Source organism: Nuphar pumila, chromosome 16 (assembly GCF_984573655.1).
Source record: "Nuphar pumila chromosome 16, dmNupPumi1.hap1.1, whole genome shotgun sequence".
Classification (NCBI taxonomy): Eukaryota; Viridiplantae; Streptophyta; class Magnoliopsida; order Nymphaeales; family Nymphaeaceae; genus Nuphar; species Nuphar pumila.
The window spans coordinates 67,144,397-67,205,100 of NC_143264.1; the positions used below are offsets into that span (position 1 = coordinate 67,144,397).

Consider the following 60,704-nt stretch of genomic DNA (forward strand, 5'->3'; position numbering starts at 1 on the left):
CTTTCTCCTCTTCTTCTTCTTGCCCCTATCTTCGTCGGTCCTTCTTTCTTTTTTATCAGAAGGTGTTTGCGACAAGCGAAAAAACCATTTTTTCTTCTCAACTCGTCCGTTGAAGGCGAACCATGGAGGTAAACCTCTTCTCCCCCTTCCTATTTACGTTTTTGCATATAGATTAGATTTTTTTTTCATATTCTTGAATGCATAAAAATTTGTTTTAGCATCACATATAGGTTAGTTCGTCTTGATTGTTAGTTTTCATTATTCAATGTAGCAGATTTGCATTTTTTGCGTGATCTAGATACACCATCCAAACCTACAATCTTTAGCGAGTTTGGATCGTGATTCTTGATCACAAGTTGAATCAGGATGCAGATCAGCTCATTCTTAATAAAAAATATTTTTTGTATAGTCGATCCTGAGTAGCGCAGGGCGGTTGATCTGGTTTGATCAATCGCAAACTAACCTGCCATAGCGAACTGCATACATGATCTAACAGATCCGGCCCAGTGTCACTGTTCCAAACCTAAAAATAAAGATCTGCCATCCAAAATAAACTTATATTCTTGATTCTTGGGTCTGTAGCTGATAAGCACCCACTACGTGCTTGATCAGTTAGCTAGCAGCTGTTGGACGATTCATTTCAAGTTCCGTTCAAGGTGATATTCAAATCGTGAGCCTGAATTAATTTGATCAGCATCGTGTTCTCTTGTGCTACGTGATCTCTTACATCTAACATAACATTGCATGATAGCTGGACGCCCTTGTTTGTTGCATGTTCCTGTAGTTAGGAATTAGTTAAGTAATCTGTTAATTAATTTAGGTATGTGTTTAGCTAGATTTAATTAGTTTAGCTTTATTTCAAGTAGTTAGAGAAAATTATTATTAGTTTATTAATGACTTTGTGGGTTTGGTTTAGTTCATTGTTAATTAAATTTAATTAGATTGTTTATTCAAGTTCATGTTAACGTTTTCTTGAATGATAGTTGTTTCAAATTGATTAGTTATTTTCATAGTTGTTAATTAGTTAGTTGTTACGTAGTTTTAATTTGTTATTAATTGTTACATTGAATAATTGTTTATTAATAGTTAGTTTCACTACTTTGTCTTTTAGTGTAATGGTTTGTTTAATATAGTTAGTCATTTCATGTCAGTTTGTTTCTTGCTTTTGTGATCATACTAACCTTTGATTCTTGCATAGCTTTCTTTTTCATTTTTCATTTTTGTGTTTTGTGATTTTTGTTTTGCAGGGAAGCGTTCGTACGTGCAGTGAGCCCTCGCAAGCACCCCCGAAGAGCCCTCTGAGGTCCTCAAAAGGTCCCCTCAAAAGACCCTTTAAGCCCCTCAAAGCGCTCTCAGGGAGCCCTTAGAGAGAAAAAGTTCAAGAAAACAAGTATAACCTCAAGAAGACTAAAGACTCAAGCCCGAAAGACTTTTCTCTTCTTTTTAGATTAGGATTTATTTTATTTCATTAATTGAGTTTGTAATAAGGCCACTATTATTTTATTTGTTTCAGCCCTCCGCAAAGGGCAACACTCTCTTAATTATTTATTTAATTAATTCTTTTATTTTTTGCAATAAAGAGTAGTTAACTGTTTGCTTGAATACAAAGCATTTTTTCTTATTTTCTGAGTTCGACCTGGACTTCACCACTAGTGTAAACTATTTTTTTATTATTTGATATCCGGTTTACGCAGATGTTCTTATTGAAAATATTACTTTAAAATGCTTTATTGAAAAAGTTGCATCAATGGTCTCACTTGTGCATGGTATTCTTTGACAAAAAAAATGAGTAATTACTTTGCTTATATGTTTATTAATTCTAATATTCTGTATATGTTGTTAATTTAGAATATGATTGTTACATATATGATTATGGTATAATATTTATCTTTTTGTACACACACTACTTGGACAAAAACAATAAATTGACCTTTACCTAGGTACCTATTTATATATCCTTGTTTGTGATGTTTACGAGAGGTAAGTTATATTAGTTACTTCACAATAATGTCATAAAATGCAGGAATCATATGATCTCGTTCTATAAGAAAATAAGGAAGACAATTGAAAAGGAGATACAAAAAAACAAAGACAAAAAAGACAAAGGTTATGGAGTCGAAGGCTACACAGATGAATGATCCAGATTTGTGGGCAATTCTTAGGACTATACATTGATTAATATTATAATTTATTAATTATCAAACTTTAAAAATATAAATTATGAGTTTAAATTTGTTCTTTAAATATTTCATGTTTAACTGAACCAAAACTTATAGTTGATTAAATTTTTTATGTTTAATGAGTTTAAATTTGTCAAACTTTATGACTTATCAAATTTTAAGAACGTAAATTATGAGTTTAGTCATTATTGGACAAAAAATTCAGGTTTAATGTTTTGCAAATTTTTTATGTTTAAAGAGGGCTTATGCAAAGCAAAGGAAATTAACATAATTAGGTTAAAATCATATATATTTGTCATAATTTGGATTTTTTTTCAAAATTTTGCACAATTGTAATTTTTTTTGCGAAAGTCTTAAAAATGTTCGCAAAACTCACCCACAATGAATATGAAAAACTCAACAATAAAGTGCCACCGATGAATCACAAAAAAAAGTGACAAGAAATAGTCACCGAAAACTTTAAATGCTTATAATAGTTTAAATGTATAATGAGAATGAATGTATGTAGTTTTGAATATTGCAGGTAAATTGTATATAATTTTAAATTTGAATATAAATGTTTGCTGAATTCTAACAAGAAATGTTTGTTAAATTATAAATATCTGCTAAATTATGACATGAAATGTTTGCTGAATTGCAAAATATCTGTTAAATTATAACAGAAAATGGTGTTCTATAAAATTTAAAGAACTCCACAAATAATTATTGCGAACAATAACATAGAGTTGCGGTTTTTGGGAATTTTGCGACAAATAATAAAAAACATGCAATCTTCTTATAAAATATTTGATTTTACTCTGTTGTTTGTGAAGTTACGATTAAAGGAGGTTCACATAAGTTATATTTAGAAGCTTCACGAGGATCGTAAAAAAAAAGATGTTTGAATATACATTTAAGTGAGGATTACAAAAGGAAGCTTCGCACGATCTCCAATAACTTTAGTATAAAATATGCAATTTTACTAAGGTATTTGTAAAGTTATGATCATAAAAAATTTCACAAAACTTGTTTTTGCCCACTTTGTGAATACCGCAAAGAAATACGTGCAGGCATACATTTAAGTGTTAGTTAAAGAAATAAGAAAGGAGATTTGCATGTTTTTTTGCGACTTTGATATAAAAATATGTGATTTTACTAAGATATTTGCGATTTTATGACTATTAGAGAAGTCCACATAAATAACATAATTTTTTGTGCACTTATTGAGGATCACAAAAGAATATATGCAAATATAAGATTTAAGTGAGGTTTTGCCTTAGCCGATAGGCGGAAAGATATGTCATGCAAAGTTCATAAGGTTCGCTTGTGCGAAGGGTAAAAATATTCTAAAGAGTTTCTTATTTGCAGTTTTGGACAATAGGGAGATTTCCAAATTTTTAGGGCATTTAAAAAAACACATCACATTAGATACTATAAAAAACCTTAGTTTATGCAAAAATTAGCTTGAGGTGTGAACATCGGTTTTAATTGAAAGGGAGCACTTGTATTAAATTTTGCAAAAGCACGAAAATTTAGCATTGCAGTGATTCCCAAATTTTGGGAATGTCTGCAATTTATTCAGCAGTTCTACATATACATAGCATATTAGCAATAAAAATGCTAGTCATGACTACATATGTAACAATAAGTGAATTTTGTCTAGGGAGATTCGCTGGAACGCTTCTTGAAGGTTGTAAGCTATCACATTATTTACTAAGTTCGTTTTAGAGTGCGACTTTGCTTGTATATGCGAATGTCGCCACACATTTGTTGACCTCCTAGGATGAGTTACTTAAGGGATATCCGGCTAAACGAAAGTCGGATTCGGTCAGGTGTGGGGTAAGATCCGAAAGGTTCTCTCTCAATTGTTATTTAACGTTGAAACCGTCTCAATAATCAACAGATCTGATTTATTTAGGAGCAGCACAGGTGCTTCTGGCGCGAGGCTTCGAGTTAATCGTCGGGGACCGACATGAGGAGGGCTGCAGCCAACACCGCCAAGGTACCCTATTCTCTTTCCCTTCACCACTTCGGAGAATCCCTTCATTATTCGCGGTTCCCCCTTTATTCTCCAGCATACCAACTTCGATTTCTGCTGCATATTCCACAATTTGCTATCTCAATCGACTTGTTCGTGTACCAATCTTTTTGCTTTGCGCCATTTTATTGCGATTGTATTGGAAACTTTCTCACGATCAATAGACATGGAATGATGACTCGAATCCAGATTGGTTTATCTATCTCGTGGTTTCCAAATCGTTGATTTGGCAAACGATTTTATAACGCCATGAATTAATCTATAAATGATCAATATAGCGTTGAACTGTATCGGAGATGTTGATCGTGATAGCCGACAAAGCTGTAGAGCTTGAGAAGAGCTAAGAGTGGTTAACTCTACGAGATTAACTAAAGATGGTGGATCCATACATCATTAACATTAGAAACCGACGATTTAACATAGTCTAACAGGAATTAAGGGTGGTAGCCATCTTTTCAATTTAGTTACGCCGCATTGTAAACTGGATGATACTTGATTCTAGGCACTGCAAATCTGCTTGTAATTGCCAACGTAATGTCACATAGAAAGTGGATGAGTTGATCCCCATTGACAGGGAAAGCCCTTTATCTGTGATATTTCAGATCAATCCATGGTGGCAGGACTACCTTTAGGATCGATCATCAAGCCGACAAAGTTGGTGAAATGACCAAACTACTTTTAAAGTTGATGGAAGAAAGGAAAAACTTCATGAATAAATGGAGAAAGTAATTCTGAGGTGGGTGAAACATCAAATTGTCACCACCTTGATAAATCAATAGTGTCATTCTGACAAATAGGGCATCTACATACTGTTATGCAAGTGCTAGGAGTAGCACTCCAGCAATATTTTCCCATCCACTTTGGCCCATATCATTGTGAACAGATCATACTAAAGATTGTATTTGTTGTTGTTATGGTGCATGTGCTTTATATCTGATATATAAAAGTCTACAAACTGTTCTGTTTTTGTCCTTTGCTCTGTTTCTTGGAAGAAATGTTATTCAGGACACATTAATGAAAACTAACAATGAAATTTGAACATATGAGCGTGTGATGTGTTGAACTTCAAATGTATCTAATAGTTTTTTTTTTCAATGAAATCTAATAGGTTAATTTTGGAAATGTAAAAGGAAATTGGAGACTAAGTTCAAGCATTCTAAAAATTTAGTGAGACATGAGAAAACATTTATAGATTGGAAACTGTCCAAAAAAGGTTCTTTTAATGATAAATTGATAATATGCAGCATAAAATTTTCTTTAGATGATTTTCGAGATATTTATTTTGATGTTCTCTTATTACTAAATATGCAGACACTTGAGAAGTTAGAGAAAAGTGTGCAAGTTGGCAACTATTATGAAGCGCAACAAATGTACAAGTCTATATATATGAGGTGCATTACACTCTTCTTCAATATAAACTTGGTATAGTGTCTTGGAATTATCTTGTGCATAACTTGGCGTTTCACTTTGTTTTGCAATGGTTGCATGAAAATAGACGTCTGAGGATCTTAGCGTCCTATATGACTCTTCGTAAAGGGGAAAATGATATTAGTATAGCATCCTAAATGTTTATATTGGAAATGAAATTGAAGCTTTGCACTAAGAAGAGTGGAGGGCATCTTGATGTATTTGCTGTATTTTACATGTAAAAGATTGACATTCAAATATCTATTTTCAAAGAGTTCACTTGTCCAACTTGAACTGGTGCTAAAAATTGAATATGACCGATAAGAAAATAGAGATGGCTAATTGTTAGTCATTGAATCAAATGGTCAAATGCCAGTAATCATTCAAGAGAAAAAGGAACTGTAAATGCATGTCTTCTCGTATTTTGCTTTAAGAATTAGTCTGCAATGACATATTTTTGGCTCATACCTGGGACTAGTGTTCTCATGGCTCGACTTCTTATATCTGTGGATTTAATATCTGTGTCCAGGGGGTGGATAATGACACAAGGTATTCATTACCTGAACCTTGGAATGAACTGTAGATCCCAAACTTGAGATATCTTATTAGTCTATATATGTCAATGGCGGGCACCTTATCCAAGTTTGGGCATTTGTAGCAGAAATGCATAGCAGACCACTTTCAGTTAGACCTATTTTTGTTTCTTTTATTATTAAATCCAGTGAACCATGAACTCAATGACCAACTGTGGACCTTCTCGCATACTTATATCTAGCCTAACCTGCATCGTAGAAGTCCAAAGATACTCGGTGTATAATAGACCACAAGTCAACTCCCTGTGGTATCCTCTAAGATCTTTCCTTTTTCTCCATCAAGATATTTACATCAAGGTAATGCATCATTGACTCGATTTATGGTATAGGTTATATAGTTGGGTAAAAACCAGATATAGAGGGTCTTTTGCTGTTATATGGCATTTACTAGTATTGGAAGCCTGTTCTCCAAAAAACTGCCATCTTTTTCTTTCCTGGTGACTGAAATCAGATCTGCATAGGTTTAACGGCTTAACCATTAAAATCCAGCTACTTTCTAACAAAGTTATGATATGTTTCTTGATAACTGTAAATTATTTTTTTCTTATTTGGGGAGAATGAGTAAAATGCTTTTTGTCCCCTCAAAAAAATCTCTTTGATTCTGGGCTACCCAGTATCATCAACATAGATTGCTGAGATAATGATATCTCTGTTACTGACATGTAAATGCTTAACTTCTATGACAAAAATAATTTCAATTATTATCTTGGAAGACTTATTGCACCATGCACTTGAAGCTTGTTTAAGTCCATCAGTGCCTCCATTGCTTGCACCGTGCAGTTGAAACTTGTTCGAGTCCATCTGGACCTCCATTGATTTTGCAAATTGTTTTTTTGTCACCCTCATACCTGTAAAGAAATGGCTTTGAATACCTTAGGTTCAATAATGAACCAATACACATGCACATGAAGTGCGAATATACCTACTAAAGGGAACAACATAAGCACATAATGTGCTAACACGTAAACCCACAAAAGGGGCAAAATGCCTATAAGGCATAAGTTAATATCATTGAAGAAAATAAGGGTGTAACACCCATTACATGGAGCAAAAGCTCCTCCAACTAATAAGAAATACAAAGGGGAAATCCCCTATTTATAAACACAAAAAGGGACCACCTTGGGGGCTCCCAAAGGAGACGTTGGAGAGCCCCCAACGGTCACATTTGTGACTGTTGGGGGCTCCCAACGTCTCTATTGGGAGGCCCCCAATATGATACGAAAACAAAAAACAAAAAAATAAAAAATAAAAAATAAAAAATAAAAGAAATATTACAATGCATATTCCAATTGGAATATGTGTAAAATGACAAATTACAAGAATACCCTTGAGGGTATTTTAGGAAGAGAATATATATATATATAAATAGAGATACGTATACATATATATGTATACGTATCTTTATATATATATAAATATATATATGTACATTTAAGGATTATATTTCAACATACATATATGTGTATGAGTACACATATTTTAACACCCCCCCTCAATCTTTGCGGGGAAACGAAAAGATTGAAACAAGTCACAAGACACCAGGAGGCTCCGGTAAGGATGCAATTGAAACTTGAAAATGCCTTCCCCCAATTGCCTTCTAATGGTGAACACATTTTCCGATCCATCCAGGGTACTTCTCTTTATCCTATCTCCAAGATCCTGTAGAATAACAACAAAGAACAAGTAAAAAATATCTTTGCACTTTACTCAAATGGAACATTCCTAACAAGGTGCAAAATTATAACTTATGCATAGAAATTTGAAGCACATGATAGGATAATTACTTTAGCATGAAAAGAAAATTTAGAAAAACCAAAGTTTCAAAAACATATATCATGTTAAAAGAGTGAGCGGAAACGAATTGCAAGAATGCATAATGCATTCATAAGGTCCAACACAACCCCATAATGGGGACTAACAAAATGGTCCACTAAGGGACACCACAATAAGCCTACGAAGAGGCATAAGCTACATGCTTTATTGAATGAGGCCTAAAAGGCCATAATGAACATATGTATATACTATCATAAAATGAATTAACACTTAAAGAAATCATTAATGAACATGCTCCAAACATACTTTAGTAAAAATGAACACAAGAGTTCAAAGGGTTTTAAAAGAACACGGATACAAATGTCCAAAGGCATGACGAATATGAACTTCAATAAGAGGGGCTTTATAAAGGTATATTTAACACGCATAGATCAACAATAGAGTTTTTTCACATCTTTAGGGAGAAGACCTATGTCATAAATAAGAAGCATGGTTTGACTAAGTACATTAAAACATCCACCCAAGATTCAAGAATGAATATCATTTGAGACAAAAAGACTCATTTTGCATATCAAATACAAAAGTGGCCGAAAATTGTAAGCACTTAATATATAGATTAAATGCTAAAATATCAATTTGATTTAAAAACATATCATAGATATGATTCATTTGTATCTAAAAACACAAGTTATGAATGAAATTTTGCAATTTTCAATAGTAGTTCATTCACTACAAGCAACTACCTCATTAATCGTCCAAAAACCTACAAATCAAGTGTATAAGCTACTAGAACAAGAACATAACCATAATGCCATTAAAGGCCAAAAGACACACACAAAGGTGTGTAAACATACCTCTTGTCTACATGTAATAATACTTGAAATGAGTGTATCAACGACAAGAACAAGAGAATACACGCCAACATGGACCAAAAACATCTTTTGTCTACATAAAAAGACACTAAAAAACAAGTATGTTCAGCTACTAGAACAAGAGTATCTAGCCAACCATGGGCTAAAACACAATACATCTCTTGTCTACATAAAATGACACTTGAAATGAGTGAAAGAAGCCAACCATGGGCATACATTGCAACAACTAGAACAAGGACACAAATGCCAACATGCACTAAAATCACACACCATGGTGTGAATCAACGTGCCTTGTCTACATATAATAACACTCAAGACAAGTGTGTTCAACTACTAGACCAAGAGAATAATGCCATTCAAAGGGCTACCAACACACAAAGGTGTAATAAAATTATTGTCTACATATGATGACACTTATATAAGAGTTATAAAAAGAGAAGACTATTGAGGCAATAAAACTTGTAATGACAAACATATAAATAAAACCTTGAATCAATAGAACAATATTCTTCAAAAAGAATACCCATAACAACAATGTTTTGGAATAAATGTGTGAATATACACACACCAAGAACACTTGTGCACAAAAGCACAAAACACAAATGTGCAAATGCACTCATAAGATTCATAAACAATAAAAGGTTGGGCAATAATCCCAAAAACCTTGATTTTAATATACCTTAAAACATTTAAGGTTTCAAACATCATATATCAATCACATTTATATATAAATAAGAGCATCCATAAGATCAATGGCCAAAATCAAACGAGTGACACACTCATAATTAGAGATCATATACCAAATCATTCTAGAGTCTCAAGGTGTCCATAACTCACCTCAACCACCATCTATAATATAGCAAGTGGACAATCTAAAATGACATAACATAAGGTGTCCATAACTCACCTTAACAACCATTTCTAATATAACAATAAGGCCATAAAAAAAAAGAATTTGATGCATCATATAACATGTGATGGATAAAAGATAAAATGCCATAAAAAGGCAATGAACTCTTAGGGAAAACATTTTCCAAATATGTGATTTTACAAAGAGGGCCGATTCAAAGGTCCAACATAATCAATCACAACATGAAATATTTATACGAAATATATAACAATAATATTGTATATATACGAAATTATGTTCAATCATGATCATTATAAAAAGACTTATTAAACACAACATGAAATATTTAAGCTATGTCATGTGTGAGAAAGGATTTAGAATAATCCAAGAAGCAAATCAAGCCTTTATAATTTGCAATTATATGTATACCAAGATGCAAAATGGCAATAATCTTAAATGTGCAAATTTAGGACAACATGTACTAAGATATTGCGGAAGCATTTATAATGATAAAAGAAACAATCTTACAAGTCCATTAAGGGATAAAAACAAACACAAGCCCTAAAGAAGGCAATAAAAAATCTCTTTATTGAAAAGAGAGTACCATGTGAAAATGTATATGAATAGACAATACGCATACAAACATAAATATTTTATAAAAGAAGTGTACGAAGACACTCTCACAATCACTTGAACAAAATACGCAAAAAGCATGCAATAATGCATGTATTTCATAAAAGGAACAAATGCTTGAGTCTCTCAAGCTTTAATTATGCAATTATATGCTTGATAAATGCAATTTAAGACAAATAAGACCATATAATGGCCAATGTAGGCATCCTTAGAGATACAATCAAGAGGTTTTGAAACCTTATGTGAAAAACATGTTTAAAAAGTTGCATCATTAGAAGAAAAATAAAAAATTAATGAAAATCTTTTATACCAAAGGATGCAATAGATACACTATGCACTCTATATAGTGTGAGAAGATTTTTAAAAGATCTTTCCTAATGAACACAATGGTTCATACAACATATTTATCATAAACAAATTTTCAAAATTCTTTAAATAAACCAAAACCATTGAGAGACTTTTAGGAGTTCATAAATATTTATCATTAACAAAAGCTACTTAGGGTTCATAAAAAAGTAAACAACAAAGATTTAGATGTGAGAAATTCTCATACAAGAATTATATCAAAATAATTTTTTTTTATTTTTCACAAAAATGCACTAAAAACCATACACAAGAGTTTTTAAGCAAAGATCATTAATTTAGCAAGAAATCATATATAAAAAGTTAACTTATAGGTTAATCACGAAATTCTTATGGAAGAATCATAAATCTCACATAATTGAAAACAATTTTGAAAAACATAAATTACTATTATATGTGATGAGGAATCGATAAATATATAAACAAAATTATATATTTGGACAATAAACACGTTTACCAAATTTAAAAAGAGATATTTTAAAATATACGAACACGCGAAAAGGAAATGATTCAACTATCAAAAACACTAAATGTGCAAGAAAAAATAGTTTCATAATGCATAATATGTTAAGAAAAGAGATACATACCGAAAACTTCTAAAAAAAGAGAGGAACAATGAATACTTCACCATTTCTTGAGCACCACGCTTTCCGTTGCACCAAGAGACAATCCCATCGTGACCTTGCTTTGATACCATGTAAAGAAATGGCTTTGAATACCTTAGGTTCAATAATGAACCAATACACATGCACATGAAGTGCGAATATACCCACTAAAGGGAACAATATAAGCACATAATGTGTTAACACGTAAACCCACAAAAGGGGCAAAATGCCTATAAGGCATAAGTTAATATCATTGAAGAAAATAAGGGTGTAACACCCATTACATGGAGCAAAAGCTCCTCCAACTAATAAGAAATACAAAGGGGAAATCCCCTATTTATAAGCACAAAAAGGGACCACCTTGGGGGCTCCCAAAGGAGACGTTGGAGAGCCCCCAACAGTCACATTTGTGACCGTTGGGGGCTCCCAACATCTCTATTGGGAGCCCCCCAATATGGTACGAAAACAAAAAATAAAAAAACAGAAAATAAAAAATAAAAGAAATATTACAATGCATATTCCAATTGGAATATGCGTAAAATGACAAATTACAAGAATACCCTTGAGGGTATTTTAGGAAGAGAAAATATATATATATATATATATAAATAGAGATACGTATACATATATATGTATACGTATCTTTATATATATATATATAAATATATATATGTACATTTAAGGATTATATTTCAACATACATATATGTGTATGAGTACACATATTTTAACAATACCATCAAGGGGTTTGTTCCACATGAATTTAGTGAAGAGTAGCATAAGCAAATGCAAGGAGGAGTAATATATGACTCACATATCTCTGCTATTGGGATCAAAGTTCACTTTAGTTGATGTGAGATATTATTTCTATGATTTTGACACAAATTTGGCTTTATATGTTTCAGAAATTTTATTGGTTTTGAATTTGATCATGCAAACACATTTTGTATATACTTTTTGGCAAAAAATCCATTTATTTTACTTTTTTTCTAATTTCTAATGGACCGGCATACATATCTTTCATGGTTGCATTGTCAGTGATATTATGCACTCTTCTTGAGTCAACCTCTTCATTAATTATTTAGCTATTGAATCTGCCAATTTTATGTGCACAGATACATTGCAGCTCAAAAATATGGGGAAGCCTTAGATATCCTCCAATCTGGTGCCTCAATCCAATTGAAACACGGACAGGTTATATTTCTATTCATTGTTCTACTTAGCACTGGTATGAGTATTTTTCCATGGCTAACTAAAGAATATGCTGATTCGTGTCTACTGTTATAATGCCTGAAACAATATTGTAGTGTCTGTCTACAATTTGAACAATAATTGTGTTGAAACTTGATGGTAGAATAATCACTGAGGAACGACTGAGATGCCTCATTTTGGAACTATGTTTGAGATGATTTAGGGATTCTAGGGTATTTTCAGTCAGTTCATTGCTTCTCTCTCTCTCTCTGATGCCTTTCTATCTTACACTATACACAAATGTAGTGTGAAACTCAGAACTGGATATCTTGCTGCTAATTCATGCTATACATAGATGTAATGTGAGGCTTGGAATGGGATATGCCACACAGATGTTGCATTTCATATGTTGTATCTGGTAGTAGCTGATCTGTTGAAAATAGAGATGCAATGATGTAGAAGAGCAAAGAGCTTGGTTCTCATCAGACATGTTAGTTCCATTTTTTTTAAAGGAATATTCATTAGATTATTCACAGAAAAAAAAGTGAGTGCTGTGAAAAAAAGAAACAACTGATTATACAAATATATCAAGATAAACCAAACCTATAATGCATAGTCAAATGACCAAATCGTGGCCACAAAAAGGGATTTGCAAATTTTGAAGATTGGACGCACATCCATGCCCACTCAACCACTCACATAAATTCAAGAACACTCATTCATCTTATTTGATGGAATCCGGTGCTAGTAAGTTGCTAATACTAGCAATGGGCCTTTAACAAGTATACCACCAAGTCTTGGCCAGTAAACATTTAAGTAAATAAATAAATGAATGAATGGATGAACATATAAATAGATAAATGTAAATATAAAATATATAGGATAAATATTTGCTACTATCTACCTTAGTTGTCATAGGCGCTAGGCGGAGCCTAGGTGGTGAGCCCCCTAAAAAACCTAGGTGAGGCCTAGGCGGTACACCAAATAAAAAAAACATACAATTTTGTAAACAAACTACTAAAATTAATAATAAACATGTATACAACATAAAATCAATCAACAATAAGCAACAAAATATGTCGTTGAACAATATACAACAACAACAACAACTATGCTTTCATCCCAAAACAATTGGGGTCAGCGATATGAACCAAAAAAGAAATTCATTTTGGGTCTTCCACATGAATCCTTTTCCTCCAATCATTTCTATCCAATGCCATGTCCTCGGTGAGGTTCAAAGCAATCATATCCTTTCCTATCATCTCCATCCAAGTCTTCCTAGGCCTACCCCGACCTCTTTTAACTAATATATTTTCCCATTTCTCCAACCTTCTAACTGGAGCATCATTAGGCCTTCGCCGAATATGTCCAAACCATCGTAAACGATTCTCTCGCATCTTTTTTTCAATGGGTGCAACACCTACCTTCTAACGTATCTCCTCGTTCCGAATCTTATCTTTCATTGTATTTCCACACATCCATCTAAGCATCCGCATCTCAGCTACACTCATTTTTTGAATATGATGTCTCTTGGCAGCCCAACATTCCGTACCATATAGTAAAGCGGGTCTAATAGTCGTCCTATAAAACTTTCCCTTCAACCGCAATGGCATTCTACGATCGCACAACACTCCAGTTGCACTTTTCCATTTCATCCACCCAACCTTTATCCTATGATTTACATCTCCATCAATTTCTCCATACTTATAAAACAATTATATTAAATAACCTGCTCAATACATTGTCTAACACAAAACATTTAACATATAACATTTAACAATGCAATACATTTAACTAAACATAGAAAACCACTCTTAAAGCAATGCTTGGACTAAATTATTTGATTAACACAACACAAAGTTATATGTTGCTTCAAAAAGAGAAAAAAAAACATACAGAGCCATACTAAAGTCAGAGAACAGCTTGAGACACCAAACTTCTGCCGAGCACACCGAGTTTAACAGGTGAATACACACTCAATCAAATCTAACTGAATGAAATTGGAAAAAGCAGCAAATCACAATATGAGAATTGTAAATGCTCTCACTTATGGATTCATGCTAAATCAATCCCTAGGGTACTGTAGGAACACAGATCTTTTGTGAAAACAAAGACACATCTAAAAAATGGTAAACTTGGAATGAAAATCATTTCAAATTTCAAAGTTAAATTTACAGCAAACCACACCAATTTTCCAGATGCTACAAACTATAAGTCATAGCTGCAAGCTCACTTAAATCGCCTGAAAAAAGTAAATTAATAAAAAACCAAGCATCTAACCTTATTGAATAAAAAACCCAAGTGCAATAAGTGGAACATTACAGAAAAATTACATAAAACTTCACTAGAATTGCATACTTGCAAAAGAATTTAAAAGAACAAAATATGCGAATGCCAAATTTACGTTCTACGAAATGTGATGACAGAGAGAGACCGAGCGAGAGAGAGTGAGTGAGAGAGGCGAGTAATAGAGAGAGACCGAGCAAGAGAGATGCGAGTGACAGAGAGAGACCGAGCGAGAGAGAGCGGCGAGTGATATATATATATATATATATATATATATATATATATATAGAGAGAGAGAGAGAGAGAGAGAGAGAGAGAGAGAGAGAGAGAGAGAGACTGCGAGTGACATAGAAAGAGATCGAGCAAGAGAGAAAGGCGAGTGACAGAGAGAGAAAGACTGAGCGCGAGAGAGAGGCGAGTGACATATAGAGAGACCGAGCACGAGAGAGAGAGAGGCGAGTGACAGAGAGAGAGACCGAGCGAGAGAGAGAGGCGAGTGACAAAGAGAGACCGAGCACGAGAGAGAGGCGAGTGACAGAGAGAGACCGAGCACGAGAGAGAGGCGAGTGACAGAGAGAGACCGAGCGAAAGAGAGAATGTACCTTTTTTTTTTGAAACTTCTTCTTCGTCATGCCCTAAGAGAGTCGAATGCGAAAAGAAAAAGAAAATTGACCCTCCTTTTATAGTCGTTGACACTTGGTCAACGACTATAAACCGCCTAGGCGTCCTAAGCATCCTAGGCGGCACCTAGGCAGAAAATTAGGGCTCCACCACCCAAACTGCATTGCCTAAGCGGTGGGGCTACGCCCAGGCCGCCTTTGACAATAAAGCTGTCTATAGTATGTACAATCTAGTTGGAAAATCATAGGTGCAAGTTGTATCCACTCAATCTTATCTGACCCCATAGATGTGTTCATCATGTTCTGTTTGCCACCTTGAATCATACTTTTTAATGCAAAAATATGTTTTTTTTTATTCTTGAAATGTTGGCACGTTGTAGGTTATTGATTTTTGAATCCCTTGAAAAACCTTCTAACATGTTGCAAATGCATTGATCCAAAACCTATTTTCTACTAAACAAACTATGTAGATCACATCTTCAAGGTTAGATCCACAAAAGAATTGCAAAAATGTTGAAAAAAACGGTATTTTCGCCTCATTTATGGTTTAAGTAAATTTTCTTCAGCCTTTTTTCGCCAAACATGGTGTAGCTGAATGGGAAAGCTCTATGCCATCTATATAGTAGGTTTCTAGTTCAAAACCCAATTAACCACATGCTTTTATTGATGTTTGGTTATATATAATTTAATTTTTAACTTGCACACACACACACACACCATGTTCCAGTATCCTAATTTTGAAAACTGCCATGCCGTACCAAGCTGTTGATAAAAATTTTGGAATTGGGAAAGGTTTACCTACCCGGATTACACAAGATCCTTTTAGAAGCGTGGGGACGCCATTTGCAAGCTCCGACCATCCTTCGCCTAACTGGAAGGTAAAGACGAGGCAGTTTTTTCGATCTTCGTAGCTCAAATCACACCACTACAGATTCAAGTATGCAAACAAATAAAAAATGTGTATAAGCACCCAATCAAAAGATTATATGAAATTGAAGCAAACAGATTGAGGATCTAGAAAATACCTTTTTCAGACTCGAGGGTGCGTTTAGCTTTTAGGGTCTTTTTGGTTGGTCAACACCTCCACGTAGGTATAAGTGTTCTTTAATAGTGTTAGGACAGAGTGCCGACAAAGCTTGAGTAGACTTGTTCTGCAGGTCCAGCACTTTGGTATCTTATTTTCACGTGCCTGGGTCCTAGGGGCCTACCCTTATTTATAGGACTCAGAACGGGATTCGTGTCATGGGACTTCAATCCCCATGGATATGATCTTATCCTCAGATGGAGATAAAACTTATCCAAGAGAGTCTTCTTGGATGAAGGCTCATCCAAGAGGCGACCTCCCGCCCTAGAAAACGCGTAGGGCAGTTGAAAAGAGATAGGGATAAGCCAAATGGCTTCCACACATTGGGTGCAATGGACGACGAAGCATCTATACTATCTCATAGCAGACGACACTTTGTTTTGCCATCCCCAACACTGGATGACGTTCTGCTCTGCCGTCCATAACGGATGACAGTCCGATGAGACGTCCTCTAAATGGAGGGCAAAATCTCCTTTGACGTTCAAGCTTTGAGGGGTATCTGATTCCTGCTAGATACCTGCAAATACTTGTTTTGAAAGGTGTCAATAGGGCATCATAAAATTTTGGTGTTTACAAATTCCTCTCTTTGTCATTAATCGAATGGGATTCAATTTATGACAAAGTCGACACTTAAGGCTTGGAACACTAGGTTGTCAAGACTAAGCTTAGTCTTGTCGAACGAGGTCGAGTCAGCGTTTCTGAAGGAAAACTGGATTGCCGAGATCGTGACTGGTCTCGCCGACCGAGGTCGATGCTAGTGCTAGGACAATTGAATTGCCAAGACCATTTGGTGATCTTGTCGAATGAGGTCGGTGCCAGTGCAAAGGCAATTGGATTGCCAAGACCATTTGGTGGTCTTGCCGAGTGAAGTTGGTGTCAGTGCAAGGACAACGGGATTGCCAAGACCATTTGGTGGTCTTGTCGAGCGAGGTTGGTGCCAGTGCAAGGACAACTGGATTGCCAAGACCATTTGGTGGTCTTGCCGAGCGAGGTCGGTGCCAGTGCAGGAACAACTGGATTAGCAAGATCAATTGGTGGTCTTGCCAAGCGAGGTCGGTGCCAGTGCATGGACAACTGGATTGCCAAAACCATTTGGTGGTCTTACCAAGTGAGGTTGGTGCTAATGCAGGGACAATTGGATTGCCAAGACCATTTGGTGGTCTTGCCGAGCGAGGTCGGTGCTAGTGCAGGGACAACTGGATTGCCAAGACCATTTGGTGATCTTGCCGAGTGAGGTCAGTGCTAGTGCAAGGACAATTGGATTGCTAAGACCATTTGGTGATCTTGTTGAGCGAGGTTGGTGTCAGTGCAGGGTCAACTTGATTGCCAAGACCATTTGGTGGTTTTGCTGAGCGAGGTCGATGCTAGTGCAGGGACAACTTGATTGCCAAGACCATTTGGTGGTCTCGCCGAACAAGGTCGGTGCTAGTGTATAAAAGGGGAAGAGTTGGACTGTTGAGACCATTATGGGTCACACCAACTTTGTGAATGATTTTCTGTTTGATAATTTGTGGTGGCAAACATCAGGAGTCCTACACCTCTTATTGGTTCATAAATAGGGTAGAGTTGTCCCAGTAAGGCTTTAGGGTAGAGATACCTTTCCTAAGATGATCAATTTAAACGTAAGACTTCCTGCCCCAATGAGGGGACTCAAGCATACTTCGATCAAGTAGCACCGAAGATAAGGCAGATCTTTTTGTGTACTTCTTAGACTCAGGATACCTATGACTCGACTCTTTGATATATGCAATGAACTTTTATGATATGCAGTGACCCTATGACTCATGATCAAGTTGTGGAGAAAAGAGAGAAAAGAAAAGAGAGAGAGAGAGAGGGAAAGACGACTGCTCATTTAATTAGGTCTAATCACCTATTGTTTAAATAGAGATTAGCCAAATGAATATATTTACATATGGGCCCCTCATTATCTAGTAAATACCAAAAACAACTTTGAGTAAAATTAAACCATTAAGAGGACGACTTATCTTAACACTCCCCCTCAAGCTGGAGCATAGATATCAACTTCAATATGTTTTGTCCTATCATGAAATATCAGATTATTAGCTATATATATAGCTGCCTTGTTATCACACATCACCACCATAGGAGATAGGACCTTCACTTGAAGATCAATCAACACTGTTCGAACCCACATTAATTCAGCTGCGGTTTGAGCCATAGCTCTATATTCTGATTCAGCACTTGACCTAGCAACCACAGTTTGCTTCTTGCTTCTCTAGGAGACTAAGTTACCTCCCACAAATACACAGAATCCTGTGGTAGATTTCCTATCCTCTACAGACCCAGCATAATCAGCATCAGAATAAGCGATTACCTCCAGAGTGCCTCCTTTCTTGAATATCCCTTTTCCAGGAGAGGATTTTAAGTACCTAAGTATCATCATTATAGCATTCTAATGTACCTCAGTCGATTTGTCCATGAATTGACTAACCTTGCTTACAGTCAGAGCGATATCAGGTCTCGTGACTGTCACATAAAGTAACTTTCCTACCAATGAGCGATAACTCTTGCTATCAACAGGTTTTGACCCCTCATCCAACAAATGAACTTTGCTCTCCATGGAAATATTTGCTGGTTTAGCTCCCAACATTCCTGTTTCTTTTAGTAAATCAAGAACATACTTCCGTTGTGACAGAACCACACCCTCACTGCCCCTGGCTACTTCTATGCCTAGAAAATATCTAAGGGACCCAAGGTCTTTAGTAACAAAATGTTTTTGAAGATGAGCCTTTGTAGCTGCAATATCATTCATGTTATCTCCTGTAAGAATGATGTCATCCACATATACCACCATAACAACTATACCTGAGTTAGTTTTCTTAATGAATAATGTGTGATCTGACACTGATCTATTAAAATCAAGCTTTGACATCACCTCATACAACTTTTGAAACCATGCCCGAGGACTCTGCTTTAGACCATATATCACCTTTCTTAATCTACACACCTTCTAACACTCCCCTTTAACCTCGAACGCAGGAGGTTGCTGCATGTAGACTGTCTCAGACAAATCTCCATACAAGAATGCATTTTTCACATCTAGCTGACACAAACTCCATCCACGGTGAGCAGCTACTGACAGAACAAGATGAATGGTGTGTTAGATTTTCATCTGTACCTGCATTGAGAGAGAGAAAACAGAGAAAGAGAGGGAGAAAGAGAGAGGCGAGAAGGGAAATCCAAAAGTCGACTGCGGCTGTCACGATTTCTTCATACAGAAATCGTGACCTAATGACTGTATTAATACACTTAAGTGTACACAGTGGGTCGTGTCGTGTCTGGTGTAATATCCGAACCCGGATACAAATAAAACTAATACATGAGTGAATTCGGGTCTGGTACAGGATCCAGATCCGAAACTCTATTCACCTTTTTCACCCCCCTCAAGTTGATCATGGTTATGGACCATGCACAACTTGCCTTTAAGCATCCAAAAACGATCCTTTGTTAACCCTTTCGTAAATAGGTCCGCAACTTGTTTTTCAGTATTGACGAACTCAGGCTCAATCTCTTTTTCTTCAACTTTCTGTCTCACAAAGTGTTGGTCAATCTCAATGTGCTTAGCACGACTGTGATATACTAGATTGAATGACATGTTTATAGCACTTTGGTTGTCATATAGCAAGATAGTGTGGGAGATCTTTTCTCCTACTTCAGTCAGTAGATGTTTGATCCATGTGACTTCGGCAGTAGCAACAGTCATAGATCTATACTCAACCTCGGTACTTGATCTAGCGATAGCCTTTTGTTTTCTACTGCTCCAAGAGACTAAATTTCTTCCAATGAAGGCACAATATCCTGATGTAGATCTTCGTTCATCAGAATCTCCTGCCCAGTCTACAACACAATATACAGTGAGTCTATCCTCATCTTTGCCATATGACTGTGGTGAGTATGTCAATCCATCCCCAATAGTCCCTTTCAGATATCTAAGGATCCTCTTGACAACTTCCATATGTCCTGTACGTGGCGCATGCATAAATTGAGACACTTGATTGACTGAATAAACAATATCAGGTCTAGTGAATGTGACATACTGTAACATTCCTACTATGCTTCGATACCTGGTGGGGTCATCACATAGAGGTTTGCAGTCTTTCATGCCTGCCTTGCTGAGAACGTCTACGGTGTACTTGTGCTGAGTGAGTGTCAAGCCATGAGCCTGATTATCAATTTCTACACCAAGAAAATAGTGTAGAGCTCCAAGATCTTTCATTTTGAACCTCTGACCTCGTAAGTCTTTTACTTCTTGGATGTGGGCCACAGAGTTTCCTGTGATAACAATATCATCGACATAAATTAATAACAGAGTGGTCACAGTTTGACTTCTTGACTTCTGAAAATAAACAATGAGTGGTCCTGCATAGAACGTGAAAATCCATGTTTCTGAATCTCTAGTGAGAAGCTATCAAACCAAGAGCGAGATGCTTGCTTCAGACCATAGATAGCTCTCTTTAACCTGCACACGAGTTTTACAGTTTTGTTCTTGATATCCAGGGGGTTGCTCCATGTACACTTCCTCCTTCAAGTCTCCATGAAAGAAAACATTTTTTACATCAAGCTGACTCAACTTCCATCCATGTTCAACAACCATAGAAATAATAGTCCGAATTGTTCCCATTCTTACAACTGGACTAAAAGTCAAATCATAGTCTTGCCCTGCTTCTTGAGTGAATCCTTTTGCCACGAGCCTTGCCTTGTATCGTTCAATGGTTCCATCTGACTTGTACTTTATCTTGTAGACCCATTTACATCCGACAATATTTTTGTCAGGCGGTCTGGGAACAACTTCCCAAGTTCCACATTCATGCAAAGCTTGCATTTCATCATTCATGGCTTCTACCCACTTGGTAGAAGTGGCTTCCTGGTAGTACATAGTGGGTTCATCTTCCTTATTGAGAGCAGTTAAAAAAAGTTGAAGATCCAAGGAGAAGTTGTTATAGCTAACCCACCTGTCAATGGGATGTCGTATGTGGTTCAATTTTCTGACCTCAAGGGTGTGAGAAGGAGTCGGATTGTTGACTGAGACATGATCTAAATGGCTTGATGTTGTCAGTCTCTGTCTAGAATAGACAATGCCTTTGTAACTGCCCGGTACCTTTTCTGAATTCTATGGCCCCGACGTCTCAGTGTTTTCAGACATCTCTTCTTCTTGCTGCACGCAATCTGATGAACATGCTTCACTGGAGCCAACAAAAAGTTCTGAACTCAACAAATGATAGTAAACTTCAGTTGGTATATTCGTTGCATCAACTTTGTTATCAAAATTTTGTTCATCAAAGACAACATTTCTTGAGATTTTGATACGTTTGTTGGTGGGATCATAACACTTATATCCTTTGTAGTCATCTGCGTATCCCACAAACCTACACTTTTGGGCCTTGTCTTGAAACTTGTTTCTCAGGAACCGATCAATATGCACATAGCAAACACATCCAAAAACACGCAGATCATGATAACTAGGATGAGCTCCAAAGAGACAGTGATAAGGAGACTTATTTTTCAGAACGACCGTCGACAATATATTTATCACATGCACGGCAGAATGAAAAGCTTCTGTCTATAGATTGATGGGAAGATTGCTGTCATGAAGCATACTCATGGCATTTTCAACGATATGTCTATGTTTTCGTTCAACAATCCCATTTTATTGAGGAGTGTGAGGGCAAAACACTCTTCTTCCTATTTCGTTATTTCGAAGAAAAGAAATAAAATTACGGGATGAAAATTCCTCACCTCCATCACATTGAAAAAATTGAATGGACTCAGAAAATTGGTTTTTGACCAAGGAAAGGAAATTTTGAAACAAAGAGAAGACTTCTGACTTATTTTTTATGAAATATATCCAAGTGTATCGAGAATAACTATCAACAAAGATTATATAATATCTGCTTCCAGACCCAGAGACAATTGGGGCGGGTCCCCACACATCAGAACAAATAATCTCAAAAGGTTTTGAAGCTCTCTTATTAATGGAATGGAAAGGCAATACATGACTCTTGCATGAAAGACAATTGGAACATTTATGACTCCTCTCATCCCCATTAAGACTTTCTTTTGGAATGAGATTATTAAAAACAAGTTTCTCAATAAAATGACTCCCACAATGTGCTAACCTACTATGCCATAAGAATGACTTTTTACATTCAGAGATACTAAAAACACTGACAGAAGAGGATGAACACGACTCTGATGAAGGCTTCGAAATTAGGTGAGAAGGGCAAACCTCATGACATGGAGCTTTTTCAAAGACATACATGTTGCCTTGTCTCTTTCCTTCAACGAATGTTTCCCTCTTGCGTAGGTCCTTGACCTGCACAGAGAAGGGAGTGAATTCAACTGAAACATTATTATCATCAATAAGTTTGGAGACAGAGACAATGTTTTTCTTAATGTCAGGAGCATGAAGAACGTCAGAAAGACTAAGAATGGAATGTGACATGGGAATGACAGTCTTTCCAACATGAGAAACAGGATGGTGGGATCCGTCTCCAGTGACAATCTTACTTTTTCCGAAATAAGGAATAGGGTTAGAAATTTTACCTGCATCGTCGATTACATGAGTTGCTGCCCCTGAATCGACAAACCAGGTGCCTTCATCACTCTGCTTCAATTTTAACTCTGACAAGGCAGATATCAACAATTATTTAATCTCTCCACTGTTTCTGGTATTTGAGAACTTTCTTTTGGTTTCTGTATGTGGACCATTTCCTTTATTTTCTGGATTATGCCAGCAATTCGCCTTGATATGCCCCTTCTTGTTATAAAGGAAGCAAGTAGGAATGGGTCTTGGTCTCTGCGCATGAGTTAACATGTTTGGAGTGGGAAGTAGACCACTCCCTCCGTGTCCACTTCGCCCTTGTCCTCCTCGTCTCCGTCCTCTACCATAAGTCACTCCTGTAGCAAAAACTTTTTGAGAATTTAAATGATTATGAGTTTCTTCAAAGAATCCTCTCAGAGTCATTTCATACTGGATCAATTTGGCTCGTAGCTCATCAAAGGTAAGAAGAACATGGAGTCACAATAGTCAAGTGACTATCATATTGTAGTCAGATCCCAATCCACTCAGGGTTTGTTGCACCATGTCATTGTCACTAACGACACACCTTATAACTGCAAGCTGATCTGTGATGACCTTTATCTTGGTCAAATATTCCATGATGGTCATGGAATCTTTTCTTAACAACTGAAATTCTCTTTTTAGAAAAACTACTCTTGCTTGAGAAACCTACGAATACGTTTGAACCAGTCGTTTCCAGAGTTGTAGAGCTGTACAATTGTCAGGAATGGCAAAAAGAATCTCTTGAGACAGGGTTGATGTGATGTATGCAACAACTGATTGGTCTTTTCTTTCCCAATTAAGAAATTCAGCATTTTTGACATACACGATTGAACTCGCCCCTTGATCATCTTTTTCTTCTCTCGGAATAAATTCTGGTGGAACTGGAGTGGTTCCATCCAGGTGACCTAAGAGGCCTTGACTCCTTATGAAAGGAATAATTTGCCTCTTCCAGATCAAGAAATTTGGGGTATTCAACTTCTCAGAAACAAGCTGGTTGAGAAAACTTGAAAAAAAGATTTGATTGAGAGTGATAGGGATCCATAGAGAATAAGAATCAACAGAAATGTTCAACCCTCGTCCAACCCTTTTTTTTTTTTACGTATGTCAGAGGATCACAAACTGTTAAATTGAGAGAATGAAGGATCTGGAACTTTTCTACGCACCAAAAAGGAGGTTTACGCGATAAAAAAAAATCACACGTTAAGTATTCCTCCCCCCCCCCTTTTTTTTTGACTGGTACAGTAAAGAATAATCAAGGATTAGAATGCACAACAAAACACAAGGAATCAAGGGAAACACTATAGCATTCGAATATGCAGAGATAAACTTTGGAGAAGGTAGAATAAAAGGGGAATCAAATAATTAATAAAGATAAATGTGATGTTTCACGTGAATCAATTCACGAGTTCACGTGAAATGCTGTCAATCCACGATCTGGGAAAAATTTGATGCTTCACGTGAACCAGTTCACGTGAAATACTGTCAATCCACGATCTGGGTTCACGTGAATAGGGTTCATATGAATCACAGATTCACAAAGGTAAAACTCATGTGAGGTGTGAGTACACAGGAAGTTTCAGAGAGAGGGACAGAAAAGAAGAAGAAAGGGACGAAGGAGAACAAAGAGAGAGAGAGAAACGAAAACCTCAAATTCTTGATCGTTGTCACGTGCCAGATGTTTTTTTTTTGCCTCTAGATGGATCTATGCTCTGATACCATGTTAGATTTTCATCTGTACCTGCATTGAGAGAGAGAAAACAAAGAAAGAGAGGGAGAAAGAGAGAGGCGAGAAGGGGAATCCAAAAGGCGACTGCAGCTGTCACGATTTCTTCATACAAAAATTGTGACCTAATGACTGTATTAATACACTTAAGTGTACACAGTGGGTCGGGTCGGGTTTGGTGTAATATCCGAACCCGGATACAAATAAAACTAATACATGAGTGAATTCGGGTCTGGTACAAGATCCAGACCCGAAACTTTATTCCAGAGTTACCTGTCGAGGAAGCGGGAGCGGGAAGCGATACGGGAAGCGGGAGCGGGAAGCAAGACACTTTCAAAAATTTAGGAAGCGGGGAAGCGTGGGACCACTTAGAAGAAAATTCCGAACCGTCTCGGAAGTGACCTAGGAAGCGAATCGGAAGCGAGGGGGAAGCGAAAAAATGGAAAAAATGGGGGAAGCGTGGGGGAAGCGCGTTTCCCATAAATGGGTTAAATGGGAAACGCGCTTCCCAAAAAAGGGGGAGGCTTCTCCTCACGCTTCGGAAGCGCGGCGTTTCGCGCTTCCGAAGCGCGCTTCCTCTTTTGCTTAGGCACTTCCGATAACTCTGCTCTATTCACCTTTTTCATGGTGCCCATTCGTGCAACAAGAGAAAAGGTCTCAAAGAAATCAACTCCATATGTCTGAGTATATCCTTTTGCTATTAATCTGGCCTTATACCTCTCAATTGAACCATCTGAATTATACTTAATGGTATATACCCATTTGCATCCAACAATGTCCACATCTTCTGGAGAATCAACGAGGTCCCATGTCTGTTGAAACAATAAAGCATCCATTTCATCTTGCATAGCCTGCTTTCATCAGCTATCGAGGACTGCCTTTTGATAACTCATCAGAATAGTTTCAGCTGATAAGGCTGAAATAAAAGCTTTCATTTGATTGCCGAGTCTGGCATCTAACACAAACTTAGAAATAGGATGTAAGGTACATTGCCGTGTCCCCTTTCACAGAGCAATTGGCCTATCATCATTAACATGAATGTCGTTGCTATCAGGAGTACTTACCTCAGGGGAAGAAGAAGATGGAGGCACTGGAGGAGATGGAGATCTACGCACATACACCAATGGAGGATTGTGAAACCGTGAGGTAGGTGGAGTTGTATGCGAAATTGAGGGCACCGATTCCAAAGGAACATGAGGAACAAGAAGTGGAAAATAGTCATTTTGATCAGCTTGCAGCCGAGTACCGGTACTAGAATAGTATGGAATGGACTCCAAGAAAGATACATCCGCACTGACATACTCCCGACGAGAGGTTGGATCATAACATCGATACCCTTTTTGGTTTTTTGGATAGCCTATACATATACACTTAGTGGCTTAAGGAGCTAACTTATCACGATCAGGTCCAAATCTGTGCACAAAGCAAACACACCTGAATACCTTGGGCAAAAGAGGAAAGAGAGGTGCACTTGGATATAGAATTTGTAAAGGAATTTGGTCTTCCACAGACGATGAAGGCATGCAGTTGATCGAATAACACGCCGTGGTAACTACATCACCCCAATATGAGGCAGAAACATTGGATTGAATCATAAGAGTGTGTGCTACGTCTAGGAGATGCCTATGTTTTCGTTCAGCCACCCCATTTTGTTGAGAAGTATAGGCATAGGAGGCTTGAGGTTGAATTTTATGATCCCGGTAAAATTGCAATAGAGCTATGGTTTTAAACTCAAGAGCATTGTCAGTGCGAATAATCTTGACAACTGAATCAAACTGAGTTTTTATTTCAATGACCAAAGATTTTAGAATATTAGGAACTTCAAATCTTTCTTTTATTAAGAACACCCAAGAAAACTTAGAAAAATCATCGACAATGACAAGATAATAACGACATTGGGTCTTGGTAGGAATCTTACTAGGACCCCATACATCCGCATAAAGAAGTTCAAAGACCTTATGACTGGACTGACTCTGACTAGAAGGAAACGAACTCCGATGATGCTTGCCCAACTGACGTGCTTCACACTGGAATGATATTGTAGACGGTATTTGAGAAATGACACGATGAAACTTCGACAATGAAGGATGTCCGTGACGACGATGCCACTGAATAGGACTCGAGGAAGAATCGACTGCAACATAACTGTTTACCACAGGGTGATGTAGGTAGTAGACTCCATTTTCTTCATAGCCTCCACCAATCTTCTTTCCCGTCAGCAAATCCTGAAAATGACAACATACAAGATCAAATATCACCCTACAATTTAGCTCTTTTGTAAGACAATTCACTGAGAGTAAACTTTGAGGAAATGAAAGGGCATGAACAACATTTTCCAACTGCAATGAAGAGGATATAGAGACATTTCCCTGACCGATAATCGGGGAGGAACTCCCATCTGCTAATGAGACTCCCTGATGTGCAGGAATATCCTTTAGATCTGAAAAAAATTGAGAGTTTCCATATAGATGTCTAGATGCACCAGTGTCAATAATCCACTTACTATCATTGGAGAAAGATGGTCTCTGGTAGAGTAGGCCACACCAACTACAGGAGAAGAACTTGAAGGACGATGAGAGACTAGCTCTTCATATTCTGCACAATTGAGAGTGATAGATTCACTGGGAGAATTGGTTTCATGCTCCACTTTCAGTTTTGTAGCATTAGCTTTTAGAGCATTTTGCTTCAACGGAGAGAATGCAGGCCGTCCATGTTTATCCTAGCACCGATCTTCTAAATGTCTTGATTTTCTACAATAGGTACATTGGAGTTTACCTCTACCTCCCATACCTCTTTCACGACCTCTACCTCTAACATTCATAGGATTTCCTCGTCCATAACTAGATGGTACAACTAAAGCAGATGACTGAGATGCAGGTTGAGATTGTGGAAGAGAGATGGCAAGTCTACTCAATCGATTGTATGCATCAGCAAGAGTAGGAACATCAGACCCGGTCAACATTTGGACTTTTGCAACTGAAAACTCTGACGATAGGCCTGTGAGGAATCAAGCAACCATAGTCTGTTCTTGATGATTCTTTTGTTTTGAGCAACACAAAGGCCTATGAGCATTCAGTCTCTCAAAGGCAGCCTTATCAGAGGCATAATACTGGGCCAAAGATTGATCACCTTGTTGCAAATTATATATTTCTTGTTCAACTTGGAGAATACGACTCACATTAGTCTCTTGAGAGTACGTATCTCGAAGAGTGTCCCACATCTGTTTAGCCGTATTGTAATAAATTAAGTCATTTGCAATATGAGGTTCAATGCTATTCATGATCCATGACATAACAATGTCATTATCTTCTTCCCAAGTATTATATTTTCCTGTTTTATCAGTTGGTTCAAATTCTAACAGAACATGCTTTTTACGATGCCCAGACACAGACATCATAAAAGTTTGGGACCACCTTGCATAGTTTGTTTCATTTAATTTCACGGAAGAACCATATGAGAAAGGATTAGCGAAGGGTTTATATTTCCCAATAGCCTCATTCTTATAATCAGATTTTTGAACTTCACCCATAATGAATAGCACGAACTAAGGATCCACAACCAATATAGCTGCTGAAATAGATGTCCAAATGCACATAAAATTTTTTTGTCACAGTTAGAAAATGATTTGCTCCACAATATACAGATTTGCTATAGTGATTGCCTTCACCACAATACCCGATCTGTGATCAGATATGAACCGACTAGGTTATAAAGAAATTATGCAGATCCACGATACAAAAAAAACACAGACAACGATATGAGCTTTTGAATCTTCACAACAACTCAAACATATGATCTGAACATACGATCAGATAAAGTTTTTTTGCAAATCCACGACTATATAAGAATACCCTTTTCTGTTTTCGACAACAAAAAAAACTGACCCACGACACATCAAGTCATCACCCATGTCACGACATTACTACTGCACCCAAACGTGTATCTACCAGGTTTGGTCGACCAAAACTCATAAACAGATCTCATACAAACTGCTCCACTGGGTACTAAACTCACGACAACTCCAGATCTGTGATCAGTTTTGAACTAACATGGGTATAAAAGAAACCCACGTCAATAGGCTACATTTAGCCAAAAAAAAAATGCCGGCATCCACTGTACAACTTTTGCACAACAACGATACCTGTCACTACCCGATCTGGACAAAATAAAAAAGGATCCACTGTAACTTTTAGATCTGATGACAGATCTTAGTCATGACTCTTGTCAGACCTCAGATCTGTAGCTCTCGTTCTTAAAAAATAGATCAGGCACACCTTTTGATCCCCTTCACGCAATCTACTATCCTTCACTCGAGCTTTTTTTTTTTGGCGCAGAACGCGAGATCACGCTCCCAGGGTCGACTGCTTTGATACCATGTGGATAAAAGAGAGAAGAAAAGAGAGAGTGAGAGGGAAAGACGTCTGCTCATTTAATTAGGTCTAATCACCTATTTTTTAAATAGAGATTAGCCAAATGAATATATTTACATATGGGTCCCTCATTATTTAGTAAATACCAAAAACAACCTTGAGTAAAACTAAACCATTAAGAGGACGACTTATCTTAACAAGACTCATATGTCAAAGCAAAATGTCAAAGCCATCACGTAGGTCTCGTAGTTTTTCTATGGCAGTCGGTCTCGTCACTGGGCTTTAGAGGCCCTGAAAAACATAAAAAGCAAATGGTCAAAATCATGGATCCTGCGTACAAATTCCTCTAACAATTCAAATGGACAAGAAAAGCATAAATCAAATTCATGTAACATTTTTAGAGGAACATAACTACAACAATTTTATAATTCAAATAACCATTCATGCTAGTGAGAACAATTATCATGCAACAATCAATCTATCACATGTAAGAGAACATGTAAGGATGCATGAACTAATGCAGAACAATTAATATGCATGATATCAGTGCATATTCATGCGTAACTTATTAAGTTATTATTAGAGTTTCTTTTATATGCATGTCCCTATTAAATGCACACAATTTTAGTTTCACTTTTCATTAAAACCCGCAGATACTCAAAATGGGTACAAAAAATTCTCGAAGTTTAAGTTAGGTTCTCAATCGTAGCTTAAGACACAATTTGTATTTTATTACTGATTTACACAGTTAGCCTTTGACCGATGTCATTAATCAACACCATTCATCGAAACATTAGAAATCAACATCTAATATCGGGACACTAGGAAAATCAACATCCACTGATGTCACTTTCTTGGTATACCAATAATAACAGTTGTGTCTAAACACCACTCCCAGGCAAAGTTGCAAAAACACCTTAAAATTCTAGCTGACAGGTGAATCACTATATCGGGTTAAAGGCCACAATCGCATGCAGAGTTTTAGTATCCTCACGATTTTTCAAAACCGCCATCCAGGATTCTCATACTGTGAAAGAGACATCTAGGAAGAAACATTAATTACACTGTTTTGGTCTCTTTTATCTTTTTATCAAAAAAAAATTCTTTACACTATTCGTTTTGCAAATCAACATGCGAAACACAACATGTCACCTTGGCCCGTTACAATATTTAACAGTATAATTAATTTAGAAAACCAATAAATTTTATGGATTTTGCAATGCATTAAACAAAGCTTAGAGCAACACCTGCTCGCGGCCCACATGGCCTACACTGGTCACATTAAACCACTTATGCACCTTACACAAAAACCACAATAAGCGTGCAACTTATGCAATCATTTCACATGCTCACAAATGCACATTCATGCACACATAATAAGAATGTACATGTATAACAATTTCATATGCATATGAACACACGCTTGGAACATACATCTTGTTCTCATATTTTGTTTCATGCATATCTGATGCAGGCCAAGTTGGAGGAGTGAAAAACAGCAGCCCACCGTGAATCAGTGTGGCTCCAACTCTTTATTAATCTCAATAAGGTTCAATAATCAATGGAGAAGCAATCAACAATAAAGACTGAAAGGAAAAAGAAAACAGAATGCAAAAATAATAAATGAGGAAACAAGAATGCTGAAAAGAAAAGTGACGACTGAGCCTTTTTCAATTTCTCTGCCCACGCAACCCTAGGCGTGAGCCTTTTAAAGGCTATTTAGTGGACCCGGCTCGCGGGTCCAGACTTGGATCCGACCCGCGATCCGGGTCATCTTCCATCTGCTGCTGGTTCTGGGACATGTGAACTCCACCACGCCTGGAGTAGGTGCGCAGGGGTACCTCCCTGCATCGTGGCTCCGTCCCTGCAAGTGGATCATACACGCGAGGTAGCTCATCTGTCCTTTGTGGTAGATCGGGTGGCACGATGGGTCCAATCGGGTCCTGCCCTGCATCATTCTCTCCTAGTTGGGAAGAAGTCGGCTCTGACGACTTGTTGTTGCCACAGTAAGCATATAGATCAGCCACATTGAAAATAGGGGAAATATGCCAATCATCGGGCAACTCAAGGAGGTAGGCATTCGAACCCAATCGCTAAAGGATCCTAAAAGGGCCATACTTCTTAGGACTTAATTTGCTATAGGTGCCTACAGGAAAACGCTCTGGACGCAGATACACCCAGACGAGTTGACCGACCTGGAAGTGGACATCACGACGACCCTGATCTACGAAAGCTTTGTAGGCCTCGTAGCTTTCAGCAAGTTTGACACAGACTTGTCTGTGAATGTCACGCATATATTCGACGGCATCAAAGGCATTCGGAGCTGGAGCTGAGAGATCTGACACAGGGGCTAGGTCAACGACATGGGTGGGTGACCGACCATACACTACTTGGAACGGAGATTTACCAGTAGAACAGTTAATGGAGTTGTTATATGCGAACTCGGCTTGGGGCAATACGAGATCCCAAGTGTTGACATTTTCCCCCACTAGGCTCCGTAATAAATTTCCTAAGGTGCGATTCACAACTTCGGTTTGGCCATCGGTCTGGGGGTGATACGCACTACTGAATTGAAGCTTAGTCTTTAACAGGGTCGTAACGATTTCCAAAAGTGACTCATAAAACGCGTGTCACGATCAGAAGTGATTGAGTGGGGTAGACCATGGAAACGGGCAACGTCCTTGAAATAATAGGAGGCGACTAAAGAGGCATCGATGGTTCGCTTACACGAGACAAAGATAGCCATTTTGGAGAACCGGTCAACAACTACTAAAATTGAATCAACACGCCGTGGTGTTCGTAGAAGGCCCACGATAAAATCCATGGATACGTGCTCCCACGGCCGTTCAGGAATGGGTAACGGAGTATACAAACCACTATTCTGACGATGACCCTTGGACACTTGACACACATGACACCCTTGGATGAACTTGACAACATCTTTGCGCATTTTGGGCCAAAAGTATTGTTCATCTAAGAGAGCGAACGTCTTATCATGTCCGAAATGCCCGGCTAACCCTCCTTCATGTAATTCAGAAATCAACTGGAGCCTAAGGGAGAAATCGGGCACACATAATTTGTTCCCACGGAAGAGGTAACCATTATGAATACAAAAACGGGGGTCGAGGGTGTGATTTGAAGAGATGCACCCTTCCTAGACTTGGTGAAAATCAGGGTCCGTGAGATATAATTCCTTGCATTGTTCGAAGCCAATGACATGCACTGACATAGTCATCAGAAGACTGTTCTTCCTACTAAGAGCGTCAGCCACCTTGTTCAGGGTACCAGATTGATGGCGAAGCGAAAAGGTGTACTCTTGCAAGAAGCTGACCCACTTGGCATGACGAGCACTCAACTTCTTTTGACTATTTAGATACTTCAAAGCCTCATGGTCCGTGTACAAAACAAATTCCTTATAAATGAGGTAATGTCGCCAATAACGAAGGGCTTGTACTACGGCATAAAACTCAACATCGTAAGTGGAGTATTGGCACCTAGCCTGAGTCAGCTTCTCACTAAAGAAGGCAACGGGTCTGCGATTCTGATTCACGACATCGCCAATCCCCACTTTGGAGGCATCACACTCAACCTCAAAGACTGCACTAAAATCAGGGAGAGCTAAGACAGGAGCACTGGTCATTTTTTCTTTGATGATCGTAAAGGCTTTTCCAGCTGCGGCCGTCCAATGAAAACTAGTACCTTTTAGGCACTCCGTGATGGGGGCCATGAGGGTACTAAAATTTCTTACAAAACGTCGGTAAAAAGTGGCTAACCCGTGGAAGCTACGAATCTCTCCTATAGTCTTTGGGGTAGGCCAATCGACAATCGCGTGGACTTTTGCGGGGTCGGCCTTGACGCCATCAGATGACACAATAAAGCCTAAGAACACGACACTGGACGTCATAAACTCACACTTCTTTGCATTGGCATACAATTTTTTCCTCCTCAAAATACCTAAAACTTGACGCAGGTGATTCAAATGATCGGACAATGACGAACTATAAATCAAAATATCATCAAAGTAGACAACAACAAACTTCCCAATACACGGACGCAAGACTTGGGTCATCATGTTCATGAAGGTACTTGGGGCATTAGATAACCCAAACGGCATGACTAACCACTCGTACAATCCATCGCGTGTCTTGAATGCCGTTTTCCACTCGTCCCCTTCTCGTATACGAATCTGGTGATACCCGCTTTTTAGATCTATCTTAGAGAAAATGGAGGCACCAGATAACATATCAAACATATCATTCAAACGAGAAATGGGAAAACGGTATTTGACTGTGATGCGATTGATCGCGCGGCTATCAACACACATGCGCATGGACCCATCTTTCTTAGGAGTGAGTAAGACGGACACTGCACAAGGGCTAACACTCTCGCGAATGAAACCCTTTTGCAGTAATTCCCGAACCTGTCTTAAAAACTCGGTGTGCTCGGAGGGGTTCATGCAATATGTAGGAAGGTTGGGTAGGCTCGACCCTGGCACAAAGTCAGTGGCATGCTGAACTACCCTTGTCGAAGGTAATCCATCAGGTAGGTCATCCGGCATAATGTCGTGGAACTCCTCTAGAAGAGGGGCAACGTCCGCGGGAATGGACACTGACGAACTCATCACGGGCTTTGCCACCAGGGCATAACAATAGCCATCTTCCTGACAATGATTCAAGAAAAGCCGGTACGAGAGGCCTGCTAGGCGGGGAACTCGCTCAGGTTTGTCCACGGTGGGAAAGCCGGTCTCCTTGATAGGTAGAAGGACTATCTTATGGCCATTAATGGTAAAAGAGTATGTGTTCTTGCGGCCATCGTGAGTTGTCTGGCGATCAAACTGCCAGGGACGACCCAAAAGAATGTGACACGCGTGCATAGGGGCTACATCACACCACACCTAATCGTGGTAGTGTTCTCCCATGGAAAACCGGAGTAGGCATCGCTGAGTGATGGGAACCTCGTTTCCTTTCTTGAACCAGGCCATCTTATAGGGTTGGGACAACTTCTCGGTGTTGAGTTTTAAGGTAGAAACCACACTCTCAGACACCATGTTCTCGCATGCTTCGGTGTCAATGATGACATCACAAGCGTGACCCTCACAGTTGCACCGGGTCCTAAAAATGTTATTCCTTAACCATTTCGATGGGGCTGATTCGCGGGGTGTGGTCAACACATGACGGATGGACAACAAACTTTCGACGTTACCGTCGAACTCTATAACTCCCCTCTCATCTTCGTCTTCAACTAATGACTTGTCGTCACTATCACTCTCACTTGCGGATGCAGACTCTACAATTCCTTCAACAAGATGGGTGTTCCTGCTCACGGTGGGACACTTGGACGCGACATGCCCTAACTCTTGACATCTAAAACAACGAAGGGTCGACTCACTAGGTTTGGCTTTGGACCGGGTGTGGAAAGCTGGGCCTGACTGGTCAGGTTTGCTAAGGTCTGCTCTAGGCTTTGAATCACTAGGGGAGCTTGCTCCTCTGGTTGAGAAACCCGACTTAGGTCGACTGGTGGGTTCACTACGGGACGTCCTATATTCTTGCCTCCGCTTCAGCTTGTCCTCGATGTTCATGGCGAAACTGCTGGCCTGATCTAATGTCTCAACTGTAACACAACTAAAATCATCAGAGATAGCAGGACGAAGACCCGAAATGTACCTCGTGACCTGCTGACGAGCTGTTTCCTCAATCTGCACACGCAGGGAAAGACGATGGAACTCCGCGGTGTACTCTGCTACAGTTCGGGAGCCTTGGCGCAGGGTCAGGTATTCCTTGTAGGCTCGCTCGGCGTGATCCGAAGGCACAAATTTTGACTGCATCAAGCTTTGCATTTTCTCCCACGACTGTACGCGCTCTAATCCCTGCCGCTCCCTCGATTGTTGTAGCTCCACCCACTATGTCTGTGCTAGGCCTCTCAATTGCGTAGACGCTAGCGAGACACGACGATGTTCAGCGACAGTGTGATAGTCGAAGAAGAACTGCACTGCATAAGACCAGTCGAAAAATTGCTCCGCGTCGAATCGCCCCGCGAACTTCGGAAGATCCAGTTTCACGCCATAAGTGGAGGAGTGGTCTGGTGCTCTCTGTTGTCGCGGCTCCACCATTCCTGCAGGATGCTCGTTCAAGAAAATGTCATCGTCCCATACTACTTCATTGTCCGTAGTGCGGTATTGCTCGCCGGGATGCTGGTGCTGTCGAACTCGCCCGATGGGGGGTCGACGGTCAGGGCGCGCCGGTTCCTGCTGACATTGCCTCGGTCTGGTTTGCCCGTGGGCAGGCACCATCTGCGGCCGGTATTGTGGTACTGGAATGACGGGAAATCCAATGTAGGGTGGAGGGTTCGGGTTCCTGGCGGGTAGAATTGGTATAATATGGTTGTGGGTTAGGAGTATGGTGTTGGGTTCTGGGCCAGGGTTGGGTAAACAGGTGGGTTTGGGTTTGGGTAGGGGTATGGGTATGGGGCCTGGTGGGTATATGGATGGGTTGACTCGCCCGATGGGATATGGATCGGGCCCATTCCTACACTACTCGTCGGACCCAGATAGGGATGGGCTGGATCGGAGTTCGAGTTGTGGGGATAATAGGCTTGGTTTGAACTCGATCCTCGATCCATAAGATTATGGGTCTGGTTTTGACCCGGCTCAAATCCAAACTGGAGCTCCGTCCGGGTCCGATATGGGTTATGATCGGCATGGGGTCTATTTTGAGGGTCAGAATTAATGGGTTGGTTCTGGTTCGGGGCTGCCCGCGAACCGGAACCAACTAGGTAGGCTGGGTGAGGGGTGTCTAGACCCAAACCCGCTCCCTGAGACCCAATGGTTGGTCCCAGCGAAACAGGCCTGGGTCCTGTTGTATCAAAAACTGGATTGATTCCTCTTGGGTCTGGCCCAATCAACAGGGGCTCGCCAACTCCAGCTCGTAGGGATGCGACTACAGAGCCTCCCCGAGTGGGGTCGGGGGGAAAAGGTAAGTCCCTCCCGAGCCGGGCTGACAAGACCGGGCCAGCAGCAGGGTCCATCGTGACGCTGGGCCCCTGCCGACTCAACTCAACCTGCGACGCAGCTCGCGCGAAACCCTGCCACGATCCAGGGCCTGCAGGTGGACCCAGCGCCACGCTGGGGCCCTACAGGTTCGGGTTGGCCTGCTGCGCAGTCACTGTTACGCCTGGCCACGAACCCTGGCCTGCAGGTGGACCCAGCGTGCTGTTGGGGTCCTGCAGGCTCGGGCCCACCTGCGATACTGACGAGTTACTCGTTGCCGGGGCTGAGGTGCTCTTACCAGGGAATCGCTGTTCGCCGAGATCCCCTGGTGCTGTTGAAAGGTGTCCGGGTTATGCATGGACGCTGGAACTGCTGGGAAGGCAGCGGTAGGTCCTTGTTGTAGAGGTATCGGCTGAGATGATTCGGCAACCTGGGGACTCAAATTTGCAGACGCACCATCAGTGAGGCCTGTATCTGGTACTGCGCACGGCCCTTTGCGCGACTCGAATGCCGTCATGCGATTATCCATCTCATCCAGCCTTTTCGATAGGCCGGCGACATCCCGACTCATGCACAACATATTCTCCTGTATTTTCGTCAACACCTCCATGACACAAAACATTGGATCTTCGCTGCTCGCCTCCTCACGCGCTTCGCCTTGTACCGGATCGGTTCCTGCCTCAAGAGCCATATCGCTGATGAAGGTGGAACGCCGACTCTGATACCACTTTGATGCAGGCCAAGTTGGAGGAGGAGTGAAAAACAGCAGCCCACCGTGAATCGGTGTGACTCCAACTCTTTATTAATCTCAATAAGGTTCAATAATCAATGGGGAAGAAATCAACAGTAAAGACGGAAAGGAAAAAGAAAACAGAATGCAAAAATAATAAATGAGGAAACAAGAATGCTGAAAAGAAAAGTGACGGCTGAGCCTTTTTCAATTTCTCTGCCCACGCAACCCTAGGCGTGAGCCTTTTAAAGGCTATTTAGTGGACCTGGGTCGCGGATCCAGACTTGGATCCGACCCGCGATCCAGGTCATCTTCCATTTGCTGCTGGTTCTGGGACGTGCGAACTCCACCACGCCTGGAGTAGGTGCGCAGGGGTACCTCCCTGCGTCGTGGCTCCGTCCCTGCAAATGGATCATACACGCGAGGTAGCTCATCTGTCCTTTGTGGTAGATTGGGTGGCACGATGGGTCCAATCGGGTCCTGCCTTGCATCAATATCATTCAAGTATGCTCATGACTATGTTGATGCAACAACAAATAAACCTCAAAATTCATGTGTTCATAATATGCACGTTTATGCTAATAAGGTATTCAATTTCATGAGCATATGTGAAGCACAACAAATTTTGCCGCCTCGAGCAAGCTCTTTATGCTGCCCTCATGCACAGGACAACATTAGCATGGTAGTCGCATAAAAAAACATGCCTAACAGTTACATGAAAGCATGCATTACATTCACATGAAAACATGCATAACAGTCCAATCATAAAAATACATAATCTGACATGGGCGAAAACACACAAATTTGAATATTCAACATGCATAAATCTGCACATTCAGCATGCTTAAATCTGAACATCCAATCTGAATATTCAACATGTTTAATTATGAGCCTTTAACATGTAAAAATCTGAACATTTAACTGGTATAAATCTTAATATTTAACTAGTATAAATCTGAATATTTGACTTGTAAAAATCTGAACATGTAACATGTGAAATTCTGAATATTTAACATGTAAAAATCTGAACATGGAACATGTGTAAGTCTGAATATCTAACATGTAAAAATCATGACATGTAATATATACAAGTCTGAACTTTTAACATGTATGAATCTAAGCATATATATATATATATATATATATATATATATATATATATATATATATATATATATATATATATATATATATATATATATATATATATATATATATATATATATAGTTTTTTTTTTTGACAACTGCTCGGCCGATTGCAGTCGGTTGGGCTTACCAGTTTGTGAATCTGCCTAAGCCGACTGTAGGTCGGCTGGGCTTAACATCTTTAGGAGTCGTCAGGGCTTAACAAAAGCCCTTTTTTTTGTACATGAGTCCACCCCCAGCTGGCAGCAGCCGACTGGGGTGTAATACATAGGTTCTGCCCAGCTGACTGCAATCAGCTAGGTTTGACAGAGTACACACTGCTCAATCAACCACAGTCCGCTGGGCGTGACAGCATGCAAAACATGCTCAGCCGACCGCAGTCGGCTGGGCACAAATGTGTTTGAGATATGCTCAGCCGATCTGTGTCCCACCTATATGTATTTTTTTGACCGAAATCTGTGCATGCACTGGCCAAGAACCAGCCATTCACATCCGTAGATCTGGACCAGATCTGCACGTCCGTGTGGCTTGTCAGATCTGTCTAGATCTATCCACCATTGCAGGGGAGAGATCTGTCCGTACACATGATAGGGTAGATCTGTCCACCATTGCAATGGGCAGATCTGTTTGTACACATGATGGGACAGATCTGTCCTTGTGAATAGTAGGACAAAATCTAACGATATGCACCCAAAAACCTAAACAGCATGCTTAGGCTACAAGAATAAAGTTTATAGACTGTTTTAACATCTCATATATATATATATACATAACCAATATTACGTTATGTATGTATATATATACCTAATAAAATCAGATTTCTCATTCTTTTCTTCTTTTTCCATTCCACCCAAAAAAAATACTACGGGAACTTATTTACGCTATTTTATCCTATTCGAATCGAGAGGCCTATACATTTTTTTTAAGCTTGAATATGACCGAAAAACCTCGGATAACCGAAGAGGAAGAAGGCTTCTCCTCCTCCAATATTTTTTTCCTCCTCTTCTCTTCTCTTCTCTTCCTCCTCCATGTTTTCTCTCTCTCTCTCTCTCTTTTTCTCTCTTTCTTTCTTTTTTTTGTAGTTTTTATATTAGAGGGCCTCTAGAGGGTGACGCCTCCCTCTAGGGTTTCTCATATGAGGGCTGAAATTCTATCTCCAACCTACTTTCCTAATTTTTTCTAGAATTTTTTCTTTTGTTGACTTTTCCAACTCATTCCTCTTTAAAAAACTTACCTCTTTTTCTTTTTTTTTCCTTATAGTAACTACAAGACTCTTCTAGAGAACCCTAATTATTTTTTAACTACCTTATCTGAAATTTTTGAAATTTAATAATTTTAATATTAAAATAATTAATAATTAATTATTTATTATTTAATAAATACCCAAAAATTTCCAGAGGGTGCCTTATCCCTCTGGCAGTCTTTTTAACTTTAAATTTCCTTAATTTAAACATGTATTTTAAATTTAAAGCTTTAATTTTGTTGGAACTAAATCTTGGATTTGAATTCAGATCCAAGATCCGAATCCATATCCAAAATCCATATGGATCTTGAACTGAATCAAATCTTAATTAATATGGGTCTTAGACTGAGTCCAGAGATCCATATTAACTTGGATCATACGGATCGGATTCGGTTTGATCCAACCTAGACCCGGTCCCATCGAGATAGGCCTTTTTAAAAAAAATATGATTTTTTGGATCAGCCGTAGCCAAATTCAGAAAAATAAAATATCGTTAAACTCAGAATTTTGAGGCGCATCTAGCGATGTATAACTCGATTTTTGCCTTCGAAGTTTGCCTGAATTTAACCTGAATTTTGTTTGATTTTAAAGGTCAAAAATAAAAGTTTTAATCACCTATTAATTGACTTGTTTAGGTCTTATCGCTGACTAAGCCTAGACTCGAATATCATAATCTAGCATCAGACATTTTATTGATGTTTCTACAACAATTGGCCAAATTTTCAGAAATTTCAAAGTGAGTACACAATGAGATAAAGCAGTGTCCTAAACAAGCCCTAACTTGCTGGAGGTCGTATTTTTCTAATTTCTATATGGCATGGAAATCTCCAACAAGGGTTTCTAAGATGTAATAAGCCTAAACCTGATGTTTATGCCTGAGCTTAATGCAAGACAACCTATACGTGAGCTAAATCAAGTAACAAAAAAAAACTAAATAGAAGATCTAGCAAAAAAAGAAGCAAAGCAAAACAATATTGATCTACACCACACCGGTACGGATGGAAGAGTCGTTTGGACGAAAAAGGCTACTGAACGACCAATCTATTAGCTGGCAGAATCTAACAGATGACATAACTTGCCAAAACTGCAGGCAGAGTAGACAACATTGTCTGCAGACACAAAAGCAGTTTTTGCCGATGCTGCAGATAACGCTAACTACAGACGACACTGTCTGCTAATGCTGCAGACAAAAAGAAAAGCTCCGCAGACAGAAAGAAAAGCCCTTAGGTAGTGTTTTTTGTGAATGGCGTTATCTGTGGACAACTAATCTGACAAAGAAAGCTCTACAGACAAAAAGAAAATCCCTGCGAACAACGTTGTTTGTGGACGACATTGTCTGCAGACGGTGATCAACCTACTGAACGACATAATATCGGACGACAGAATCAGGGAATGGCAATACAGGTTTCGTTGTTCGATAAAGAGAAAACATGAAAACTGAGTTTTTTGCAACTCAAAATTCTTTCGATAATGCAAGTCTAGCTACGAGAAATTGAAAAATAAAATGACATCCCATCATGATCGCTAAAAACTGTTGATAAAATTTTTGGAATTGGGAAAGGTTTACTTACCCAAATTACGCAAAATCCTTTTAGAAGTGTGGGGACACTGTTTGCAAGCTTCAATCGTCCTTCGCCTGATGGGAAGTTTAAGATAGGGTAGACTTTTTGATCTCCGTAGCTTGAATCACACCATCGCGAATTCATGTATGCAAACAAATACAAAACGTGTATAAGCACCCAATCAAAAGATTATATGAAATTGAAACAAACAGATCGGGGATATGGAAAATACTTTTTTCGGACTTGAGGGTTCGCTTAGCTTTTAGGCTTATTTTGGTCGGTCAACACCTCCACGTAGGTATTAGTGTTCTTTAATAGCGTCAAGACAGAGTACTGGCAGGGCTTGAGTAGGCTTGTTCTGCAGGGCCAACACTTTGGTATCTTATTTCCAGATGTCTGGGTCCTAGGGGCCAACCCCTATTTATAGGACTCAGAATGGGATTCAAGTCACAAGACTTCTTCTAATCTGGATCTAGTCCCAATGGATTTGATCTTATCCTCAAATGGGGATAAAACTTATCCAAGAGAGTCTCCTCGGATGAAGGCTCATCCTAGAGGAGACCTCCTGCCCTGGAAAACACGCCAAATGACTTTTACACATTTGGCGCAACGGACGAAGTAACTATACCGTCCCATAGCAGACGACACTTCGTTTTGCCATCCCCAATATCGGACGACGATCCGTTCTGCCGTCTCGTAGCGGATGGCAGTCCGGTGAGCCATCCTTTAGATGGACGAAAAAATCTCCTTTGTCGTCCGAGCTTTGAGGAGTATCTGATTCCTGCTGGGTACCTGCCAACACTTGTTTTGAAAGATGCCAGTAATCGGGCATCATAAAATTTTGGTGTCTACACAAGCGAATTTGCATTGTGTCCTACCTCCATCCATATCCATGTGACATAGGTTTCACTTGATCTAGATGCGCATCTTCTTTAGAGTATTACTTACATTGGCATGGTTGGACTTGGAGGTAAATTGCTGGGATAGTAGCCAGTCAATGAGTCAGGTAATTTACACCAACTGGAGGATAGGCAAGGGGAAGGATTGAAGATGCAGTTGGAAGCGATGGTGTATCCTTACCTGTTGGCATATTTGGTTTGAAAGGAGCAATAGAGTGTTTCAGGGGCTTGGATTCCTTCCAAGAATAAGATACAACAATATTATAATTTGCGTTTCTGATTTACTTTATTTGTATCCCTTGCTCATTTTCTCTTTTAATGATAGTTCTAGTTTCCTTGAAAAACGAAAAAAGATCTGGTTGAGTCCTGTTTTTGATTTAGCTATGTCCTGAGTCAGTTTGATGATAAAAACTAGCTACCTGAACTCAAGTTGGTGGGTTTTTGAACATTGGCTCTTGTAGGCAAGTAGTAAAGTGCTGGAGTACTTAGGCAAGGAGTAAAGTGCTGGAGTACTTAATGATCTAAAACTTAAACATGGATGTGGCATTTCATTTGCGGAATCTTGGTAGCATGGCTTTAGGCATGTTTATTTGTTCTTATTCCTCTTTGCAGAACATAATTTCTGGTTGTTCATGCTGCTTGAGTGTAGTGTTGTTTTATTGAAGTACTATGGATTCTAAAATTTCAGCCTTAACTTATAACATTTACTTAGCTATACACTTTTTACATATTTCTAGGTCACTTGTGGGGCTGAACTTGCTGGTTTCTTTGTTGAGACACTTGTCAAAGGGAAATATCCATTTTGTGATGAAAAACTTGGTGAGTCTCCTACTTCTTATGTTCGGATTTGTATATTGTGTTCCAATGTGCATCATAGAGTTCTGCTATTTTTGTAGTGACTGATTGTTTGTTGGTTACTTCATTGACCTTTCCCAGAGTCTGATGAACTAGTCATCTCTCTTGCCATCCTGTTTTTCAGTATACTTTTATGGTGTGCATGCATTTTTTTAGATATTGATAATCAGTATGGATGAATATTTTTCTACATAATTGAATACGAATGTCAACACCATGGAGTACATAGGAAATGCTTGTGCTGTAGGGTATATATATTGTCTGTCCTTGCGTTCTATTTTTGAAATTTTTCGTAAATTCATGTCTCGTCCAAATTTGTGTCTGTGGCATAGGCTAGAATTAGGAGTTCCTAACAGCTAATTTGGTCCTAATGACCAAAATGCCCCTAGTGGGCAGAATATAAAAATAAAAAATAAAAATACAAAACAATATTACAAAAATACCCTACATAAATAAAACTAAGTATCTATATATGTATATACAATATATATGTGCACACACACACACACACACACACACACACACACACACACACACACATATATATATCTTAACGGTGCACATTCTAGAATAATTTCTGGATGATAACTTAGTTAATTCTATTAGCATAATCAGTCTATGCATTTAATATTCTCCATCGTTATAGGTTGTTATGTTAGGGATGGTTTGATGAGTGTTACGTGACTCATGCTTAATCCAATGCCAATCCAAGCAACAAGTTCATTTGGTCAAACATGATTGCACCCTATTTTGTTCTTGGGTTGTGGATTCTGGACAGCGGATGGTTCTTTTTGTTGGAATTTTGTGCAGTCATTGCTATCCACAAGAATCACCAAGTGGCTTTAGTATACCTATTGTGATCCTTGGTCCACTTTTTCCCATGGCTTCCCGCTCAAAATTCTAAAGAGATTTTCTTGGCACTCCATCTCAATTATTTCTGCTATGAGTTTTTATCTGTGCTAAAGAGGAGAGAACAAAAAGAAATGAATAACTGATTTGGTCTCCCAATATAAACCAATTTGCTTGATATATCTTCAGTAATTTTCTCTACATCGGACATTATTAGTGTCTTGTCGCCAAGCACTAACCATGAACATGTTCTAGCTGTGGATGATGTCCATAACTCAAATTCTGTTGTTGAAGACTAAGTCAACAAATGGTTCAACAAGGGCCTCATACGAAGAGCTTGTAGTGAAAGTGCCCTTGGCTTCCCTCTTGAAAACTTGCCCATTTCTATCCTCATGTTTTTAAGTGCTTCCATAAGTTTCATTGATTCGTCAAATTTTGAATGCAGAATATGACAAATATTTTATCCCCTAAATGCTTGGTATGGAAGAATTAAAGTCCTTTCTGTTGCAGCCATTTATTTGACCAAAATGGTATGTTGTGCCAATTGACAGTCTTAGACAAGGTTTCCTTTATACAGGATCGCTACCAGTGTCTTCTCCACTCTATAATCTTTGCTTTATGTAACTTTTTTTCCAAGAGAAAGAGAGACCAGAGATGTCATTATCTAGTCCTAAAGATCTTTCTATCGAAGATTATGAAAGCTGCTACGATCACTTATCAAATAATAAAAACCAATTCTTTTAATGCTGAGGCATGAACATTTCTCGTGTACCATTTTGGCATGAAGGTCAAACATGAATCATTCGTTCTTCAAATACTTACTAGTAATTTCAACAGTTCACTGGGAAACCATTTGGCTTGAATGTTTCCTTAGTAGGACAGGAGCTATGCACTTGTCTCTTTTCCTTTCAAGGATGTTTTGACCAAGAATTTTGATGAAAAGAAATATCTGCATAAGAGATATGGTCCAAATTGATATGATCTTTTTTGTTCAAAAAGCAATCAAGGGTTTATATGGTCCCCATGGTTTTATTATGATAGTCAACAATACAAACAATCAAGAATCTTCAGGTCCTTTCTAATTCGGAGGTTTAACCTTTCACGTTGAAGAGCCTTGGTCTCGAGTAAAGAACAGAGCATGAGGAAGCAGTGCTAATGGAAGTCAAATTATGATGAACTGACCAAAGAGTCTTCAGCATAGAATGCTTTCTGGTTCTTCCTCTTAAGTGGATTGAGCTGAAGTTCTAAACAATTGATCAGAAGTTTTGTAAGATTGTGTTCTTCAACTCATCCTTAGAATACCTTCAAGGAAGACACTCCGGAGGTCTCTTAGGTGGAGACAGGATGTACAATCGCCATGTCAAATTAATTAGGCTTCAGTTAAAGGCTTTATTGTCAGCTCAGTTGGTTCTGATCACTCCTTTCAAGTTCTCTTGGTTTCTAATTGGCTGTAACCTGTTTGGATAGTCTAGATTTTTAAAACTGTACACTTATGAACCTTCTTGTCAGTTATATATAACTCTCTCTCTCTCACACAGACACACACACACACACACACAAATATATATAGATAGATAGATAAAGTCACAAGAATATGAGAATTACCATGTGAACTGGACATTTCCAACATTTTTTTGCAAATCCAACCATGTAGATGTGTTCGGCATGGTGAATTTGCTAGGAATCAACTGTTGGATTGTGTATTTTTGATGAAAAATACAATTTTTTGGATGTTTGAATATTTATGAAGATTATGAGCTGTTGATTTTCAATCATTAAAAGATCTTGTTTATGCATCATAATCGGATGAGTCAAGAGTTGGTCCTATAATATCAAGCATGTAGATCACATCCGTACGGTTGGATTCAAGAAAAAATAAATAAAAATCCATGACAATCGTGGTTCAAACTTCACACAATAGTTTTCATATTCTAATGACTATATATATTGGCCACTAGAACTAGATATGAGAACTACTGTGCGAACTAGGCATTTCCAGCACTTTTTTTGCAAATCTGGCCATTTAGACGTGTTCGGCATGGTGAATTTGCAATAAATCGATTGTTGATATTGTGCATTTTCAATGAAAAAATGCGAATTTTGGATGCTTAAATTATAAATATTCTGAGCCGTTGATTTTAAAGCCTTAAAATCTTGCTTATGCATCATAATTATATGATTCAAGAGCTGATCCTATAAAACCAAGCATCTATATCACATCCATCTGGTTAGATTTAAGATAAAAGAACAAAAAACCCATGAAAATCATGGGGCAAATGGTACTTTTCATATATATATATGTGCCAAATGGATACTTCAAAATGCCTAATGTAATTATGTAGATGCTGGTTCTGGGTGCTTCTAGGTGAAGCCACACATGCATCCAGTATAATATATAGGATACACTGATTTTTAAAATATTGTGATGCCATCGTTTTAACAAAAACATGGTGGTATGTGATCTTTAAATTTTTTAGAGCTATACATGTTACAAAATGGTATGGATCCCAATGCACTCCGGAATGCATCCCGTGAGCCATGAATACAATGTAATTAAATACACATTCATAATGAAAATACTCATAGAACACAAGACTTAAAAATAAACAATTTCATTAAGTATGGAATTCAAATAATATAAAAAAATGAAAAATTACAAAAAAGCCTCACTACAACACTCAAAACCTAAAAAACTATCCATCACTCTCACTAATACAAAGGCACACACCCACTCTTTATATGGAGAATAAGAGGGAGAAGATAGGGATTGAAAGGAGAGATAGGTGAACCAATCTAGCCGTTGGACCAACAATCCAACAACCAGCCATCCCCAAGTCAACCAATAGTTGACTTGGGTATAATATATATATATATATATATATATATATATATATATATATATATATATCCTAACACCCTTCCTCAAACTTACGTTGACTCACTATAAGTTTTATTAAAGATAAGTCGACCACTTTAAAGCAAAGTTTATTTAGTCTTAAGGTTGCTTTTGGTATTTTATACAAAATAAGGGACTCTAATCTAATTTTGTTATCTTGGCTAATCTCTATTTAAACTTAAGGAGATTAGACCTAATTGATTTTAACGAGTTCTTTCTTTTCTCTTTCTCGTTTCTGTGCATCCTCTGAGCCTCAACTTCTACATGGTATCAGAGCCATCGATCTGGGGAGGGTGATCTCAAGTTCTGTGTCAAAGTTTGAGTGAAGGGTTTTAGTTCACGTGAAGAAAAAAAAAAGGTTCACGTGAAAAGATCAAGAAAAAGGTGTGTCGTTCTTTTCCTTTCTCGAGTGGTACAGATCTGAGATCTGACAAAAGTCGTGACTCAGATATGTAATCAGATCTAAAAAGTTGCGAGTGTCATGGGTCTCTGTCGACCAAACTGAATGGATACAAGTATGGGTTCTGTGCTGAAGCCGTAAAGGGGGTGACAGTAAAATTTTTTTGGTATCATGGAGTTTCTGAAGACCGTAGGCTTTAGGTATTTCAGATCTAATAAAAAATCTGAATGTAGTGGGAATTAAATATGTTTTTTCAGTCGTGGACATGTATATTTTATTTGGGTTCGTTCAAAACTGGTTGTTGTGAAGAATATTCACATTAAATAGTCGTGAAGCTGCACCTTTTTCAGAGATCTGATCACAGATCTGAGTGTGGTGAAGATTTAAAATTTTTGTCACCTGCGTACTTCTGTTACTCTATATTAAATTGTCGTGTTTTTTTTTTTGGATCTTTTTATAGATCTGACACATCTGAGTGTGATGAAGACTAGATATCCTGTTCAGTCGTGGAACCACATACTTCTATTTTTCGTTCACTCATAAATGGTTGCTGTGAAGAACATGTTATCTTCAAATTTTTTTAATTGTCTGGTTGGTTCAGATCTAATTGCAGATCTATTGTCGTGGTGAAATCTTATTATAGTAGTGGATTTGCACTGTGTGGGAGTTTATTGCAGCAACACTATTAGTGGTGACTACTGAGGAAGTGGTATTCAGTATGGGTGACGTCTCGAAATCTGATTTCAAGAATGAGGCTATTGAGGAATATAAAGCCTTTGCAAATCCTTTCTCCTATGGTTCTTTTGTGAAATTAAATGAAACTAATTATGCACGGTGGTCTAGAACTTTTATGATGTCAGTGTCTGGACATCGTAGAAAACATATACTGCTGGAATCAGAACCTGATGATAAAACAGGAAAATATAATACTTGGGACGAAGATAATGACATTGTTATGTCATGGATCATGAATAGCATTGAATCTCATATTGCAGATGGCTTAATTTATTACAATACAGTTAAACAGATGTGGGACACTCTTCGAGATACGTACTCTCAAGAGACCAATGTGAGTCGTATTCTATAAGTTGAACATGAAATATATAATTTACAGCAAGGTGATCAATCGTTAGCCCAGTACTATGCCTCTGTTAAGGCAGGCTTTGAAAGACTTAATGCTCACAGGCCTCTGTGTTGCTCAAAACAGAAGGATCATCAAGAACAGACTATGGTTGCTCGGTTCCTCACAGGTCTATCATCAGAGTTTTCAGTTGCAAAAGTCCAAATGTTGACCGGGTCTGATGTTCCTACTCTTGCTGATGCATACAATCGATTGAGTAGACTTGCCATCTCTCTTCCACAATCTCAACCTGCATCTCAGTCATCTGCTTTAGCTGTACCATCTAGTTATGGACGAGGAAACACTATGCATGTTAGAGGCAGAGGTCGTGGAAGAGGTATGGGAGGTAGAGGCAAACTCCAATGTACCTATTGTGGAAAATTAGGACATTTAGAAGATCGTTGCTGGGATAAACATGAACGACCAAGTTTTTCTCCATTGAAGCCAAATGTTCCAAAAGCTAATGTTACAAAACTAGAGATGGAGTGTGAAACCAATTCTCCTAGTGAATCTATCACTCTTAGCCGTGCAGAATATGAGGAGCTGGTTTCTTATCGTCCTTCAAGTTCTTCTCCTGTTGCTGGTGTGGCCTTCTCTACTGGAGACCATCTTTCTCCCCATGATAGTAAGTGGATTATTGACTTTGGTGCATCTAAACATCTATGTGAAAACTCTCAAAATTTTTCAAATCTAAAGACTATTACTGCACATCAGGGAGTCTCATTAGCTGATGGGAGTTCCTCTCCGGTTATTGGTCAGGGAAATGTTTCTATATCCTCTTGCAGTTGAAAAATGTCCTTCATGCTCCTTCATTTCCTCAAAGTTTATTATCAGTGAGTTGCCTTACAAAAGAGCTAAATTGTAGAGTGATATTTGATCCTCTGTGCTGTCATTTTCAGGATTTACTGACGGGAAAGAAGATTGGTGGAGGCTATGAAGAAAATACAGTCTACTATCTACATCACCCTGTGGGAAACATTTATGCTGTAGTCGATTCTTCCTCGAGTCCTGTTCAGTGGCATCGTCGTTTCAGACATCCTTCATTGTCGAAGCTTCGTCATGTCATTCCTCAAATTTCGTCTACTACATCATTCCAGTGTGAAGCATGTCAGTTGGGCAAGCATCATTGGAGTTCGTTTCCTTCTAGTCAGAGTCAGTCCAGTCATAAGGTTTTTGAACTTCTTCATGCGGATGTATGGGGCCCAGTAAAATTCCTACCAGGACCCAATGTCGTTATTACCTTGTTATTGTTGATGGTTTTTCTAAGTTGTCTTGGGTGTTCTTAATAAAAGAAAGATCTGAAGTTCTTAGTATCCTCAAATCATTAGTTATTGAAATAAAAACTTAGTTTGAATCTATTGTCAAGATTATTCGCACTGATAATGCTCTTGAATTTAAAACCAAAGCTCTATTACAATTTTATCGAGACCATGACATTCAACCCCAAACCTCTTGTGCCTATACTTCCCAACAAAATGGAGTGGCTTAGAGAAAACATAGGCATCTCCTTGATGTAGCCCGCACCCTTATGATTTAATCCAATGTTCCTGCTTCATATTGGGGTGATGCGGTTATCACAACTTGTTATTTGATCAACCACATGCCTTCTTCATCCGTAGAAGACCAAATTCCTTTGCAAATCCTGTGTCCTAATGAATCTCTCTTCTCTCTTTCGCCCAAGGTATTTGGGTGCGTTTGTTTTGTGCACAGACTCGGACCTGACCGTGATAAATGAGCCACTCAAGCCACTAAGTGTATGTTTATAGGCTATCCAAAGAATCAAAAGGGGTATCAATGTTATGATCTGATTTCCCGTCGGGAGTATGTCAGTGCGGATGTATCTTTCTTGGAGTCTATTCCATATTATTCCAGTAGCAAACCGATCAAGATGACTCATTTCCTCTTCCTGTTCCTCCTTTTCCTTTGGAATCGGTGCCCCCATTACCGAATCCAACTCCACCTTCAACTCCACCTGGCTCATGGTTTCACAATCCTCCATTGGTGTATGCGCGTAGACCTCCACCTCCTCCAGAGTCTCCATCCTCTTCTTCTCCTGAGGTAAGTGTTCCTGATAGCAATGACATTAATGTTGATGATAACAGGCCAATAGCTCTACGAAAGGGGACACGACAATGTACCTTATATCCTATATCTCAGTTTGTGTCAGATGCTGCCTTATCTGCAGAAACTATTCCTCTGAGTTATCAAACGGCTATTCTTGATAGCCGGTGGAAGCCGGCTATGCAAGATGAAATGGACACTTTACTATCTCAACAGACATGGGACCTTGTTGATCCCCCGGTGGATGTGGACATCGTTGGATACAAATGGGTATATACCATTAAGTACAACTCAGATGGTTCAATTGAAAGATATAAGGCCAGGTTAGTAGCAAAAGGTTATACTCAGACATATGGTGTTGATTTCTTTGAGACATTTTCTCCTGTCGCGCGGATGAGCACCATCCGTCTTGTTCTCTCGGTAGCTGTTCACCATGGATGGAGTTTGTGTCAACTAGATGTGAAAAATGCCTTCCTATATGAGGATCTGTCTGAGACAGTATACATGCAACGACCTCCTTGAAATGAAATGGGGATCTTCGAAACACGAGCTTAGATTAACAAGGGCAAGTGTCAAGAATGACACTAAAGCATAACCCTTAAAAAGGGTATAACTGAAAACAAAATAAAAATAAAAATGTATTCTTTATTGATATGAAAAACCAATTGCTTAAGAAGCATTGGAATACAATACAAGAGGGGTTGCACCCCTTTATATACACAGCTGAAAGAGGACTCAATAGAGCTGTTGGACACAGTGTGTCAGTCCAACAGCTCTATTGCTAGTCAAGTCTGGATAGGACTTGACTAGCAACAGTCATTCTAGTTCAAACTGAACTAGATGACATAAAGACAAAAAATAAAAATAAAGGAAAAAATTACAGAAAAGAAAGAAATGAAAAATGTATTTATATATATATATATAATAATATAATATTATTATATATACATATGTGTACAGTTTTACATTTTAACACTCCCCCCTCAAACTTACGGTACAATGAGCGAAAGTTTGTCTAAGAGAAAGTGAAATCGGGGAGCAGCGAGAGGCTTTGTAAAGAAGTCTGCTAACTGATATTCTGAAGTGACATATGGCAGATCAATTATCCCGTGTAGATATTCCTCTCTGACGTAGTGACAATCCATTTCGATGTGTTTGGTGCGTTCGTGGAATGTTCTGTTACTGGCAATATAGATCGCACTTTTGTTGTCACAACACATTTGTGAAGCCTTTGTTGCTTCAGCTCCCATGTCAGCAAGCAATCGTCAGAGCCAAACTACTTCCATGGTCGTGGTTGCCATGGCTCTGTATTCAGCTTCGGTGGATGAGAGAGATACCTTCTGCTGCTTTTTACACCTCCACGAGATCAATGATTCCCCTAAAAAGACACAAAAGCCAGTGGTTGAGTGTCTGTTATTGGGATCACCTCCCCAATCAGCATCAGTATATGTAATTAAATCAAGAGAAGAGGAGGAAGATAAGAAAAGTCCTCGTGAAAGAGAGGACTTGATGTATCTGATAATACACATGACTGCTCCCATATGAACAGAAGTAGGAGCATGTTGAAATTGACTTGCTGTATGAACAACATGTGCTATATCTGGTCTGGTAATGGATAGATAGGAAAGTGCCCCGACAAGCTGTCTATAAGGAGTAGGGTCTGCAAGAAGTTCTCCATCATCAATCTTCATTTTAACATTAACAACTTCTGGAGTGTCAACTTTCTTATCATCAGTAATACCAGACCTGAAAACAATATCAAAAGCAAATTTAGTCTAAGATAATAAATATCCTCTAGGAGAATAAGCAACTTCAATGCCTAAAAAGTATCTCAACAAGCCCAAATCAGTCATTTCAAAATGAGATTTAAGAAGTGTTTTGATTGTTTCAACTCCCTGTTTATCGCTTCCGGTGATGATCATATCATCCACATAGAGAAGAAGCACAATGATCCCTGCATCAGAATTCTTAATAAACAAAGCAGTGTCAGTTAAACAGAATTGAAAACCAATATCAATCATAACACGACTAAACCTATCATACCAAGCTTTTGGTGCTTGTTTAAGTCCATAAAGAGCTTTTTCTAAGCGAAGGACTTTACCCTTAGGAATACTTAGACCAGCAGGGGGTTCCATGTATACTTCTTCAACTAGCTTTCCATTTAAAAAAGCATTTTTAACATCCATTTGAAAAATAGACCATTTTTTGATAGAAGCTAAGGCAATTAAGGTTCAGACAGTAGTCATACGAGCCACCGGAGCAAAGGTTTCTTCATAATCAATCCCATATTCTTGGGCATAACCTTTGGCTACTAAACAGGCTTTATATCTTTCAAGAGTACCATCACTCTTAGTTTTAATTTTATAAACCCATCGACATCCTATAGTTTTCTTCCCTGAAGGAAGATCTTGAATATTCCATGTAGAAGCCTTTTCAAGTGCATCTAATTCAGCTTTCATGGCTTCTATCCATTTGATATCATTTTTTGCTTGAAAATATGTGGATGGTTCTTCATATGAGTGAATTAATGCAATAATTGCCCTATATGTGGGTGAGAAAGACTCGTATGATACAAACTTTCCTGGAGGCCTCGAGATTCGGGATGATTGTCTAGTTGGAATGTTAGAATATTTTTCAAGTGCACATGGAGGATTAGACTCTTGTCGCCTGGAATATTGAATACTAGTATCTCTATGAACTTCTTCATTTTCAACATTAAGATCAATAATTCTTTGATCATCATCAAAGTTACAATCAAGGTCATATTCATCAGATGTTGATATTAGATCTAGCAAAAAGGAGTACTCAGTGACATCTTTTAATTTTCTAAAATCAAAGAAGCTCTCCTTTTCAAGAAAGGAAACATTTCTAGACACATATAGTTTATTATTTTTGAAGTCAAAACATCTATAACCTTTCTGGTTTTCAGCATATCCTAAAAAGGCACAGGGAATCGCACGAGGGGAAAGTTTATCATTTTTGTCAGTAAATATGAAACATTTGCACCCAAATATTCTTAGTCTAGAGTAGTCTGGAGAAATGTTCATAAGTTTTTCAATCGGAGTGATATTTTGTAACGAAGAAGATGACATCCTATTAATGAGATAAGTGGCAGTTAAGGCAGCTTCTGCCCAAAAGTCTTTCGGGACTTGATTTGCTATTAATAAAGTCCTAGTGGTTTCTATAATATGACGATGTTTTCGTTCTGCCAGTCCATTTTGTTGAGGTGTATAAGGACAAGATCTTTGATGTGTGATGCTATGCAATTTAAGATAATTTTGAAAATCTGTGGATAAAAACTCTCCCCCTGAATCTGTGCGAAAAATAGTAATATCATTTTGAAACTTGTTTTTAACCATATTATGAAAAGTTTGAAAGTATGAAAATACTTCAGACTTATGTTTGAGAAAGTACATCCACGTATGTCGGGAGAAATCATCGACAAAAATAACATAGTAAACAAATCCTCCTTTAGAAATTACTGGTGCAGGACCCCAAACATCCGAGTGTATTAATTCAAGTGGTCTTGAAGAGAAAAAGGTTCTGTTCTGAAATGATAATCTTTTCATTTTGCCGAGAATACAATCTTTACAATCAAATGATTCAGAGTTACAAAATTTCCCTAGATTTGGAAAATGTTGGATTTTGGCTATATGTGGGTGACCAAGTCTCTTATGCCACAGTTCCAACTCTATTTTTTGAATATTATAACAAAAAGCTTTCTTCGACATTTCCAAAAAATCCATGTAATAGAGTCGTCCTTCTCTATGGCCTTCCCCAATCAGCTTGCCTGACTGGCGATCATTTACCCAACAACCATGAGAAGAAAAAGAAATATTACACCCATAATAAAAAATTTGAGATACAGATAAAAGATTTAAATTTAATTTGGGAACATGTCTAATTTCTGGAATAATTTTTTTTATAAAATTTTTCAAAATTTCCTATTCCTTCTATTTCAAGAGAAGTCCCATCAGCAGTAAAGACCTTTGACACACTTGTTTTATTTTTAACACATTTGGATAGACTTTGATTATTTGGGGTCATATGAAAAGATGCACCAGAGTCAAGAAGCCAAGAAATTTTACCTAGATCAGAAAAAGATGAGGCTGCTGCGCCGGTTGAAGCTTCAGATGAGGAAGAGGCACCTTTGATGAGAGGCTGAAGAATCTCCATTAGTTGAGCCAGGGAAACTGGTGCATCCTGATCTTTAGGCTCCGATCCAGCAATTGCAGCTCTTTTTTCTCTCAGCTCCTTAAGTTTGGGACATTGTGGCCTGTAGTGTCTCGGTTCATGACAGTGATGACAAATAACTTTCTTCTTATCATAGTCACCATTTTGTCGGTTAAAGTGAGGAGGCCTATATGATCGAACATGATTCCCTGGTCTAGACACGGCTAAAACGGAATCATCTTCAATTTTTAAAGAACCTTTCTGGAGACGATTTTCTTCCATTGTTAACTCTTCAATAGTTTCAACAATAGAAGGAATTTTTCCCCGGTGAAGTAGGGGCCGATTTAGTGGTTTCAAATTCCGGCCTTAATCCAGTGATAAACTGGTAAAAAAGTTCAGCATCGAGTTGTTTCTGACGAAGCTCGATGTCTTCGGCACAATGCCACTTTGGTTCTAAAAGGGAAAGTTCTTCCCAAAGTTCGGACAACCCATTGTAATATTCACGAATAGTTTTGTCTCCTTGTGTCATCATTCAAACTTTTTCTTGGAGGTTGCACACGTGTGCAATATCTTTAAGGGAATACATATTCTTAAGGTATTCCCATGCCTTATCGGCATGATCAAATTTGGCAAGACTTGAGCATTTTTTAATGTCAACGCTATTGATAAGCCATGACATTATCTTTGCATGAGATATTCTCCATTCTTTCCATTTCTTCTCGTATGAGGCAATAGCCTTGATTTTCTCTTCTTCCAATAGAGGGACCTCTTTATATCCCTCCTTTTTAGTAAGAGATAGCTTAGGTTCCGAATCGGAACCATCCACAATCCCCCATAAGCCTTTTCCCCATATATGGTGCTTCATGATTGAAGCCCATGTTACATAGTTCGTATCGCTTAGTTTCATAGGCAGGATGGTGACTTTATCATTGTCATCCATCGATTACAAGGAGAGAAAGAATAGGGATAGAAGAGAAATAAGAAGGAAAATGAAAAAGAAAGAAGAAAAAAAAACAATACAACAAGATGTGAAATCTTCTCTAATGAAGTGATAAAACACTTCTCTTCAAGTGGCGAACACTTTTGCAAACGGGCACAGAAACCGAGGCAGCTTCTCTAATGAAGTGATAAAACACTTCTCTTCAAGTGGCGAACACTTTTGCAAACGGGCACGGAAACCGAGGCAACTTTTCCTCAAGAATTAGTACTTCCGCGGCTCTGATACCATGAAATGAAATGGGGATCTTCGAAACACGAGCTTAGATTAACAAGGGCAAGTGTCAAGAATGACACTAAAGCATAACCCTTAAAAAGGGTATAACTGGAAACAAAATAAAAATAAAAATGTATTATTTATTGATATGAAAAACCAATTGCTTAAGAAGCATTGGAATACAATACAAGAGGGGCTGCACCCCTTTATATACACAGCTGAAAGAGGACTCAATAGAGCTGTTGGACACAGTCCAACAGCTCTATTAAGAGCTATTGGACTGTGTCAGTCCAACAACTCTATTGCTAGTCAAGTCTGGACAGGACTTGACTAGCAACAGTCATTCTAGTTCAAACTGAACTAGATGACATAAAGACAAAAAATAAAAATAAAGGAAAAAAATTACAGAAAAGAAAGAAATGAAAAATGTATTTATATATATATATAATAATATAATATTATTATATATACATATGTGTACAGTATGGAGAAATTGATGGAGATGTAAATCATAGGATAAAGGTTGGGTGGATGAAATGGAAAAGTGCTACTGGAGTGCTGTGCGATCGTAGAATGCCATTGCGGTTGAAGGGAAAGTTTTATAGGACGACTATTAGACCCGCTTTACTATATGGTACGGAATGTTGGGCTGCCAAGAGACATCATATTCAAAAAATGAGTGTAGCTGAGATGCGGATGCTTAGATGGATGTGTGGAAATACAATAAAAGATAAGATTCGGAACGAAGAGATACGTAAGAAGGTAGGTGTTGCACCCATTGAAAATAAGATGCGAGAGAATCGTTTACGGTGGTTTGGACATATTCGGCGAAGGCCTAATGATGCTCCAGTTAGAAGGTTGGAGAAATGGGAAAATATATTAGTTAAAAGAGGTCGGGGTAGGCCTAGGAAGACTTGGATGGAGATGATAGGAAAGGATATGAATGCTTTGAACCTCACCGAGGACATGGCGTTGGATAGAAATGATTGGAGGAAAAGGATTCATGTGGAAGACCCAAAATGAATTTCTTTTTTGGTTCATATCGCTGACCCCAATTGTTTTGGGATGAAGGCGTAGTTGTTGTTGTTGTTGTTGATGTGTACAGTTTTACATTTTAACACTCCTGCGTTCGAGGTTGAGGGGGAGTGTCAGAAGGTGTGCAGATTAAGAAAGGCGATATATGGGCTGAAGCAAAGTCCTCATGTATGGTTTTAAAAGTTGTTTGATGTGATGTCAAAGTTCGGTTGTGATAGGTCAGCGTCAGACCACTCACTATTTATTAAGAAAACTAACTCAGGCCTAGTCGTTATGGTGGTATATGTGGATGACATCATCCTTACAGGAGATAACATGAAAGAGATTGCAACTACAAAGGCTCATCTTCAAAAACATTTTGTTATCAAAGACCTTGGTCCACTTAGATACTTTCTGGGCATATAAGTGGCCAGAACAGAGTTACCGGAAGCGCCTAGGCAAAAGGGGAACCGCGAAACGTCGCGCTTCTGAAGCGTGAGGTGAAGCGTCCCCCTTTTTTGGGAAGCGCGCTTCCCTTTTATGGGAAGCGCGTCCCCCTTTTATGGGAAACGCGCTTCCCCCACGCTTCCTCCGCGTTTCCCCCACGCTTCCCCCTCGCTTCCCCCTTTTTTTCATTTTTTTCGCTTCCCCTTCGCTTCCGGTTCGCTTCCTCGGTCGCTTCCGGTTCGCTTCCTAGGTCGCTTCCGAGACGGTTCAGAATTTTCTTCTAAGTGGTCCCACGCTTCCCCGCTTACTAAATTTTTGAAAGTGCCTCGCTTCTCGCTCCCGCTTCCCGTATCGCTTCCCGCTCCCGCTTCCTCGACTGGTAACTCTGGGCCAGAAGCAGTGAGGGAGTGGCTTTGTCTCAACGGAAGTATGTGCTTGATCTATTAAAAGAGACTTAAATGTTGGGAGCTAAACCTGCAAATATTCCCATGGATCAAAAAGTTCATTTATTGGATGAGGGGACAAAACCCGTTGATAGCAGGAAGTATCGCTCGTTGGTAGGAAAGTTATTGTATATGACAATTACTAGACCTGATATTGCTCTGGATGTAAGCAAGGTTAGCCAATTCATGGACAAACCGACAGAGATACACTGAAATGCTACAATGATGATACTCAGGTACTTAAAATCTTCTCCTGGAAAAGGGTTATTATTTAAGAAAGGGGGTACCCTGGAGGTAGTTGCTTACTTTGATGTTGATTATGCTGGGTCTGTAGAGGACAGAAAATCTACCACAGGATTCTGTGTATTTGTGGGAGGTAACCTAATCTCTTGGAGAAGCAAGAAGCAAACCGTGGTTGCTAGATCGAGTGCCGAATCAGAATATAGGGCTATGGCCCAAACGGCAGCTGAATTAATGTGGGTTCGAACTGTATTGGCCGATCTTCAAGTGAATGTTTCATCGCCTATGGTGATGATGTGTGATAACAAGGCAGCTACATATATAACTAATAATCTTGTATTTCATGTGAGGACAAAACATATTGAAGTTGATTGTCACTATATAAGAGATATGGTTCAAGCTGAACATATCTCCACCAAGCATGTGATATCTGAGGATCAAGTTGCAGATATTTTTACAAAGCCTCTTGCCAGTCCCAGTTTCTCAAAATGCTGTGGCAAGCCGAGCTTGATTGATATCTATGCTCCAGCTTGAGGGAGAGTGTTAAAGATAAGTCGACCACTTTAAAGCAAAGTTTATTTAGTCTTAAAGTTACTTTTGGTATTTTATACAAAATAAGAGACTCTAATGTAATTTTGTTATCTTGGCTAATCTCTATTTAAACTTAAGGAGATTAGACCTAATTGATTTTAACGAGTTCTTTCTTTTCTCTTTCTCGTTTCTGTGCATCCTTTGAGCCTCAACTTCTACAAGATTGAAATTACAAACGAAGAAACCCATTACATAAAATGGCTCTCGTGGAGTTCATCAGGTTCTTCCACTTGGTGCTTCTTTAAAGGGTGTTTAATCATACGCTCCATAATCTCAAAAGATCTTTAATAACATCAATGCTTAAAGTACCTTCCAGAAGATATAACAAGAACAGTCTAACAAGAAACAATTATACTTATATAACTTATAGAGAGAGGATGGCCAAGCACACAAACATACAATATTTAAGTCATTTTAACTTTTTAAAAAATATTTAAATTAAAACATGATAGCCATTAAGACATTCAACTTTAAAAAGTTCTTAATTAACCGGAGAACTTAAATTTTTTCTAAAGATAGATTTATAAATCATTAATGACTTTAAACATTCTTGAAAAACATGCATCATTTTAGTACATATATATTTATCACATTAATGCATAATATTATATTTATCTTGAAATATGAATTTTTCAAACAATCATTAATACTATGAAGAATAATGTACAAAAGAGGTCAAATCTTCTAAATACATTTTTACATAGAGAAATGATTTCCATTATTTAAGAGAAGTCAAATAAGCAAAGATCAATTACATTTTTTTTTGAAGCTACATTAGATATGCAACAAAAGAATCACTTATGGACCAATAATCTTTCAAGAGTACATGCTTAAAAACAGGTGGACATACATAAAGAGATCCCAATGAGGATTTACACAAATACAATAGGAGTGCACAAGCACCAATTTTACCAAAAAAACTAATACAAAGTGAGAACAATTTCAAGAGCAATCATATGCACATGATAGCCACTAATGAAATGTTTAGAAAAGCATATAATAAAGCATGTGGAATTAAAAAACAAAGTGCAAAAGCATATACAAGTTCAAGCTTGAACAATACAAAGGCATGAAGGCATAATACAAGCACAAAAGTGCATAAACATAAGTCCACTATAGGACAATACGAAGAGCCAACAAAGGGCAACACAAGCAAGTAAAAATATATTGAATATATTCTTGGGAAAAGCATATACTTATGCAAATTATTCCCGACAATCAATTATGAAATAATTCATGCGACTAACGCATAATGCAAAATGCATGAAAATATTTCAGCAACCATTTTTCATAAAAGAGCAAATGAGTTTAAAAAAATTTATGAAGAGATTAAAAAATCTCATATATTATAATGAATGAATTTCGCAAATTGAAACACTAGTTTGACCACCACAAACAATCACCTCACTAGACCTTCAATCCTCAAAAATCAAGTATATCAGCGACTAGAACAAGAACATAATCTCAATGCCACTTATGGGCTAAATAAATACACAAAAGTGTGGATAAACATCTTTTGTCTACATATAATGACACTCAACATGAGTGTATCAACTACTAAAACAAGAGGATGATCACAATGCCACTTATGGGCAAAACAAATACACAAAAATATGAATAACCATCTCTTGTTTACATATAATGACATTCAACATGAGTGTATCAACTACTACAACAAGAGTATAATCGCAATGCCACTTATGGGCTAAACAGACACGTAAAAGGTGTGAACAAATATCTCTTGTCTATATATAATAACACTTAGATAATAGACATAACAAGGAGAAGACACTCGAGGTAAGAAAACTTGTAATGGAAACACTAATAAGAATATCAATTTTAACCATTTTTTGAAACACCATGGTTTCAAAAATAGATAGCCATCACAGATAAAAAGAGTTACAAGCATCCATAATAACAATGACCATACAACAAATGAGTGATACAACACACTCAGATCCAGAGATCAAACAAGTGTTGGTTAGAGTCAAACAATAAGTTGATAATCTAAACTGACATAAAATGAGGTGCACGCAACTCACCCCAACAACCATCTCTGAATCAATGAAAGCATATATGGATGTAGAGGTCAATCAATTATTAATCAGATTCATGATTAGTGTCAACATGACACTCATAAACTTTGATAATTGCATATTGATTAGATGATTTGAGGTTCCTACATAACTCACCTCAATGACTAACTCTGAATTTCAACAAAAATGAGTTCAGAGGTCAATTAACCATCAATCAGACCTAAGACAAGTGACAACACGTCACTCATAACCTTTGAGAATCTAGATTGATAAGTGTAATGAAATGGTGATCTTCCACGAATGCACTCAGATCACTCAAAAGGAAGTGTTTACAAGACACTTTAAGCAAGGCCCATAAAAGGGTAAAAGCGAAAAACCATAACTAAATAATGCTATTTTATTGAAGTAGACAAATGATTAAAAAGCATTTAAGAAGATTATATTACAAGAGGGGCTGCACCCTTATTTATACAAGAGTAAGAGGGAGAGCTCATAAGGAGCTCTCCTTTCTAGTTGTTGGACTAGTTCCAACGACTAGATTGTTTGGTTAAGTTCCGATTGGAACTTAACCAAACTATATTATCTAGTTCTATATAAACTAGATAATATAAAATACATGAAAATAAAAGAAAAAATAAAATAAAGGAAAATA

General features: G+C 38.3%; 1 protein-coding gene across 1 annotated transcript; it reads left to right on the top strand.

Annotated features, from left to right (window-relative positions):
* The first annotated feature begins 3,928 nt into the window (after nucleotides 1–3,928).
* Nucleotides 3,929–46,025, top strand: LOC149813403 (protein GET4-like). The gene is made up of 5 exons (XM_089992131.1): nucleotides 3,929–3,998; nucleotides 4,078–4,161; nucleotides 5,509–5,588; nucleotides 12,408–12,486; nucleotides 42,452–46,025. The coding sequence occupies exons 2-5, from the start codon at nucleotides 4,132–4,134 to the stop codon at nucleotides 42,608–42,610; spliced, it is 348 nt and encodes a 115-aa protein (XP_089848257.1). The 5' UTR covers nucleotides 3,929–3,998; nucleotides 4,078–4,131; the 3' UTR covers nucleotides 42,611–46,025.
* The last annotated feature ends 14,679 nt before the right edge of the window (nucleotides 46,026–60,704 follow it).

What these genes read in the sequence shown, in the direction of transcription:
- LOC149813403 (XM_089992131.1), top strand. Translation starts at nt 4,132, where the DNA reads ATGAGGAGGGCTGCAGCCAACACCGCCAAG. An exon ending in CTGCAGCCAACACCGCCAAG is followed by an intron (nt 4,162 to 5,508) that starts GTACCCTATTCT and finishes CTAAATATGCAG; the next exon opens with ACACTTGAGAAGTTAGAGAA. An exon ending in TACAAGTCTATATATATGAG is followed by an intron (nt 5,589 to 12,407) that starts GTGCATTACACT and finishes TTATGTGCACAG; the next exon opens with ATACATTGCAGCTCAAAAAT.